This window comes from Gordionus sp. m RMFG-2023, chromosome 4 (assembly GCF_954871325.1).
Source record: "Gordionus sp. m RMFG-2023 chromosome 4, tfGorSpeb1-WG-v2, whole genome shotgun sequence".
Lineage (NCBI taxonomy): Eukaryota > Metazoa > Nematomorpha > Gordioida > Chordodea > Parachordodidae > Gordionus > Gordionus sp. m RMFG-2023.
Genome location: NC_088778.1, coordinates 4534513 through 4596250, shown reverse-complemented (window position 1 = coordinate 4596250; position 61738 = coordinate 4534513). Strand labels below are relative to the sequence as shown.

At 28.6% G+C, this 61738-nt stretch overlaps 3 protein-coding genes and 1 long non-coding RNA gene across 4 annotated transcripts; 1 reads left to right on the top strand and 3 right to left on the bottom strand.

Moving 5' to 3' along the window:
* Positions 1 to 7243: 7243 nt before the first annotated feature.
* LOC135928253 (uncharacterized) lies at positions 7244 to 8632 on the bottom strand. Its single transcript, XM_065464658.1, has 2 exons — positions 8124 to 8632; positions 7244 to 7589 (listed from the first exon to the last, which is right to left on the bottom strand). Exons 1-2 carry the CDS (start codon positions 8630 to 8632, stop codon positions 7244 to 7246), a joined length of 855 nt encoding a protein of 284 aa, XP_065320730.1.
* A 10946-nt stretch (positions 8633 to 19578) lies between these two features.
* On the top strand, positions 19579 to 45267 carry LOC135928467 (N-acetylated-alpha-linked acidic dipeptidase 2-like). Its single transcript, XM_065464932.1, has 12 exons — positions 19579 to 20008; positions 29922 to 30065; positions 32022 to 32166; positions 32380 to 32505; positions 34747 to 34927; positions 36068 to 36254; positions 37146 to 37351; positions 40072 to 40218; positions 40781 to 40848; positions 41268 to 41480; positions 43752 to 44007; positions 44165 to 45267. Exons 1-12 carry the CDS (start codon positions 19680 to 19682, stop codon positions 44887 to 44889), a joined length of 2727 nt encoding a protein of 908 aa, XP_065321004.1. The 5' UTR covers positions 19579 to 19679; the 3' UTR covers positions 44890 to 45267.
* Positions 21482 to 22524, bottom strand: LOC135928469 (uncharacterized). The gene is made up of 3 exons (XR_010572341.1): positions 22478 to 22524; positions 21696 to 21780; positions 21482 to 21603 (listed from the first exon to the last, which is right to left on the bottom strand). It is a non-coding gene; the product is annotated as an uncharacterized LOC135928469 (long non-coding RNA).
* Positions 45268 to 45283: 16 nt separating the features above from the next.
* Positions 45284 to 58946, bottom strand: LOC135928468 (N-acetylated-alpha-linked acidic dipeptidase 2-like). Its single transcript, XM_065464934.1, has 13 exons — positions 58930 to 58946; positions 58718 to 58878; positions 55994 to 56137; positions 53902 to 54046; positions 53612 to 53737; positions 53028 to 53217; positions 52593 to 52779; positions 51604 to 51809; positions 51270 to 51416; positions 50898 to 50965; positions 50404 to 50598; positions 47987 to 48242; positions 45284 to 46494 (listed from the first exon to the last, which is right to left on the bottom strand). Exons 2-13 carry the CDS (start codon positions 58876 to 58878, stop codon positions 45905 to 45907), a joined length of 2415 nt encoding a protein of 804 aa, XP_065321006.1. The 5' UTR covers positions 58930 to 58946; the 3' UTR covers positions 45284 to 45904.
* Between the last annotated feature and the right edge of the window lie 2792 nt (positions 58947 to 61738).

Genomic DNA, 61738 nt, shown 5'->3' with positions numbered 1-61738 from the left:
TTTATAGATCAATAATTACATCTAAACTTCCTTAAAGATATTCTCTAAAGACTATCATTTATATGTGTGAAGCGGTATTAATAATGTCTAAAAATTAGAAATGACTTATACTCTCATTTTTTATATTTAAATTAGACAGGTTTAAGGTTTTATTTCTTTAAACAAACAATCGTTGCCAAAAATACGTATTTCCTGATGACAACCCCCCATGTATAATATACCTATTAGAGATCTGCAAAGTTAGGCCCGGCCCGTACCGGGCTCGAGTCAGGCCCGAACGAGCTTCGGTCCGGGCTCGGGCCTAATTCTATTTAAAATAATCGGGTTCGGGCCGAGTCTAATATTTTAAAAAAATTTGGGCTAGGTCGGGTCGGACCTTGCAAATTTTATTAAATATATCTAAATTTATCAATTTTATATTGAAAATTTTTGATTTAATTTATTGAAACTAAAGGCTATATAACATATGTCTTTTATTTTAAGTAATTATAAAAATTAATTTCTATATTTGAATAAATTCGGGCCAGGTCGGTCCGGCTTTTTTTTAAAATAAAATTTTCAGGCCCGGCCAAGATTTTTTTAAAATAAATTATATTTATTTTTGATTTTTATAGCGAATAATAACGATTTCATATATAGGCTGTTCTAAAAAATACAGCCCGGCTTGGGTGTTTTTTTTTAAATTTTCGGGCCCTGGTCGGGTATATTTAAAAAAATCAGGTCTCCGAAAAACATACCAAGAAGTACAACATCTGAAAGTAGATTTAAAGGTTTGATCTTTTGAATATTCATAGGCATTTGACAACAAGCAAGAATGAGATAATTGAAAAATTAGCTCAATCACAACGAAGATTGGATTTTGCATTGTAAATATATAACATACAAAATGCAATTATTCCTAAGAAACTTTTTGTGTAAAGGCTCAAAAAATTCAAATTTCTATTTTGGGTCATTTAAGTGATTTTTTACATATAATTTTTTTATAATTCACATTAATTTAAAATTGTGTATTAGAAATAGTTATTAGTCCTGATAAATTTATGCTTGATATTTTTAAAAAACAATAATATTTCTTCAAAATTTATTACCCCCCCCCCTCCAGACCGAATTCCCGCGTACACGCCTGAGTCGATATATTTGGTATAATATGGGATTCAAATCATATTACTTATATTTAAAGAGCAATAACTATTGTTCTAGTAATCTTCAGTTTAAGATTCTAAAAATATTAGCTATAGGGTTGTTAAACGACTCGATTTGATCCGATTTTTATCACATCCAATATTTTAAGAAAAATATTGTCTAAACCTCTAGATTTTTCTGATAGATGTTTAAATTAAAGGTCAGCAACAGGCGAGTTATCTCATGCCAGCCTATGCCCGGCTATAAAAAATTATTTTAAATATTTTAACATCCTTACAATATATTTTTTTAACTATTTAATTTAAAAAAATTCGAAAAAATTTAAAGATGACGATTATGACAAATTTTAACGCAAGCCGACCCAGCAAGCCGACCCAACAAGTTGACCCAACAAGCCGACTCAGCAAGCCGACCCAGCAAGCCGACTCAGCAAGCCGACCCAGCAAGCCGACCCAACAAGCCGACCCATCAAGCCGACCCAACAAGCCGACCCAACAAGCCGACCCAGCAAGCCGACCCAACAAGCCGACCAAATGGGTCGGCTCAACAGGCCCATTGGGTCGGGTTGGGTCGTGGTCGATTTTTCAACCCTGGCTCAGGGTTGAGCAGATTTCTACGACTTCGGCTCGGGTTGTGGGTCGTAAAAAACCAACCATTTAACAACACTACCTGCTAGTCATGTAAGCCCTATTTATTAAAATTCATGTGAGATTTTTTATTTGTCTATATTTTAATTAAGAGAAAATATGCTTCACAAACAATAGCCAATGATCATATATATTAAGCCAATTTATCATTCTTATCAAGAAAGATCAAATATCAAGATAAATATATTTTAAAATTAAGAAAAAAAATGAGCGCCTCTTATAAGAGGGAAACTATAAGAAATAAGAAGATTATCGATTTAAAATCAATTATTAAACAATTGAAGAATAAAAATTTAATATGTGGTGAAGGGGAGGATCAATTGGAAAAATTTTTTACAGGCATCCCTTACGTATGCCACATGATTAAGTTGTTGAGAAATCTTCTCGGTGATAAAAAATTTTAATTTATAATAATGGATCAGTAATTAAATTACTATTAAAATATATATTTTTATAAATTAATAGATAATAAATTGGAAATATATAGCTAATCTTCACAATTTACAAGATAAAGAAGGACTTTGTGCTGCTAATAAAATTAATAAATCTCATATTGACTATCACAAACAAAAAATGAAAGTACAATTAAAAATACTACAATACTTATATTTTTTTTAAAGGTTAAACTTGCTGTACAAAATGTATTCTTTTGGCACAAGAGCTAAAGATTGATGGGTTTGAAAATTGTGAGAGCACAGTTGACTTTATTCAAATGATTGATCAGTATTAAAATATATTAATATTTTAAATAATATTTTTATAGAATGTATGACTTTTTAAATACACGGAACATAGTTGCTAAAGGGTTTAAAAAACCACTAACTACAAATTCACTTTCTTATTATGAAAATTTTTTTGAGATGTGCATTACAACTTTAAAATCCTTAAAGTTTGAAAGTGGAAAATACGTTTATAGATCAAAAAAAAAGTCTGCATTATAGGCTTAATCTTGTCAATGAAAAGCATTTTGGGAATTGGGAGGGAATTATTATTAAGACCTAACCCCAAACTCAAGTATTTTATTTAGCATTATATATATTTTGTATATTTATTGCTTTTCATATTTTAGATATCTTTTAACCTACAAAACATCTCAAGATCATCTAGAGCTCTTCTTTAGCTGTTTACGAAGCAGAGGAGGTTTTAATAATAACCCTTCTGCCTATCAATTACGATCAGCTATAAGAGGCGTTATGATAGCAAAGATGGGAGCCTTATGCACAGGTAATTGTATTCCACTCGATAATACAAATCTTTTTTGTGGAGATTATCAAGATAATGATAATGACAATATACAAGCTATAGATTTTTCTTTTATAGATGTTCCAGATATCCAAAAATTATTGCCATTCATTGATAACACGCAACTTATATATCAGGATATATAACACGTAAACTTATATTCGAAAATAAGGTAAAGTGTTATATATGTATTTCTGCAATGATTGTTAAAAATTGTAAAGATCAAGAGAGCTATAATTTAATTAAAATTAAAAACAATCAGGGATTAATAATTCCTTCCAGAGATGTATCTAGATTATGCCAATATGCTGAAAGTGGTTTCCGTACATTTGAACATAATAATCAAATTAAAAGGCCTTGTATATTTTAACAAATAGTATCTTTTGTGATTTCAAAAGTGATAGAAACAAATATTTTTGATAATCTGGTTGATCACATGCTAGATCAAGAAGAAACATCTAGCCATTATCAAAAATTAATTAGATTAATAGTTGAACGTTACATAAACATAAGATTTTATCATTTTGCAGATAAACAAAATAAAAATGAAAATACCAACATTCGTCAGAAGCTGACCAAAACCATTCTATTTAAAGGACAATAAATATATCTATATAATCTTTTTTAATTTAAATGATATTAGATATATATTGTAACTATATATATTTAAATATAAATAATATCTATAAATCCTTTTTGTAATTCATGAATATTATTTCTATTTATTAATTTATAATAAACAATTATTGATTTTCATCATAAGATTAATAATCTCATAATATTAAGTTATGAAATTCTTCAAAAAATAAAAAGGTAAGATTAAGCTAAATTTATCTGAAGTCTTTAGAAATGTTTTAATTTATTTAATCTATATTTTTTTTATTGATAAAATAAACTGGATAATATAATATAAGGAAAAATAATTTTTTATTTGCAATACATAATTTATCCTAAGATATATCTATTAAATCAATATGATCCAATTAGCACAACTGATTAAAATATTAAATTCATATTGTATTTCTTTAATAATATAACATATTTTTTATAATATATATATTATTGAGAATCTGAAGATTAAACATTTACTTTATATTTAAAAAAAAAGAAATACCTCTATTTTTAAGATTCAGGATCAACAACTTTAAAATTGAGAGAACTTTACATTTATTATTTAAGAAAAATATTGGAGAGGATGCCTAATATTCTGGATTTATAAGTTATATTTTATCTTTTTATTAATATCATAATGTAAATTTTTAGCTAGAATTCTTTAAAAATTAACTTATGTTTAGATGTTTAAGCCAAACAATATGAATATTTATAATAAAAATCCTGATGATTCAGTTTATCACCTTGTATGATCCGAAATATTAAAAGGGCAAGTAAAGTCTCATATTAAGATAAACATAAATTTAAGCAATGATTTAAATATATCTACCTTATTAGATATTTTAATAATAGAATAGAAACTAAAAACAATTATATTGTGTCTTAAGAAAAACAAATGATAAGTAAGGGAACTTTATTAGATACTTTATATTCTATGTATAAAAAAATGTTTAAAATATAAATTTTAATAATTTAGTCATATAATTTTAAATTATTTGAATTTGGTCTGCTAAATATATATCTTCTTGGAAGAATAGCCTTGGAATATTTGTGGGATAGGATCCTTGATGGTACATTAATGCAGATGGATGTGGATTTAAATTCTTTGTCAAGTATCATAGGAAAAATTTCAGATATAGTAATAAATTAAGCTCTCGTTTAAAATTTTAATAATGATTTCTGTTACCAAAATGGCGGGTCCAGCTGATTTGCTTTTAACGACGCTTAAAAATGCATTTTAATGAATGAATCGTCAGTCTAGGTATATTATATGTCATTGATATATGCATTCTAATTTTATCAATTCATTCATTCATTACCACGCCAGAACGTGCAATTTCATCACCACCAGGAGTTGAAGTGTGCATCATGTATCTTCACTAGTATATAGACCCCATACATGATGTTTACCCGTTTTATTATAGTGGACGGTACCACTATGTAGCCAGTTAGCAAAGTGAAGAAGGAAGAAGTAAATGGTGATGTATTAGTTCCGTTACCGGCAGAATAGTGTTAAGGAAAAAAATAAATAATGTCATATAATAATGTACCTGCATCCTTAAGTGGTATTTAGTGAGGCAACAAAAAATAATAACCCTTATATCTTGGTAAGTATTGAGAGTTTATGTTAAGTTTGCACGAAGAGTCTCTTCCTTGTTTGTTGTTCGGTGTGCCAAATATCGTATGTCCTGTAGATCTTGTATGTGTTGTGCCAATGATATTTGGGTTCGTCCGAGTTATTGCGTTATTATTATAACCAGTCAGTGGCGTAGCTACGGGGGTGGTTTTCGGGTTTGGACCCCTCCCAGAGCAAATTTTTTTTTGAGATTATACGTTCAAAAGACTTAAAAGTGATTTTATATGAATTATATTTTTCTGGTTTTGATGTTTGTGGAAGGATATTATATTACTATTGAAATTATTCTGGATAGTATTATTATAAAGTCATTGAGAATAATCTACTAAATTATAATAACTGCAGTAAAAAATATATTTATTATATATTCTCGAAGATATGGTTATGATTTGTAAGATAAACATGGCCGAAGGCCTGGCAAAAGGGCCGAAGGCCCGTTAAAGGGGGTCTGGAGGGCGAAGCCCCCCAGCTTTTATATGTATGGACCCCCTCTAAGGAAAATTCCTAGCTACGCCACTGTAACCAGTGTACCTTCTCATTGTCCATTATACAACTAATAGTCTCGTAATTGTTATCGTTATCGTCGCCGATATCATGTGTCCAGAAAAGAAAGGTCGTGGGTTAATAAAGGAAGTTAAGTTATGTTGTTGTTGTTCAGGTTATTATCATTATCAAACATACTTTATTCTATTTATTGCAAGAAAGTAAAGGAGAAGAACGGTTTCAATGTTAATTTAGGCCATATTTTAACATGTATTATAAATGTTCTTTTAGGTGTTTCTTTATTTTGCTGTGCCATGAAATCTGCAAACGAGAGGTTAATCAGGTCCATATCTTTCAAACATTTCGCCAATCAATAGTATTTAGGAGTTTTCTTCCTACCGTCAGGGCACTATTTCAAGAACGAGAATATCATATTTTCCTGCGAGTGTCTTAAGCTATGGCCTAGTATATCTAGTCTCCTCAAGGGTATGAGAGGATTGATTGGTAGGATGTCGCATCTATTCCAGATCGTTGTATTTGATGTGTTGTATGGGTAATACGTTTTGGTGATTCTTCTAAGGCATTTGTTTATAAATGTCTGAATTGTGTTTATGTTACTTTTTGAGGCCTGCCAAGTCTCCAGGCCGTAGTTAAAAATGGGTACAATTAGGGACTTGAAGAGTCTTATTTTTAAACTAGTTGATATTTGGTTGGATGACCATAATTTCGACAGTTGATGATAGCGGAGTCTAGCATTATTCGTTCTCGCTTTCGTATCTAAGTGAGGCCTAATGATGTTATCCTGGTTCCTAGGCATTCAAAATCTGACACTAATTCTATCGTATTCCCCCCAAAGTTAAAGGGGTTTAAGTTACTCGCATCGGTATTTGAGGTGATCAGCTTGGTTTTTGTGTAGTTAACTCTTAAACCATATCCATCACAGTTATTGACAAATAATAATAAAATATATCTTAATTTGTATTCTGAGTTGGCTAGAATACATACGTCGTCGGCATAACATAGAAAGTTTAGAGAGTTATGCATATCATTAAGGTGCTGTTGATCACTGTAATATGTGTTGAGTGCATATTCCTGTTTAAGGGATTTATTTAGGATATCATTGATTATTACATTAAAAATAATCGGTGAAAGGATGCATCCTTGTTTGAGGCCCCTATTTGCTTTAAAAGGTTGTGATTTCATATTTAGATGTTGAGGAACTACGCTATGATTGTCGTAAATTATCTTAATTAGCGCTATCAGATGCTTATCTATTCCAATGTTTTCCAGCAAGGGCCATATCTTATTCTGAATTATGGAGTCAAAGGCTTGACTTAAATCAATCATTAGGGCAAAGATGGGGGATTTATGCATTCTGGCCTTTTCCAGAATGACCTTAAGTGCCATAGTCAACTCCGTAGTATTTCTGCCCTTCCTGTATGATGTGATAGCGTTAGAAAGGAACCTGTTAATGATTGGTTTAATCCTGACCGATATAATGTATGTGAACATTTTTAGTGTGACTGAGTGCAATACCTCTGTAATCCTTAAGGCAGTTTGCGGACTTATTTTTAGGGAAGTTTAGTATAATTGATGTCATCCATTCGTCAGGAAACTTACCCGTATTCCAAATCTCCCTAAAGAAGGGAAGTAGTAAGCTGGCACTTAGGTCTACCTCTATCTCCCAGAGTTCTGCAAAGATCCCATCAGCTCCAGCAGCTTTATGCATTTTTAGACGTTTGATGGCACCGACTATATCGGACTTGTGTAGATTCTGACTGGGTGATTGGAAGGGGTAGTCACATCTAGGTCTAGGCCATCTCGTTCTGTAGAGGTTGATGTAATGGTCTATTCATAAGTCTAATTGTTCCTTAGGGTCAGTTATAATCTTGTTGTTATTTAATTGTAGTCTTGGTAATGGATTGGTTTTAAAAGTGGTGAGTAGTTTAAGAGATTTGAAGGCCTTATAAATATTATTATTATCAAAATTGAATTGGATAGAATTCGATAAGTTAGCAATAAACAGTCTTTTGTCAGCCCTTATGCGGTGAGTAATGTACCTACTATGATGTCTTGCGAATTGGTGGTGGGATATATTTGTTGTAATATTCTTAATTATTTGTATTGTTGAAGGGGTGAGCCACTCTCTGATGTTAATTTAGATACGAACTCTTCTTTCACCTCTAAGTCATAGTTGAGCCAAATCTTTTCTAGCTATGTATTATACAGTGGTGAGACTGTTCTGTCTAGTGTGGTTTGGGAAGATACTGTTGTTAATTTTGAGTTCACAACCCAGTGGATAATGGTCCGTAAAAAGTGTAAGGTTTAATTTACTGATTACTCTGATGTCTCTCACCCACTTGAAGATCTTAGTGGAAATTACAAAGAAATCTATCTGCGAGGTAGTTCCAAAGGAAGGACTCTTGTAAGTCATGATGTGATGAGTTGGATGATTGAAGAAAGTATTTCCAATTTTCATGTTGAAAAGCTCACAGATTTCTATTAACCTTTTACCGTTGGGGTTCGTATTTTGTATTAATGTGGCGTTTCCAAGGCAGGAAGAGTTCTTATATTTACATACCGAAGCATTGAAATCGCCTGCTAGAATGATGCCATCCTGATGCGGTAGTTCCTTTAAGACATTCTCCAATTCCATATAGAAAACACTATCATTGTGAGGCGCGTATATATTAAACAAATGAACTTTTTTGTATCCTAAGTTTAGGGTAAGGCAGCATATTTGGCTGGAGATTGGGTTGAAGCATACGAATCTTTTTAATTTATTATGTATCATAATCGCCACCCCAGCCCATACGTGTTCAGCATTTAAACTGCAATATAAGGTGTAATCTAAGAGGTTCCTTACCATAGTTACTTTAAGGTGGGTCTGCTGTAAAAAGAAGATATCTTAATGTTGGTCTTTCATGACTTGCCTAAGTATAGTTTGTTTATCATTCAGGGATCTTATATTTAAGAGATCATTTTAATATTGTGGTCCTTCATTGAAAAATTTTATTAAAATTTAATTATGATTACCGTGCCGATTCTGTAAGGGAGATAAGGGAAAAAAGGCAAAAAGTAATATATGTATATATATTCATTTTAATTATGTCATTCTGATGTAAATATCGTTTACAAAGTGCCATTACTTATTTGTGTGCTACCTACAAGATATATTTAGAGTAATTCCTTATTGGAGATAAAGAGACCTAACTATCTATCTATTTTCATTTTTTGTGCTACTCAAAAAATATATTTTGGATGATATCCTTGGTATCAAATATTATAAAAGGGGAGGGCAGGGCCAACTAATCAGGTTATTATCTTATATTATAAGGTATTTATAAAATATAAGCATTAGAGTGGAATATTGATTTATTCGTTATATGTTATATTTAAATAGTATGACGGGAAAAGGAAAAAATTCTTAACAGGACATATTTTGAATAAATATATTCATAAACTTAATTTTTATTAGAATACAAAATATATCAAAAGAACCATCTATCAACTAACAAGTGGTACGGGGTTGGGACTATGTTAGTTTTCAAGGTTAATGAAGCAAGATTAATTATTTTATTTCTATAATTTATTTCAATTATTTTATTTCTAAAAAAATTTTTTATTCCCTTTAAATTTAAAAAATGCCTATCTTAAAAACATAAATTCAAGAAAGGGTGAGAGACTATCTAATATATACAACTGGAAATTTAAAAGTTTTATCCCTATTAAGAAGTTTGGATGGAGTTATAGCCAAGATAGAAGTTTAGGCACCAAACCTGAAACCCCTCTTAATTAACAACAGTATCTTCCCAAACCACACTAGACAGAACAGTCTCACCACTGTAAAATACATAGCTAGAAAAGACTTGGCACAACTATGACTTAGAGGTGAAAGAAGAGTTCGTCTCTAAATTAACATCATGGAGAAATACAGTAAATGGCATGATAAACCCAAATCTGACCTGGAAGGACATTAAGCTGAATTTATTAGGTAGTATAACATCATGCTTAAGACCACGCATCAAGCGCAGAGAGTGGCTCACCCCTTCAACAATACAAATAATTAAGAATCTTACAACAAATATATCCCACCACCAATTCGCAAGACATCATAGGAGGTACATTACTCACCGCATAAGGGCTGACAAAAGACTGTTTATTGCTAAATTATTGAATTCTATCCAATTCAATTTTGTTAATAATAATATTTATAAGGCCTTCAAATGTCTTAAACTACTCACCACCTTTAAAACCAATCTTTTATCATGACTACAATTAAATAATAACAAGATTATAACTGACCCTAAGGAACAATTAGACTTATGGATAGACCACTATATGAACCTCTACAGAACGAGATGGCCTAGACCTAGATGTGACTATCCCTTCCAATCACCCAGTCAGAATCTACACAAGTCCGATATAGTCGGTGCCATCAAACGTCTAAAAATGCATAAAGCTGCTGGAGCTGATGGGATCTTTGCAGAACTCTAGGAGATAGAGGTAGACCTAAGTGCCAGCTTACTACTTCCCCTCTTTAGGGAGATTTGGAATACGGGTAAGTTTCCTGACAAATGGATGACATCAATTATACTAAACTTCCCTAAAAATAAGTCCCCAAACTGCCTTAAGGATTACAGAGGTATTGCACTGATTCCAGTCACACTAAAAATGTTCACATACATCATATCGGTCAGGATTAAACCAATCATTAACAGGTTCCTTTCTAACGCTATCACATCATACAGGAAGGGCAGAAATACTACGGAGTTGACTATAAGGCCAGAATGCATAAATCCCCCATCTTTGCCCTAATGATTGATTTAAGTCAAGCCTTTGACTCCATAATTCAGAATAAGATATGGCGCTTGCTGGAAAACATTGGAATAGATAAGCATCTGATAGCGCTAATTAAGATAATTTACGACAATCATAGCGTAGTTCCTCAACATCTAAATATGAAATCACAACCTTTTAAAGCAAATAGGGGCCTCAAACAAGGATGCATCCTTTCACCGATTATTTTTAATGTAATAATGAATGATATCCTAAATAAATCCCTTAAACAGGAATATGCACTCAACACATATTACAGTGATCAACAGCACCTTAATGATATGCATAACTCTCTAAACTTTTTATGTTATGCCGACGACGTATGTATTCTAGCCAACTCAGAATACAAATTAAGAAATATTTTATCATTATTTGTCAATAACTGTGATGGATATGGTTTAAGAGTTAACTACACAAAAACCAAGCTGATCACCTCAAATACCGATGTGAGTAACTTAAACCCCTTTAACTTTGAGGGTAATACCATAGAATTAGTGTCATATTTTAAATACCTAGGAACCAGGATAACATCATTAGGCCTCACTTTTTTAGATAATTAAATCACTAGTATTCGTCATTGATGTGATATTTAATGTTGTTTCTATGATTAATTAATAATAAAAAATATAAAATTTTATTTTACCTATAATTTGATTGATTTCTTTGAAACCTTGTTTAAATCCTGGCTGAATTTGGACAATTTGTGCATATATATAATAGTGATTCAATTTTTTAGACCATAAAATTTTATTTAAAAATAATATTTTGATGAATTTCTTTTAAACATTGTTTCCTGGCTGAATTTGGATAATTTGTGCATATATAATAATATTTCAATTTTTATAAAATTTTATTTAAAAATAATTATTTTACCTAAATATTTTGATTTTGTATAAGATTTTTATTGGCGGAGAAAAAAAAGGTTGCACGCATCCTTTGCGTATTTATTCCATGGCAGGAGGAAAAATTATATTATACAATAGATACTATGAGTGTCAGATAGTGTTAACTTTCACCCAATATTATATTAATCATAACTATATATAATCATTATAACCATATCTAATTGACGAATATAATAATTCATGATGTATAAATTTTTAAAAAAAATTTAACGGCCCGGCCCAGGTTTAATAATCTTAGGCCCGGCCCGGCCCGGCCCGGGTATTTAAAAAAAAATTTCAGGCCAGGCCCTACCCGGGTATATTTTAAAAATTTGAAATCCAGCCCGCCCAGGGTACCCGGTCAGGCCGGGCTTGCAGGTCTTTGATAAATAACAAATAATTATTTTAAACTTTTTAAAAAAAAATCAAATATTTTGTATTATAAAAATAATGGTTTATGATTGGTTAAATAAATACTCTATCTGTAATAAATTTAAACATTAGGTCAAAAGGAAATTTTAAAATTATTTTTAAGGCGGTTTCTTAAAGTAAAGGAGTGGAAGGAAATTCCTAAGTAACTCAATTTCTATTAAAAGTGGACTTAGGACCTGCTAAAGCTAATATCAAGAATTTATCAAGTAAAAATATTTTTCAACCCCTTAGCTTTAAAGGTTTTTTTTATGATAGATTTTCTATAAGTTTAAACCAACATAAATCAATATCAATATTTTTTTATAACGTATTAGTAAAAAAAAATATTTGATTTTAAAAATATAAAAATCGCTTTATTATTTTTATTTAAAAAAAACGGTAGTGCTACAGAGTTTTTTCAGCTAATGTGCTCTAAAACCTCATTCACAGCTGCCGCTAATTCGCGTCGAAGAATACAAAAATACAACCCGGATTCAAGCTAACAGTTAATGCAGAGTGAGAAATAATAAATTCTTACTAAGTAAAGTAGATTTTTAAAAAAAATCACCTACACCTACCTTTTTAATAAAACAAATTTATAAATTTTTTTAACAACGAAATTACTCATTATATAGACATAGGTGTTGCAGTTTTGCTTTACAAAAAGATGCATTATGCAAATCGTAAACAAAATAATGTTTTATTAAAATATCCCCGTCTATGTAAATGAGAAAAAAACGCGTGATATTTGTAGATTTTTTCATACTTTAACTACTTCGCTAGGAAGACTATGTAAATGTTGATTAAAGAAAAAGAATATATAATGGAGAAATTATGATGCGAAAAGGATATATTTTTTTAACTAAAATTTACTTTTTCTTTTCTTATATTAGTTTATTTTTCTTTTACTTTGATTATGTTTTTCACTTTGTATTTAATTATATTTATTATTATTTAATAAAAGATTCAACTCTAATTTTAGTATATATTTCTTTTTATATTTAGGTTTTGATTCCCAATGCCAAATTTTTCAATTGTGACAGTGTATAGTTTGAATTAGTGTTGTAATTAGCCAAAATAATATTACCTGAGCTTCTAGATTTCTTTGATAGATCTCCAAATCTTCCTGCCACCTATGAACAAAATCTTCATGCTGGAATGATATTTTCTTGGCCAAAATATTGAGTTATTTCGAAGCCCTGACTTAATCGACTTGCTTATCAATACTAGTTTGTACCCATGGCGATATTCGTGCTCAGAAAGGTTCAAATATCTTTTGCCGGAATTTTGTCAACAAATTTAATAATAACCGGTTTTACCACACGATTATCATGTAAAGAAAGACATTGTACCATATAAGCGTAATTATGGTAAAAATATTTGAAAGTTTTATTTTTCTTAAAATAAAATCCCATTCATAAAATATTGAAAAACAAAAAGTTTGAGAAAAATTGCCAGGAGGAACGTTTCTTAAATACGTTACCGATTATTTTGATTTTCTGGTTACCTCCAATTTTTAGCCACTTGAAGCTGATTTACTTGGACACCCGAATAACCGTATGCAGACATTATCTCCAACATTATATTCTAGTTGAAAAATTATGCACTAAAATATTTAAGCTGTTACGGAAGATAATTTCGGGATTAGTAAATTCACTTATCGGATTCTGAAATGATTATATTGCACCACGAATTTAACTGTCATCCTTGAGGAAAAAAATCGGCATAATTATATTTAGGTTGGGCCTTCATATGATTTACGTTCGCTCACTTTGGGCAGATCTGTGACAATCTTCTAGATAAGATAAGAAGAATATGCAAAATATGTACACAGCTGTTGATATGCACCGATTTCAGTTAACTGTAACAAGGCATGGTTAGACATATAAAATTAACATAGTTAAATACGACATATTTATGAAAATATCACCAAAAGTGTTTGCTATAAATAATAAATAATTTAAAATGTTAGCAATTTTATTAGGTAATTTTTTTTAGAGACGTTGCTAAACATTTGATTTTTATTTATGTAAATTTTATTTTTTCTGTTTTCTTAAATATAATTTAATAAAATGAGTATAATAATATGTAATATAATAAAAGGTATTATACCTTTTTTAGAATGAAAGTATATGTAATATTTTTTTAGATATCATTTTTAACTCTAACAGATAATTTTTGTTATGTAAAAAATACAAATTGCATTTTTAAAAATGCACCATCTTGCGGATATTTTCTTATTACTATACTCTTTATTTTATATTATATTTTTATAATAATTGCTCAATATATAAAATTAGCTATTAACTTCATTTAAAAAATTAAGGGTCTACTATTGTATAACAATGTATATGGTTAAAAGAAAATGTTGATGACATTACTATTCTTACTGAAATGAACATATTATTTAATAAGCAATTGTTATGATCAAATAAAAATTCCACACTATTAATATCTATCAAATTTAATATTCTTATAATATTCACCAACTGCCTAACTTAATTTTTATAAAATATATGCTAGTGCTTGCTACCTACCTTTATCATTATTTCCTTCAATTTCTATTTGTACATTTTTTTCATGCTCAGACCTATTTAAATTTTGTATATCTTCTGTTCTAAAGAAAAATGAAAAATATAAAATTAGATATATTAATTAAATTATATACCGTTTGTTTTCAATATCTTTGTCTTTGACTAAAAATTTGTCCATTTATTATATTTTTTTTTGAATAATGTTAATGTACTCACAAGGAAAGGAAATTTTAAAAAAATTTATTTATTAAAAAATAAGTTTTATGTTGGAAAATTGATATTCAAATATTTGTAAAATTTTGATTTATGGGGGGGGGCGGGGGGGGGGTGAGTAAAATTTTTATTAGCTTAAAATGATATTTATGAAAACAGTCAAATTTACAATGGGGGGGGGAAATTTCCCCCTTTCCCCCCCATTGGTTACGCGCCTGACATTACCAATATTGTATGTTTTGTAGATTATATTACTATTACTTGATATTTATTAATGAATAAAAACTAGATCAAGATACTAATGCTAACAAAGAAAATGATAGCCCTATATTTATTAATAATTTAGCTTCATTTATCTAAATTTTCCCAATTTTTATATTATATTATTTTCATCACGATTTTATTATATAACTCAAATATAATAATTTATATCATTTTTCCATATAAATTATCTTTCTAAATAAAAGTTATTATTGGTTTTCCAACAGTTTATTAAATGTTGGTGAAATTATTTACAACATATGTATTTATTATAAGTATATAAATAATATTTAAATATAACCAATATCAAATAATAGTGTCATACAGAGTTTAATAGCTGAAAGTTAATATAAAATAATAAATACAAACAATCAAACAGTTACATATCTTTTAATAAATAACTAATAATTGAATCATATCAAGCATTTTGAATATTTAACTTGTCTCCAAAATGTTTTGTTATTAATTTGCAAAAATTTTTTAAATTTTAAGTATTTTTTCAAAACATTTTGGACACACAGCCTAAAATAAAATACCATTTACAAAATATTGAATAAAAAAATTTATGAAAAATTTCGCTTTAGGCATTCCTTAAATAAGCTATTGATTATTGTGATTTTCTTATTACCTCCAATTTTTAACCATTTGAAGCTGATTTACTTGGACACCATCATACGCAGACTTTGTCTCCAAAATTATATTCTGGTTGAAAAAAAATGCACCATAATATTTAAGCTATAAGGGAAAATCATTCGGGATCGATAAATTAGCTCATCCGATTTCTGAAAATGATTGCATTGCACCACGATTTTAACGACATTATTGATATGCCAAAATATGAACACAGCTGTTGACTTTTCACATATTTCAGATAATACGTATAATAAGGCTGGTTTGGACATTTATAATTAACCTTAGTTAAATACAACATATTTATGAACACATCGCCAAAAAGTAAATTTATTAGGTTATTTTTTTTAGAGACGTTATTACATTTGATTTGTATTTACCTAAGTTTTACTCTAGTGTTGTTAAACGGCTCATTTTGAGCCGATTTTTTAAAACGGCTAACTCAATATTTTAGCCAAAGAAATATTTTCTAAGCCTTTAGATTTCGAATAATATATGTCTAGACCTTTGTTCTTTCTATGAGCAGAATCTTCAGACTTACGTAATATTTTTCGGGATAAAATTTTGAATTAGCTGTTTTTAAAAATCGACTCAAAGCGAGCCGTTTCACAAGACTATTTTACTCTTTTTCTTTTCTTAAATGAATATTATACTACCTTTAATTTATTGAAACTTTTATCAATCAAATCTCTAAGTATTTCAAAGAAGTTATCTATAGGAATTAACCTATTCTATGACAAAATAAATTAATAGTAAATTTATTAAAGTTGTAATATTAAAGTATCATTTTATATATATACTTGAAACATACTTATAAATATCACGCTATAATATAACTAAACACATTCAAAGGATATTAAGGGTTAAATCATTATAGCCCAATAATACTTTCTAGTAATATTAAATAATAGGAAAATATATTTAGGTTATTGAAAAATTATATTTTTTTAAATATCTAAGTATTTATTTCAAAGAAGTTCGCTGTAGGAATTAATCTCTTTTATGACAAAATAAATTTATAGTAAATTTATTAAAATTATTAAGTTTCCTATAGTAAATATTAAGTATTTTTTTATTTATATGTAAAACATAGGTAAAAACGCTTATTACCGCTAAATATAACTAAAAACAAGTGATATAAGGGTAAATCATAATAAGCTAATAAATAGCTTCTAGTAGTATTAAATAAATAGAATATATTTAGATTATGTTGAAATTATTTTTCTAAATATCTTGTTCTAATGAAGTACTTTATAGGAATTAACCTATTCTATGACAAAATAAATTAATAGTAAATTTATTAAAAATATAAGTTGATCCTATCATTTTAGTGTAAAATTATATTCTATATAATCTTTTAAATAAATTTATGATATTCAAGCCTAAGCTCGACTCCTTTTAAAAGAATTTTTTATACAAAAATTCTAAAAATTTCTACCTGGAAAAAGAAAGAAATAAAGTTGCAGGTATCAACTTTCAATTATTTGTCTTATAAAAGAGTGGCCAGATGGCGATTGGTAAAATTTTGTATCCATGTTATCAGACTGATTTTAATGAATATGGACCGTTTGAAAGCTTTGTTTTGGTTAGGGATGTTTTTGAGACTAACACCAAAGTATAATTATTGACAGAGCTGGGCAGGTCCTCCGGAAAAAGAATCTAGATACAGATAGAGATTCTTTATTAAAAAATGAATCTTAGATACAGATACTAGTATCTTTTTCAAAATATCAAAAAGATACAAGATAAAAGATACTTGTATCTATTACTAAATTAGAGTATCTTAAATACAAGATACTTTTAAATTAACATTACCAATTAAATTAGAATAGTTTATACAGTTTTATTATTTATTTGTGAAGAACAGAGCATACACATATAAGAATAAATATTTGCAATAATTAATAAATATTTATTGATGAATTAATTATAATAACCAGGGATTTTAATATTAGTTTTTGCCCAATCGCTTAAACGGGGAAGGGAGAGTAGTATATTTAATGGGAGTTTAAAATTTGCAAATAAGAAAAAAAAAATTAAATCAAATGATTTATTAGAATTTGCAGGTTTTTTTCTGTGTTGTTTTAAATATAGCTTATATTTGGAGTATGCTAAATGGCATCTTTAAAAAAATATACTAGTTTTATTCATTATCTTTTATAAGTATTTATCATTACTTGTTTGTGATATTTATGTATTTTTTAAATTAGTTTTATTTTCTAATATGACTTATTAATTCTTGCGTTTGTAATATCATATATATAAATATCATTTAAATCTCTTTTCAAATTTTTTCTATATATTTCTTGCATAATCATTAATATTTAATTAATAAATACGTAACAATTTACTTTAATGCATTTTAAATTGGTTAAATTTTGTAAATTACTGTAATGTAATTTTACTTATATCATCAATAAATAAAAGTAACTAATAAAGTTAAATTCTTCCTTATCATAATTATTTTATTAAGATCCTTTTAAAATTATCTAATGTTATATATCAATTGTAGCTTAAATATTTCCTCTAATAAGAACTTGCTAAAATAATTATATATAAAATATATTAGGGATGTGCCAATATTTTTTATCGGATCGGGCCGATATTTCATCCATTTTAAAATATCGGTTATCGGCCAATATTATAAAATTTGATTCGATTAACAATAAAAATATTTTATATACTTTGAAAATTGCAATTTATTTGAATATAAACTACAACTGATCATTATAATATATTTAAATGACATAAGTTATGGTATAGTTAAATTATAGATGTTATACTAATAAAAAGTATATTATTAAAATCATTGGTATTTTTACGGAATACAAAATTAGATATGATATCGGATCGGTAGTCGGCCGATATCAATTTAATATCGGGAATATCGGATCGGATTGGTCTCCAAAAAGTGGTATCGGTACACCTTTAAAAAATATATATCCAAAATGATTTTAATATGACAATCAACCATCATATAAAAAATTTTAATAACAATTATCTAAGAGGGACTTAAGTATAGGTATTATTATGTTAATAATTATAAAATAAAAATGTATAATATACTTTAATATGTTTAACAAAGTTTGTAGAGGAGTTTGTTGAACTTAATAAATTTTTTACCTGTGCAATTTTGACATTCAGATTTTGTCCTTTTTCACATAAATTACTTTATAAAATTTTCCATCTAGAATTTTAAGATTCTGATTTGATTCAGGAGAACCTATCTCCATAATTTCATCTTCACTACCATGAATGTTAAAAATTCTACCAATGAAAAAATATTACATATAAAATATATCCTTTACTTATTTAGTTTTGGTGTTGTTATTTTTAAACTATCTATCTTTATGACCTGTAAAATTTCCAAATAATTTTGGTTATCAATATATTTAAAATATAGCGGGAAAAAATAAAGAAAATAATACAAGATTTCACGATAAAGTTACATTGTATGATATGTAAATGTTTTAAATATGAATATTAAAAAGAATCTGTATCTGTATCTTTTTAAAGAAAATGAAAATGAAAAAGATACAAGATTCTTTTCAAAATAAAGAATCTTAGATACAGATACTAGTATCTTATTAAAAATGTCAATAAGATACTGAGTAAAAGGTAAAAAAGTATCTTGTATCTTGAATCTTAGATACAAGTATTCGCGGTACTGCCCAACTCTGATTATTGATGGGTGGATAATGTTTAATTTTCTGCATTTTCTAATAAATAATTCCTTCCAGAGGTTTATGAAACATTTTAGTGCTTAATTGTAAGGCAAATAATTTCAAAATATTTATTGATTATAAAATTTATTTGTTTTAAAAGCATACATTTTAAAACTAATCTTTATAATTTGTATTTTAATTTCTATAATATAATAATAAGAATAAATAAATAATATGAGATGTCTATTACAATATTTAAAATTTTGCTTTACCCTTCTGAATAATGAGCTACTTTTTTTTTATTAATATGTAAGTAAATTCGGTTGTTCTATAAGAATCTATTCTGCTTGTAATTTAGGATTTTTAAGCGTTTCATTCATTAATTTAAATTAGTTATTTTTTATTTTATTATTCATATGCAAATGTTAATTTACTTATATATCGTTCATAAATGATTAATTATTAATATATCATTATAAATGGCCGGATATAAGCAACACGAAAATGACCCAACTGCTGATACGGAATTAGAATCATGGCCAGAAGATATAAATGGAAGAGTTCGTGTGTATGGGCCGAGCTTTAAAAAAATGATTCCTCGTAGCAATGTCTTATCAGTTCTAGCTATGTCAATAGTATTGAGTTTATGCTTTGGAGTTCTAATTGGATATTTTGGACATGCTGTACATCATCCAGAAGATCATTGTTATAGTGATACACTTGTCAGATTAACATCCGAAGCTCATGATAAAATTACAGAAGATATACTCTCAAATGTCAAGGAAATTAATATCAAACACTATTTAGAGTAATAAACTTGAACATACATGTTTTTAAATGAATTAAATTTAGAAATTAATTTTTAAATATTTATGCATGGCTATCCTAAGACTTTTGGCAGCCCAGAACTAAATTGAAATTTGTTACTCTTTAACCTATCCCCCATTTACCTAAGATTTTAAAAATCACATAATAACAAACTAGTCTTGTCACATCAAAAATGTCATTTAAGGGTACTAAACAGCTTAGAATATTAAATTTGTTAATATTTATGCAGTATATTATAGTATAAAAAATATTTTAAACTTAATTTAAGATGATGGGCTTAATTTATATTGCACAGACCTATTTAATTGGATTTGGACAGACATTTCATCAAATTTAAACATTGATTCTAAATTTATGTTAGACTCTAACCCTAAAATAAATTAATAATATTATTTGCAACCAATAAAAAAAAATTGAATCAGATTGGATTTAGATTTATAAAATGAAATTTAGGATTATACTAAAATTTTCAATAAATGGGATTGGACCATTTTTTGATTGTGTTATACATAAAAAGAATAAATATTAGCAAGGGCTCTAATTTTTATAATTTATATAATATTATAACTTTTAAATTGAACTTTAAATGCAAAAAAAATAATTTGGTGACTTTTAAACTTAATTTAATTGAATTTTTGCTTCCCCTATTTATATAAGCCTGATTTTATAATTAAGTATTGATTGACCTTTTTATGCTGATTTATATAAAAAATTATGTTACAATTCAAAACTATTCATTATTAGTTATCTATCATTATTTATATATAAGAATATTTGCATTAATTAAAATCATATTACTAGTCTTTACAAAATAAAGGGGCTAATTTTTTTTTTGAAAAAACACATATAAATTGAATTCCAAAATTTTATATTGGCAAAAAATAACTAATCCAAATTCTAGTTTTTAATTGACCAAATAGTTGGATAGACAATCCATTTGTCTAATGTTTAAAATGATTTGATTGGTTGGTTTTTTTCTTTTTTATTAATTTTTTTTTGGTTTTGCTATTTTAATCTATAACTTTTATATATGTATATACTTAAACATATAGAATATGCAAAATTTTGAATTACAAAATATTTTTTAAATATAACCCCATTATGCTTATTTTGCTTATAAAATATTTTAAACTCAGTCTACCCTACATGTTCCTTTTTTAAAAAAATTCTGCATTGTATAAAAACACCTATTGCTGACATTTAACTTGAGCACACCTTATCCTTTATACCCTCAAATGCTACCATTGATTAAAATTTGTTTATTTAGGTTTTGCCTTTATTCTGAAGATTTATATTAATTTCATTTTAATAATACTATTTTTTTAAAAAAAAATTACATTATAATACTAATTTAATTTTTAGATTTATATTAAATTTTGTTCATTATATACTAGTATTTCATAAATAAACTATATCAAAATAAAAAAATATTTAAAAAAACGCGAAAGTGTAGCTCTTATGTAGCGTTACTTACATATTGCAATTCACATCCTCTGGAGATGGTAAAATTTTTCCCGAGAATCGCCTGAAATTACATTGTCATGATTGCCAAGGTATCTTGAAGATATTCTTTGGCTTTCAATTTTAATAATACATAATTGTATCGGAAACAATGGGAATTAATATAATAATTCTCACCATTAATAAATATATTTGATATTCATTACTTTTAGTTGGGATCAAAATTTTATGACCAAAATCCTGGTTAGAGGTCCGCTAAACCCGATCGGACTCATGGATAAAAGACGCGATCTATCGGGAATTTTTTTATACAAAAAAAAAATTGTTTAAAATATCCAAAAAGAACTATCTTTTATTGTTTCTTTAATAACAAAATAAATGAGCAATCAAAAAAATGAATTCATTATCATTTATTTTTAATTTTTTTTTTCACTTGCTCAATTTGAGCAGATTTTTAAAAACAGCTAAAAATCAATGTTTTAGCCCGAAAAATATTGCCCGAGCCTCGAGATTCTTTGATAGATGTCCAAACCTTTGTGCCACCCTATGAGCAAAATCTTCGGGTTTGCTTAATATTTTTATGGATAGAATACTGAGTTGGTCGTTTTTAAAAATCGGACGAGATTAAGGGGACAGAGCTAAAAGGATCGAGCCAGTGGAATGGTTAAAATAACAATTGACTTACCCGAAAATACCATTTTTTTTAAAATTAGTCAAATGTCGCGTTTTGGTTTAGTATATATAAATATTAATGTATCTCTTAATTTTGTAAATAAATTTCGTTTACATTTTTCCCTATTTTTTAATCAAAATTTGGAATCAATTTTCAAATATAACGCCAAATTATGTTGTCACGGACGACAAAAAAAAAGAGAAAAATTACATTTATATTTCATGTTAAAATTTTTATCAACATCGTAATATATATTTTTTAAAAACCAGTAGTTTTGTTAATGATTGTCATAATATAATATGTATATTTTTTTACCTGTTGTTATCATTGTCCCCCACGGCTTTTCTTGTCTTATATATTTTTTAAAACTTATTATTATTTTTTTTACAAATTGTTTCTATTCCTTATATTTTTAATAAATAAGTAATAAAAATATTATTAATATTGTTTAAAGGAGGGTTTTAAATGTTGTTAAAAATAATAATTTTAAAACACATTAATATTTTATTTATTTTTTCGACGTTAAAAATGACAAAAGCGAGAAAAAATTTTTTTTTGGTGGTTACGATATATTTTATCTTGCCAAAATAAAATTGATTTGAAAATGTCCTTTTTCACATTTTGTCTAAAAAATGGAAATCGCCAATTTTTAATTAAGTAATTGACGTCAAATGGTCTCCAAAGCCGTATTTTTTATTTTTTTTAAATATATATTGATTTTAGGCATAACCTTTACTACCTGGCAGGACTTGAGACGGGTTAATGCTCTTAGTATGATGTAGGGGGAGTTTAGCCTGAAAACTTTAATTTCAGTTGGGAGTTTTTTTTTTGAAAATAAAATAACTGACGTCTTAAATCTTGGTAGATTTTCTACGGAACCCTTCCTCCCCATCTTGAGCCGAATTAGTCACGTTTTAGGCAACAATTACCTAACTAATCGTTCCATCACGTGGTTCATTCAAATAAATAAAAAATTTTTGAATAATAATTTAAAATCAAAAAAAAAATATACTATTTGTATAAAGAACTTCGTTTCAATGCATTACTCCCAGAACGTGACTAAATTGTGATAATAAATAACTAGTTTATAAGTTTAAAAAAAAGGAAAATAAAAAATTTAAATATCTTAAAATTAGAAAGTTCCATCTCCTGATAAATAATTATTTTCTGGTAGCCATTTCTTCTTAAATTCTTTGTTTAATCTAAATGTCATTTTTCAAAAGAAAAATTTTTGAGACAAAACATCCAAAATATATAATACATAATAATAAGATCGATAACCAAAAATTTATGAACGAATAATAATATTAATAAAATTATCTCTACAATTAAAAAAAATGTTTTATTTTGTTACCATCTCTTTTTACTACCAATATAATAACCTTTAATAAAAAGTATGGGATGTCCTAATTGCTTTTCTGAAATAGATTTAAGACATTTACAGTACAGAACCTAGCCATCATAATCTTTTTCCCTTTTCTTCCTTTGTTTTAGCCTTATAAATATCATATCTCAAAAAAATATTGTTAAACTACCTAATTTTAGTCAACTCTATAACAGTCATGTTTTTAACCAAAAAATATTCCAATCTTTCTTTCTTCCTTTCTTTCTTTCTTTCTTTCTTTCTTTCTTTCTTTCTTTCTTTCTTTCTTTCTTTCTTTCTTTCTTTCTTTCTTTCTTTCTTTCTTTCTTTCTTTCTTTCTTTCTTTCTTTCTTTCTTTCTTTCTTTCTTTCTTTCTTTCTTTCTTTCTTTCTTTCTTTCTTTCTTTCTTTCTTTCTTTCTTTCTTTCTTTCTTTCTTTCTTTCTTTCTTTCTTTCTTTCTTTCTTTCTTTCTTTCTTTCTTTCTTTCTTTCTTTCTTTCTTTCTTTCTTTCTTTCTTTCTTTCTTTCTTTCTTTCTTTCTTTCTTTTCTTTCTTTCTTTCTTTCTTAGTTGAGTGTCAGCTTAGAGGCTCAATTCAATTTTTTTAGGCTAAAAGCTTGACACAAATGAGAATGTAAAAGTTAGGCAATTTAATAACACGATAAAAATGGATCATAACTGCCCCAACCTCGGGAAAAATTTTCCCCCCTTTTTTTTACACTTTAAATCAAATTTTTTTTTTTTGTTTTTACCCTAATTTAAACAAAAATTATCTAATTAATATTATGATCTCACATTACAATAATAATTATACCCTCTTTCAAAAAAAAACTTTTTTATTTTTTGTAAATATGGATCATAACTGCCCCAACCTCAAGAAAAATTCCTCGCCTTTTGTTTTACACTTTTTAAAAATCTAATTTCTTATTTTATCAATCTTTTATATTTTTTTTCTCCTCTAATTTAGAAATAAATATCTAATTAAAATTATATTATATATCATATCATATTAAAATGTATTATATAATAGGGAGGGGGATAGATGGGATTATTAGTGCAACGTACTGTTTAATATTATTTGTAAGTTAAATATAAAAGATAAAACCCTATATTGAGTCGAGAGTCGCTTCTTTTTTTTTCATGAAAAATAACCAATTTTTTAAATAAAATAAAAAATTTTTATCATAATAAAAATATCGATCGGGCTCTCTCCTTATTTTTATTTTTGGTAATTAAAAAACATATTGTTTGTGGTTATTGCGTGTTTATAAACATGTGATTATTGATCGTTCAACCAATCAGGTTCTCTCAAGACTTTAGTTCGTCTGCTTCCAGGGTTCTAAGCTCCGCGTAAAGCAATCGAAGATTTTCTAAAAATAAATTTGAAATGAATTACATTGCATTTCAAATCTAGACAATATTATATTATTACATTATTTGCACTTTTTTTGAAACCGGTTCCTGAATATTTTTTTAAAATTGGATTGTAGTCTTTGATTAGTTTATATAAAATATAAGAAGATTTCCGCTTTATAACTTTGCCGATAACTCCTCACTTTAAAAGGTTTCTTATGAGGGATTCGAAATTTAATAACGACCTAAGCGGGAGTTATAACTAGACCTGTGCGTCGCCGGAAATTTGCCAGGATCACTGGCGGTGACGCGGCGTGTAAAATTTTTTAAAATGCTATTCAATTACACATATTGTGTAATATATTATTATTTTTTTAAATTTGAGTATTAAAATGAAGAAATTATAACTAAAATATCAATTGTATTGGTATATAATAGATACGTATCATTAACGAGCATTCATACATTATATCATCTTTTTTTAATACCACCCTACACGTTTTAGACCATCCTATTCTATAATATAATTATGAAATTTATTTCTTATAATAAATGGTTTAAAAACTATATTAACTGGTTACAATTGTATTTTAAAAGTAACTAATTACATTGCAAGTTACTTTATAAAATACATTTATATATAATGTTGAGTTCAAATATCTTTTAAAGAAAAGAAATAATTTAAACCAAAAATAAAAAATAACATAATATCATTTATTTTCACTGGAAAAAAAAATCACATTATAAAATATAACCGAAAAAAATATGCAAATGGATTTACGTTTTTTATATAATATGGTTCCGCTTTTAATTCTTAAAATTTGGAAAAAGTAGGTCTGCTTCCGGTAGAGTTGGCAAAATTTTTTTTTTTAAAAAAAAGCCAAAAAAATCCATTTTTTAAAATTACAATCACGATTTAAACCAAATACTAATATTTCTATTAGGGAAATTACAGATTTAGATTGAAAAATATCATTATTCATAAATTTTTTTTTAACCTTAGTATAATATTTCTTTGTAAGTAAAAAGTAAATGCATCAGGAGATACGGTCAGAGAATTATTAAAAATATGTTGATAAGTCATGAGTTAATTTGATATTTTGTCAAATGAAAAATCCGACTTTCAATTAAAAATTTGATGACACGTGAAAACTGGTCTTTTTAAAAAAAATTTGACTAGTCGATATCAATGAATCAAAAAGAAAATTATTCATTTTCTAAAATGAATACTATTATGAATGCTCTCAATAAAACTCTTAAACCAGATTTAAAATGTCATTTTTTTTCTCGCATAATTAAATAATGGTGGTTTTTTTAAATATTATTTTAAATTTTAAATACTGTTATTTTCCTAATTGGATATCCTGATGATGCATTGGTAAAATTTAAGATATTCTTTGATCCCCTTAATTTATAGATAATCTTGATGATTAATTTTGTGGTATTTAAATTCTTCTAGTAATAAATGTGATTCATTCACTATGACACAAAATCGTTCTCAGGGGTTTTCCGATGATATGACGTCTCCCACCATTCTACCTGGTACCAATGCCAGTTTACCCCGTTCTGTTACCCCGCAACATAAAATTGATATCTCATAATTTGCGTAACTCTTTAAGTTAGTTGAATAGCCAGGATTTAATGAACCATATATTGAAATACAATTGGATGGGAAAATTTCGATAGATATATTTTGAACAAGCTTCGGATCCGCGGGGGGCAAATAATTTTTATTTCGGGTCGGGCTTTTCTGAAATGTTGTAAAAAAGCTTTCCGGCCCGGGCCGGGCTTGAAAAATTAGACACGATGAGGATCACTAGGAATGAATGCTCTTATTTTGATGGCTATATTAGTTTTTAAGTTTTCCGCTCTCATGATGGAGTTGGTGGAAAGAGGATCTGGCAAAAAAGATTTAATGTTACCAACAATTGCCGGTGTATTTATTTAGGCGATTTAGATAAATGGGATATCAAAGGGAGCATATAAGATTATTTTATTTATAAGTTTCACGCGTAAGGTATATCTATATATTAAAACCGCGCAAACCGATTCACATCCGGGAATCGGGTCGGTTGGACTCGGATAGACATTTTTCGGGCCGGTCGGATGCGCACCTTAATTTTGTGATTACACCTCAGATTCGGATTTCGGAAAAATTATATAAATTATTTATTTTTTTTTATTAATTAATTCCTTTATTTAAAATCAATTTTCATAGAATAAACCGCTTAATTTATAAAATATTGTTCCTTTTCATTAATTCGATAAAAAAAATATTCGTCAGAAAGGATTTATTAATTTTTTTATAAATTATTATTCCTCTGATGGAGGATCTGCGATACATAAACCGAATAAATGGATAATAAAATAATTCTTTTACATTAAACACCATCTAGCGGATTTATTAATCAATTTTTTTATAAAAGAATTGTAAAATTAACTTTTGAGGATATAAAGTTAATGAAATATAGTTGATATGCCCCATTTTGGCGTGAAAAATTAAATAAATGAAATTAGATTTACCTAATATTTAGAAATATGTTTCAACAGTTTATGACAGTGATTATATAAATATTGTAAATATTATACTATATTGGAAACCATAAATATATTGGTTATTTTTTCCAGCTCATTTATTATAAATTTTATTCGATGTATGTAGTAATATTATAACTTCATATAATTTTTTCATATTTCTGTATAAACATTTTTTCGACAAAATTCGAAAAGTTTTAAAATTCGAAATGTTGAATTTTTTTTTAAGAATTGTATATTTTTTTTAAAATGGTTGGTTGTTTCTTTATTTAAATGATAAAAAATTGTCAAATTTACCCTCCCGCCCATTGGTTTAAAAAGACGCGCCGAGCTATAAAACACCCGCCCCTCCCCCTTTACGTACATCTCATATAAAGTGCGTCACAAATTGGAAATGGAAAACTCTCTATAATTAAAAAGGTGAGTTACCATTTCTTAGAATAAACCATCATTTTTTTGTTAACATGTTGTTCCTAACTCAGATTTCTTATGAAGAGTTTTTGGATTCCCCCAAAAAAATATTGGTCCCACCAGAGATCGAAACAAGATAAAAAAAAATAATATATTAAAATATAGATGGCTTCAATAGTTTACCCACTTACCGACTAAATTATTTTAAAACGAAAATAATTTAATTTTTTTTAAACTATTTTAAAAGAATTCCTCCTCTCCTTTCTGCTTCAATTCAAATTTTTTTAAAACAACTCATTCATTCATTTAGCACGATGCCTATCTTTGTATTTTCCCCTAACTAGCGAGCTTGTCATTTTTAAAGCCAGGAAAGATAATAACCAGGAATTTTTTACTTGGATGAATAAAATACTTACGCGTTAAAAAAAATATTATTCATTATTCTCCTGGAAAAATAAATGCCAGATTTTAAGATTGACAGTGACAGCAATTACTTGAAAAAATATCACGGGATTTATAATCTAAATTTTCTAAGTTCCCTTTATAATCTTTATTTATATATTTTTTTTTACTTCGTTGAATTTTATCACTAGATTTATATCTCTCAAAAAACCTACTTTATTACATTTTGATATTTGTAATTTTTTTTTTTAAAAAAAATATTGATTTAATTTTATTTTGCCCAGTATAAAATTCTTCGCAATTAATTGCACCATAAATTATATGAAAAAATTCAAATTCCTTAGATTTTTTTTAAAGCGTTTTTCCCCCCTTCTTTAAAAACTTTTATGAAAACAACTCTCAATTGCTAAACAGGAAATTTGAAAATTAATATATATTAAAACTATTTAAATTTATGGAAATTTGATACATAAATTTATTGTATTCGTAAACTTTATTTGAATATTAGAAAGAAAAAAAATAAAAATATAAAATAGTTATCGATTTGAAAAAAAAAATGAAATAAGAAAAATTTTTATGAAAGTTTGTGAACTCGCCACCTACTTAGAGGTTGACGCGGCCCGCGGACCGGACCAAATGCAGTCCGGGCCAGAACCGACCGGGCAAAAATATTAGGTTTAGACCGAAAAAAACTTTTTCAAGGAATTTAAGGCCTTTTCTCCAGCCGATCCATGCCCATACACATCTCGCAGCGAATAATTTTTTTTATAGTTGCGTAAAAGTTAATTATTGACGAACTAGTAGATTTGTAACGGCTCGATATAATATTGCTAGTTTTTTGGATTTACTGCGGTTTTGTGCCTTTTTAACACTTTAGAACTGGAACCAAATTAAGTTATCGACCAATCGAATACGTTCAAAATCATGGTATAATTACAAACAGAAAATGGCTACCTTGCGCGCTAATTAGACGTTTAATTAAAATTTAAATATAATTTACTTTAAATTAAAACTTAATGGTAAAAAAAAAGAACAAATATTTGTGACAAAACAAAATGTTAAATGTAACAGAGTCACTTCCAAAATATAATTAATTACTCAAATTAACAATGCAACCACTTTAGTTATTCGTTTTACTGAAAAACCTCACCAATTTGAAATTATTTTAGGACAAGAAAAAATAGAAAACTCAGACAAAAGAGTGCGCACAAATTGAGCGTTTACATTTTGCCGTAATTTTTAAATAAAAAAAACGTAACGCGTCCCTTGTTTAAATTGAGGTTGTCTTTTTATTAATATCCGTCGATTCAAAATTTTGAATAAGTTCTAAAAAAAAAGAAGGATTTATCTTTGAAAATTGTATTTTCGTCTGCGTTCTTTATTTCTTTAATTTCTAAATATTCCTTTTTAGGATTATAAGTAAATATTACATTTTTATATAATATTACAAAGCGAAGAATAAAAAAAAAGTATTGGAAAAGCAAATCTTGCGTTTTTTTAAAATGGTTTCTAACGCCAAACGGTAATTTTACCAATTTGTACGAGGCCATTTAAAAGGTATTATTGGCGCTTGCAACGCAGCTTTTGAAACGCTCAATTTGTTCGCACTATTAGTATTTAAATAAAATATATATCTTTTGAAAAATGTCTTAATCCAAATAATTTTATACCATATGTTTATTTTTTATTTTCGATAGCCACTTGACTAAAAAAGTTCATCTAGCCGGCACCGAAAGGCAACGTCAGTTAGCGAATGACATATCGAGCGAATGGACAAAAAACAAGCTGGATAACGTTCAAACGATCACCTACGATGTCATGTTATCCTACCCTGATTCAGAGTTTTTTCATTATATATATTTTTTTGGGGGAAGGGGGGCGAATAGTTAAATTGATAAGCGTGAATTAAAACGTCTATCAATTTCAACGACATTCGAATCGTTTATTCGGGCACGGCTGTTTATTTGTCTCTTTAATCGGTGAATTTTTCTATCTCTGTTTCAGTTTTGGAAATTTATCATCTAAGCTTATTATATTTTTTTTTATAAACTTATTAGTTATCAATTTTCCATCTTGAAAATCGATAAATGTAGAAGGCATTAGATTTGCCCTAATTAGTGATTAAAAATGGACAAAATGGAGTCTCAATTTGTTTCGATATTTTTCTCGTTAATTCTTTTGGTTGTTATGACCTTTTTTCCCCTGATATATTTCGTTGGTTTATGTTTATTCCAAATGTCTTTTGCGTAAAATATTATTTATTTAAGTACAACGCCTTTTTTTTTACCACAGGGCTTCGAACCCCGCGAAATATTTTGACTTGATTCGGTTCGAGTTTAAAACGAGATCGAAATCGTGAACTAGGTTCGGGTTCAAAATGGGTTTGGCAAAAATAGAGTTTTATTTGAATTCAGAAAAGTCAAATCTAATTTTTTAAAAACAAGTCAATCAAAATTTAGAAAATGCCCCCCCCCCCCCAAAAAAAAAACTATTTTTTTAGGATATTAGTCAAATTCTAATTTCGGCTAATTAATTTTTTGTTATCTCGGATGGTAAATTAATAATATCTAATGTATAAAGCTAATAAATTCCTAAATCCAGATAAATTATACAATAGATCATTTTGCGGTATCTTTTATACGTTATCCACTAGAAGTTTATTAATGTATAAAATAAATTAAATTTCGTTAGGAAATTTACAATTTACGCAAATAACATCATTGGACTTGGCCATCTTGTATATTGTTCAAAATTCAATGTCTTTCCACCAAGTAACTTATAAGAGAAGGAGGGAGCTCTGCATATACAATATATTTTTTTTAAAAACCTGTTTCATATTGCTCCTTTTGGAATTAAATTTAAAAACATTTGGTTGAGTTATAACAAAAATAACGTTCCGATAGTTGCATACCCTAATAAATCTTATGCAACATGAAACACTTCCATTTTTATGGGCCTTTAAAAAATCATAATAAATATTGCCCTGTTACTGTATCTTTCGCATAAATCGTTACGATTTAAATTAATTATTTCCCTCTGACGTTGTTACTAGCACTGCTTATCTCTTAACACATTATTGGGAAAAATATGTATTTTATCAATAATCCTTTACGTATTTCGCTGTTTTTATACAAAATTCACTGTCTAAATAATCGAGGGAAAGGGGTAGGTATATATCGTTTGCCTGCATATTTTTTTTTCAAGGAACATGCGGTGGACTCCTAGAAAATAAGGATTAAAAAATATCCCTGGGTCGGAGTGGGAGAAGATGGATAAATCTGGGCGTGTTGCCTCTATTTTTTTTGAATGACAGATTCTAATAATGGAGTTAATAGTCTATGTTGTTCGAATTATGAATCGTTATCCTAAAAAATAATCAGGGAAAGTGGATAGGGAGTAGTAAGCAAATTTGTATTCTAAAAAGGGGAGGGGGTGGTCCTAATATTTACATTACCAGACTTTCACCCAGCCTGTTTCTGGGTTTTCTTAGGATCTTGATCCTATTGCTCCAACACTGCATCTCCATTTACAATTAATATATTATTATAAAGTGCTCTTAAGAGGAAATGATAGAGCTCGATTAATCCTATTAAATTATCTATCTCATTTATTACCTAAGAGATTGCAACATTCTAATTTACTTGTTAGAAAAAAGTGGCAAAAATAGAGTATATCATGATATTATTAGTTTATTAGATATCGATTTTTTATAATAGAAAAGGAATCTATGAGTCTGTTGACTGTTGACTGTTGTGCCTGAGTTTCATAGGATTAAAAAAGATTTTTTTTTTACAAAGCAAACCTAATAGAGTAAGCCTACTAGACCAATATGGGAACGTTCAGTGGGTCTCGTCCAAGATGGAAAAACCTTTACGCGCCGATGAAGAAGATCCCAATATCGTCGCGCCATTTAACGCCTATTCCGCTAGCGGCTCTGTCACGGTAGCCTCATTTCTTTTACTATTTAACTCTCTGGGCCCCCGGTATGAGAAATAACGAGTGTAGTAGAATTCAGAAAGAACTGAATTGGATTGGAAGATAGATGGATAGATAGATAGATAGATAGATAGATAAAGAATAAAAGAAAGAAAAAGTTTAATGATAACCTATTTATAAATGTTTTTAAACTCTTCTTATATTAATTTCTTATATCAGAGTGACCTGGTGTACGTTAATTATGGAAGGTTCGAGGATTTTCAGCTGCTGCAAACCGAATTTAATGTATCCTTACAAGGTAAGATCGCTATAGCCAGGTACGGAATGAACTTCAGGGGAAGCAAAGTAATTAAATATTATTTTGATATATCTATAATAAAATAAAACACATTTTAAGCTTGATACAGTTCGCAAAATTCTTGTATATAATTGCTCATGAACATTATATTCTATTTTAAAATTTAATGGATATGTTTAAATATGTAATTTAGAAGTTAAATTCACAAAAACAAAATAGCAATTATAAAATATACGGAACAATTGACATGAATATTCAAATCAATATCAGATAATTTTATATTATATAATATTAACATATAATCTAGTATAGTTGTTTAAATTCCCTGGAGATCTAATAACAACCTAATTTTGTTAAAATGATTATATTTCATATTTAATGTTCCATTTTCCAAATTAATATATTTTTTTATTGTTTTCCAATTCATACATTATAATAATTATAAAAAAAATTTTTCAATCAATCAGAGATGATTGTAACAAAGTCCATATTAATAGATCTAAGAAGGATCACGTGATGAATGAAGTCACGTTGATGAATGATGACCGCTCCTCTTCAGGGTAAGATGAAAGAAATCAGGTTAGATTAGATTGGTCATGTGAAGGAGAGAGAGAATATATTGGAAAGGAAATAGTGAGATTAAAAGCTGGCGGGTAAACGTAAAAAATGGCGTTTAATTAAAAAATTTAGGGACGTGATTTATCTATAATGGAGGACTTGGGGTGATTAACAAAAAAAGTTTTGAAGGTGTGTCCTGGATCGATTTATTTTTTGATACTTAATGCACTTTAACTGAGACTAAACTGCTGACTCCTTATTTTGGCTTGTTTTAAGTATTTGGGCGGTATTGTTATTTTCCATATTTATTTTCTCGTTTTTTTTTGTTTTTGTTATAATTTTGTTTTAATTTTCACTTTTTTGGCTGTTTTGTGGGAGCTAAATATAAGGTTGTTTAGTAAAAGTAAAATCAGCACACACCCTGAGCGCTGGAAGGACTGGTGACGCAAGAAATCTAATAAATATGAATTTAGATAGGATTATTAACATTATATTGAATATATAGTAGTCTCTAGTCTTAGACGTATTGTTTATGGCTTGCTTCTCTTCTCAGTTGTAACAAAAATTTAGATGTTAGGAAATTAATTACCAAAGGTAGGTAAAATAAAATAGAGTCTTAAAATAAATAGATGAAATCGATAATCAAGATTTCCCCCCCCCCTTACCATCTGTTGAATCGCCAATTTGATTTGAGGAGATGGTGAATGTTGACGCGTCGGGAGAAACACAGGTGTGGCGTGTGGAAGCTAGAAAGAAAGGCTGCTACGTTGTTCAGAGAGCATGAGGTGATCAGTACACAATAAATTCTTAGAATTTCGCCAACGAGACGAGACCTATCTGAACAGCCTACAGAGGAGACGATTGGATGATCGCCGTAGAGCATCAACTTGAACACGCTATGCCGGAAAGACCAGTTAGGTAAGAAATCTAGATGGGGCCTAGACGCATACTTTGTTTCGAAATGGGAATACCACATCTCAGACACCTGTGTAGAAGATTATTCAAGAACGTTTGTATGCTCACACTATGGTCAGAGAACGCATGCAAATGGTAGGGGGCATGCCAGAAAAGGCGCAGGAAGAAGGAAAACTTCTGAAAGAGTTTATGAAGGAGGAGGATTGATGTCTTATTCGATCACGACAAGTAGAAAAAATCAAAGCAGAATCAAAAGACATTTAACTATCTTCCCCCTCACGACATTTCCTTATCCGAATAAATGAGTATTTAATTAAAATAAAACTGTCTTTTTTACCTCTAAGACTATGATTAAAATTTAAAATTATGAATTGTACTTTGAAACAATTTTTAAACATCTGTAAATTCATCAAGTTTACGATGTGTCCTTAATAATTCATTTATATCTTTTAAGTCACATGATGCTCTTTTTGGAAAACAATGGTGTCTTTTATCTTGCTTATTTAAAAAGTGGCACCACGATTTTTGAAAAAATAGGACACGTGACTAATAATTCTATATATGCTCTATAACTTTGAGATATGAAAATGGCCTGTCAAATTTGTCAACGGCCAGCACATATATCATACCTCCCTCTTTGAAGGCAAAACTCTCCTACCCCTCTTCACTCATGTACACGGTGGGGAAGCCGATAAAACGACCTATCATTATGTCAAACAGATTTATACAAGTCTTAAGGCAGTCATTGATCATCCTAAATTTCTCAATGTTTTTGTGCCATATAATAGTCGCACTTTTTTTTTGAAAACATTTAGGTCAAGCACGCCGAAACTTTCAACCTTTCGGGCATCATACTATATTCGGATCCCAGGGACTCTGCCCCCCATTCCGGCAACGTATTTCCCAACTCTTGGTGGATGCCCGACTCCGGTGTGCAAAGGGGCACGGTATACGATATGAATGGCGACCCTTTGACTATCGGCTATCCGGCCAATAGTAAAATTTCATTCGTTTTCGATTATACTTCCAAAACCCTATTATCGACCATATCAAATTTTTCTCCCAACGAAACCTTTTATATAGAGTGAATCTATCACTCCCCTCGAAAAATTTAACTCTGAATATTTAAAATACAGTTATTTATTTATTTATTTTTTGGATAGTAATGTTATTGCAAGCCCCTTATTGGTTAATTTTTTTTTAAAAAAAAATATAGGCACAGTGGGTTGGAAAACAAATAAATTTCTATACGCCAAGATTAATATATTTATAATTATAAATCCCCTTCCCATATTGGCTCCTATCTACTGGAGTCACGTGGTCCTTGATTTGGACAAATGTTATTTCATTTTCTTGATTGTCAATAATTATTTTAACAAAATCAAAGCATTTTTTCTGAATACTTTTTTTAAAAAAATAATAAAAAGTATTAATATCTTACTTACACTTAATTACCCTCCTCTAGGAAAAATTTATTTTTGTAAAACACACTTTAAAAAAATATATATAGGTGGTAATTAATATAATTATTTAAATTACAAGTTTTAAATTGGTTATTTTTTGTTTCAAATCGGCCATGTACGAATTACAATTAACGGTCGTTGATATTACCTTGATAATATATCCTGGCTCTTATTGAAATATTAAAATCAATAATTTATTTTAATAATTTTTAGTAACCCGCATTTATTTTAAGTTTTATTCATTTATCCAAGGTTTAAAAAAAAATGACTTGATTCATGTTTATTTTTTTTCAAAAAAAAATCGAGTTTATTAAACTTAAAGAGCGAGAAAGTTTTTTTGTTTTGTTTTAAGGACGAACAGGTGATGGACGATCAGGTGATGTCAACCGATATAAAATTTTATTGGAAAAAAAATGTATATAGAAGAATAGAATAAGAATAAATATCATTAAAGATGGCAAGAAAGAAATATAGAAATAAATAAATAATCATCATATTAAAAAAAATTCTGTAATTTTGATATCTTATCCGATAATTTTGGCATATCAGCTGATCCAACATTAAAAAAATAATAGATTTGCATCTAAATTTTAATATAGTTAGATTATACTTTATGCATCTAAGTTTTGTTCTATATTATATATACAATATATATATATATATTTAAAAAAAGCTTATATGTATAGAGAACTGCCTCGGAAAGGTCTCCTTCCGGCCATTCCGGTCTACCCTATCTCCTACTCCGACGCTTACCATTTGCTAAACGGTATGGGCGGTGCTCCGGTTCCGGTTTCTTGGAAAGGAGCGCTCAATTTGACTTACAGGACGGGACCCGGATTTTTGGACGATAAGAAATATTGGTATAATATGAATATAAAACTAACTTTTAAAACCGCTTCGAGTTTTGGAAATCTAATCCCACCTTTATCTATATCTCTTTTTAGCGTAGGCTAAACCGATTTTGAACTAGAACACCATATCTTGGTTTTTTTCAAGTGTTTGGTATATTTTTGTTCGTTTTTTTCAATGGTTTTTTTAAAATATTCTTTCATTGTTTTTTTAAATATTTTTTTAGTTGGAACTTTGTTTTTTTGGTTTTTTCTATCCCTAAAATTATATACTTCACTTACTACATTGATGAGTGCAATCTTTATTTAGAAAATTAAATGAGTGGCTTGTTTAAAGACAAAATTTCCTCATACTTTTTTTAGGCTGTATAGCCGTAGAAGCTATATATAAGTGGAATCTAACATGGCCTGAAGAATTTTTTTTTAGGATTTTAATCGTGAAAGATTTTTTATGCATAAAAATCGCAAAATTTGAAATTTTAAGGTAAATTTTGATCAAAAATTTTTTGACCTTTTATAAAAAAATATTTGAGGATTTTTTTATTCTGAAGTTTTTTTAAAAAAAACATTATAATTGTTTTTTAATGGTGATGTTAGTTTTTTTCGAATATTTTTATCACGTGTTTTATAAACAGGTGGTAATTTTAGGTTAGCTACTTTAAAAAAAAAATTCATAATATATCTTTTATCTGGGAAATATAATTAAGGAAACCTTGAAATCAATCATAGTTTACTACTTAGAAAATGTTTGATAAATATAAATACCGAAAATAAACGACTTTGGTTTGGCATCTATCCACCTTTTTTTCTCTCTCTCTCTCTCTTGCTTCCCCATTTTCACATTATTACACATTTTTTGACGATAAATGAAATTTCCGGGAAAAAATTTTTAAAAAAATGTAGGAAAGTCAAGTTCGAAGTGAACCTTAAAAGCCAAAGAAAACCGATTTACAATGTCCTAGCTCGCATCAACGGCACCATAGAACCAGATCGTTACGTTATACTGGGAAACCATAGAGATGCCTGGACTTTTGGAGCAACCGATCCTTCTAGCGGCACGGCTTGTTTACTGGAAATCAGCCGGGTGTTGGCTAAATTACATGAACAAGGTTTTTTTTTTGATAAAGAATATGTTTCTACTCTCTTAATATATTATAGAAGAGATCTGACATCCGTAGCGGGTAAAATCAAGATCGAAGGTCACGGTTAATGGTTCTTAAGAGGCTCGATCTAGTCGTAATTTTTTTTTCTGGATAAAATACTGAGTATGCGCTGTTTTTTAAAAATCGGCTTCAAATGGAGCGATTTTGCAACACTAATGACAACATCCAAATCGAACAAAGAAAATTTAAACACACGGAAATGTTGTTTTAACAATTTATTTATTGTATAACTAACTGTATCAATCATTTATATATTACTACGCCACAAAAAAGTTCCCGAAAAATATATAAGAATAATAGAGGATATGTATATGGGTCATACAAAAATGGTCCGTAGCACAACAGGTACTTCAGCCGGCTTCACAATAGCCGAAGGAGTTCATCAAGGGTCGGCTCTCAGCCCACTTCTCTTCATTACAGTAATAGATGTATTAGCACAGTCTATACCTCAAACAGTCCCGTGGAATATGATATTTGCAGATGATATTGTGATACTTGCCGAATCCAAGGATGAAATGAAAGAAAGGTTAGTGAATTGGATAAATATCCTAGAAACGCACGGATTAAAAGTAAATAGAGAAAAGACGGAGTATATAGTGATAGGAGGAGATGAAACGGAGAGTATTGATATAAATGATTGGCAGATATCCGCAATTGAAAGCTGCAAATATTTGGGCTCCACTATACAAACAAACGGCACAATAGAAAAAGAGATAAAGAATAAGATTAATCAAGGGTGGTTAAAGTGGAGATCTTTATCTGGAGTGCTATTTGACAAAAGAATCCCACACAAATTAAAGGGAAAAATTTACAGTTCCATAGTACAACTAGTTCGGAAACATGGCCAACCAAAGAATCAGACGAGAGAAGTCTACAAACTATGGAGATGAGAATGCTGAGGATGATTGCTGAGGTAACAAGAAAAGATAAGGTGCGCAGTACAAGAATACTAAATAGTTTAAAGGTAGGGCCCATTAAGACTAAGTTAATGGTAAACAGACTTAGGTGGTATGGGCACACAATGAGAAGGCCTATGAACTACATAGGAAATAAAGTTGAAAGTTTGGAAGTGATGGGCAAACGTAAAAGAGGAAGGCCAAAACTTCAATGGGGCCATAAAGTTAGAGCCAATATAAAGAAGTATAAAATAGATAAAAGAGATTGTATGAATAACATAAAGTGGAGAGAGATGTTGAAGGAGCTTACCACCAGAAAAGGTGAAAGCTAAAAGAGATAAAAAAAATATATATATATTAGGGCTGTGCCGATCCACATATTTTTCACCGATCCGATCCGATATTTTTCGATATTGCTTCAAAACCGATCCGATATTTTTACTGATTTTTAATCACCCCCGTTTGAACCAAATGTAATTAAGAAATCAATATTTTTTATGCAAAAAATCGAATTATGAATTTAATTTTTTTATTTTTACAATTAAGACTACAATAAAAAGATATATGTATAATAATATATCCATTTTATGTTGGAATTATAAAATTTGTTATATAAAATTATAATATATTAGATTTTTTTAATAAATATCAGAGCCTCTTGAAGGTAGACTCAGATGATTCTGCAAATAAATTTTGCAAAATTATCTTTGTCTTTCCATAATTTAGATACCATATTTAAAAAAATTCTTTTATTTAAAGTATAAATAAAAAAATTGGCGTTATTTAAAAAGATTTAAAATAAATAAAACTTTGGGTGTTCCTTTCTATTTTTATAAAAAAAACTTTTAAAATACTATAAATCTATTTTAAAAAAGAAATAAAATTTAAAAAAATTATTTAGAAAATATTATAATAATGTAAAATAAATATACATAACATAAAATAACAAAAAAAAGAAAAGTAAAAAGATCGATCGGTTTTTTATAGGTATCGGCCCGATCCGATATTTTCGGAAAACGCTAAATATCGGTACCGATTCGATCCGATATTTAATATCGGCAGATTTTTTAAAAGTATCTTTAAATAGAATAATATAGAAATTATTATCTTTTTTTTTTAGTTTGTACAATTAATTATAATCTTGGATTATGATGTTTCTTTATTCCTTGAGGAAGAACACGTTTCTTCTTCTATTTTTTGCACAGTAGCGCATTTACTTTTTTTATTTAAAGTAACCCCCTAATATTTAATCCAACAAGCTATAAAAAAAGAGTAATAGTATTTTATCTCTTAAATCATTGATTATTAAAGTTAAATATTATTATATGGAACAACCAAAAATAAATTCTGCTAATTGCCCTACAGGCACTTACCGAAGATCCGCTAGGTAGCGAGCACGAATTAAATCGTTTTCGCTTTCTCCAAAGTTTATTTTTTTTTAAAGAAACCCCGATGCTAACTAAAGTGATAGTTTTGCATCGAAAATAGGTTTAGCCGATTTTTTATTCGGATTAAATAGAAGCATCTAGAAAAGGGATTAATATTTAGATTTCTCTCTACTCAGCGATCCGACTTCAGGAAATTGCTTAACCGATTTTTCAGACAAAAAAAACGATGGCTCAAGCCTCAAACAGCTAAGGTTTTTTTTGGCCAAAATTTCAACGCCAGCTGTCTGTACGATGGAGATTACTATAATAAAAATTTTCTCCGCTTATTAATTCACTCAATAAGTTGTTTAATCTTTATACACCATTTTTGATTACCGCGAAGGCTGGAAACCGAGAAGGACCATAATATTTGCGAGTTGGGACGCTGAAGAATATTCTATAATCGGCTCGACAGAATACGTGGAAGATCGGGTCAAGATTCTCAGGGAACGGGCCGTGGCTTACTTGAACGTCGACATTTCGGTTCTAGGTAATTTGGTTTATAATATTTTTGAGAAACTAACCAACTATTAGGCTAATTTAGCGTGCTTCTTCAACCTAGATATACTCTTTCATTCCAGTAGCTTATAATCGGATGTGAGGTGGGGTGAGTATGGCTTAAGATCGTCATATAAATTAGAGTGGGGTATTCTAGATATAAATAAATTTGGATGGGGGGGGGTGTAGTGGGTAAATTTTTTTAGGGTAAAAATCGTCACTGTGACAATAAGGCCACGCAAACGCTAATCTTTGTCTTTTTTTATCCTTCATTCTCCTATTTTAAAACGATACCATACATATATAAATATTTTGATTAAATATACTATGGAAATTATTATATATAGTTGATTCGTATGTGAATCAAAATTTATGCACTAATGTGGAATAGGGAAACTTTTATATGAGTGACAAAGATTCAGCTTAGTGGCATAGTTAACTAATAGAATTTATGTAGGGTGGTAAGGGTGTAGAAGTCCTTGCGTTAGTTATGTTTTTTTTATAAATAATTTATATATATATGATATTTTTTTTCTTCTGTATTTAATTGATAGGTAATTATTCACTTAGAATTGACGCGTCGCCGCTACTAACCCAGGTGGCCTATGATGTTGCGAAAATGGTAATAATGTCAATATTCGATTTATACTTTTTCAATTCAACAAATAAACATGACGTTAAACATAATTTTATACGGTACATGTCTTTGGACCATCTTTATTGAACCGAATAGTTAACTCGCGTCTAACTGTGAATTTCCTGAACCGTAACCACGAGTTTTTTATACCGAATTCGTATCTAACCGTTATATCGATTTACTTTTTTATCGAATTTTTCTTTTATATAAAAAAAATAAAGGTACTTCATTATTATTATTTTTTAATTAAAGAAGGATAAGTGAACCGAACCATTGTATTTATCACCTTCTTTCTTTCTTTTCTTTCTTTCTTTCTTTCTTTCTTTCTTTCTTTCAACATTTATACATACCGGTTCAAAGCGCTGCTTTCAACTAACGTTTTATTTTTTTGCTTATGAATATAGATTCCTAATCCCAACCCTTTAGAAGTAAAATTAGGGAGGAAAACGGTTTACGACACGTGGTTATACACAGCAACTACCTCCGACACCGCCAATTCTCATTATTCCACGGATAATCAACCTAGGATAGGGGTTTTGGGTTCAGGGAGTGACTTTGTAGCGTTTGTTAACATTGCCGGAGTACCTTCCATCGATATGAGATACATGTTCGATCGGGTAAAAAGAAATACATGTTTCTTTCAATCTAAGCAAAAAAATTTTTAATACAATACGTAAAACTACGTCTTACCTTTTACGTCAGAATGAGCAATAAAATTGAGATTTTCTGGCCGACAATTTCCATAAAAAAATTGTAAGGCCCGTAAAAACGAAATTTTAAATTAGTTAAGCAATTATCTTATTTGAGATAATGGCGATTTAAAGTACAAATCGACCTTTTATGATCATTTTGTCGCTGTTAAATTAGTTATTAATTTAAAAAAGCTAAAATCAATTTGAACATTAAATTTTTATATTTATAACTAAATCAATAATTGGTAGTGCTGTAAACATTATCTAAAAAAATCGAACACGTTCACCTTCGTTCAAATATTTATGAATAGATTTTTTTTTAAAAATTTCATTTAATATTTAATTTAGTATAAATAAATATCATATATCTTTTAACACAATATATTAGCCATCTTTATAATTAATAGTTTTGTGTGAACACAAAAATAATCCTACATACTTTAAAATAAAACTTATTTAATTATAATTATATATAAACTTTTATGTATCATTAAAATTTAATTATTTATTTAAATTGTGTTTAACTAATATAATATAAAACCCTTGGTAAAAACTTAAAAAATAATAGCGAAATTTATAATAATCACATTAAAGATAAATTAATTTTAAAAGATATTAACTATTTCTTCTATTACAACAATCTAAAATAAATTATCAACAGGGATACCTATAGTTATATTTAGTGTTGTAAGGTGATGAACGGCGTTCCTTTTTTTTGACGAACTTTGAACGTGAACGCGTTCCTTTTCTTTGATGAACGCGTTCAATTTTACGTTCGTTCAATTTTAAAAACACTTTTTATTTTTATTTATTTGAAAAATTAATATTAATCTGCATTTTTTAACAAAAAAGTCTTATATTTTTATTTATTTGAAAAATTAATATTTAATCCAATTTTTTAACAAAAAAGTCTTATATTTTTTAATCAGCTGTTTTTCCTTTTTCATATTGCAATTAACGTACCATAGTGATACTGCTAGAGAAGATAAGATTAAAGTTTATTAATTTGAATTTTATATTTTAATTTAATAGATTAGCATTTGCATGGATATAAATATTTCATCATCAGATTCTGAAAATCAAAATTCAATATTAGATGAATTAGAATTACCATAGCCCAAATATCAAAAATATTTCACTGTTTTAAAATCAATTCCGAGATATCCTTTTTATTTGACGAGGAAGAAGAGGGCAGATTGGAGGATGATAACATAGCTCAATTTTTGAAACAATGGATAAAACATTAAATGTTTTTAATAAATTCCCCCTTTTAAAAGAATTGTTTATCAAGTATAACACCGCAATCCCTTCATCCGCCCCTGTTGAGCGAATTTTTAGTATAGCTAACGCTGTATTAACTGACAAGCGTTCATGCCTATCAGATGAAAATTTTGAAAAGCAATTATTATTAAAAATTAATAAGAAAATTTTTTTATAAATTTATTTTTTTATCGCTCTATTATATTGTATTTATAATTATATTATCAAAATAAAACCATTATTTTTTATCATGGCTAATATATTGTGTTGAAAAATATAAGGCATTTATTTATATTAAATTAAATTTAAAAAAAAATTTATCATAAAATTTTGAACGTATGAACATGTTCATGAACTTGAACGCGTTCCTTTTTTTGAATTTGAACGTGAACGCGTTCGATTTTTTTAAAAATGTTTACAGCACTAGTTATATTATATAAAAGAATAAAAATTACAATCAAGTATCTCTTCTCTTTAAATTAGAACTTGAAGATTTTGTAACTGATATTATACTTTTTGGACACATTTTACATTTTTGTAAGGATAGAATTAGTTTATTGAATATATGTGGCCATGGTAATGTTTTAATTCATCTAATTATGAAAATGACATCATCCATGCTTACGCTATTCTATAAAGTATAAATAATAATATTTTAAATTAATAAACTAAGGACAGAAATAGTAGCTGGTTAAAAAAAAAATTCAAATTGTGATAAAGGAAACAAAACAGCTGATTAAAAAATAACCCTTTTTTTCTTAAAAAATTTCATATTAATATTCAATTAAATATTTTTTAAAAATTTGGGGGCCTGACGAAAATTCTTTTTTTTTGCTCATTTGACATTGAATCACCCTTTTACAATATCCACGCATCAAAGTACCCCTCCCTTCCCAATCTACCCCAATCCCCTAAATGTATCTTGTTTTCTGGCAGAAAAGGATGGATATAAGCACGTACCCTTTGTACCACACAAGGCATGATACGTTCTTCGATGCTATCAACTACATTGACCCCGATTTCGTTTATCACAAAGCTGTTTCCCAATACTGGGGCGAATTGGCTCGGGTTCTGGCCGATTCCTACGTCTTGCCCTTCACGCCTTTTCATTACGGGAAAGCTTTGAAACGGTTTTTGCACGGTATAGTACAAGCCTACGATACCACTATAATCAGGAACGATATTAATCTGAGTTAGTGCTTCTTATCTGCATTGCTTGATATAATATTATGATCTATAGACTCAATTTATTATATTATTTTTATATAAAAAATATATAATTTAAATCCAAGTCTTAATATGCTTCCTTCCTACCATAAATGTTATTATAAATAATAAAATATTGACAGATCCTCTTACAGAAGCAGTCAAAGATTTTCAAGATGGTTGTTTAGCTTTCGCCACTCGTTACCCTAATTTTTCCTTTCACCCTGACGACGATAATCAAATCAACGATATTAACTATTCACCTTCGCATTCCTCGCACGGTGATACCCACAACGCTAACAAGAACCCTTCCGAAAATCCCCGCGCCGATCCTGTCCAAGTCAGGGCCTTCAACGACAAGCTCATGCAAATAGAGCGAGCCTTTTTGGACCCAGGGGGTTCTCCACTCCAACCCTGGTACAAGCATCTAATATTTGCTCCCTCTTCCCTAAATTTCTACAACGGTTCTGGATTCCCGGCCCTGTCTGATTTGCTTTATCTGCTGACAAATTTACCCTTTGACAAGGATAGAAATGAACGCAATTTCGACCCAAGCCGCGATTCGATATTTCGCCGAATTCACGAGCTTCTAATATCAACAGCCAATCACTATTCCTCGCTCAACGAATTATCGTTAACCGCACCTTCTTATTACAACTCAGATCACGCTAAAGCTCTGATAATGGGGACTTTCGGACTTGAAAAGCTTGCCATGGACTTCGAAAACCCGGCACCTTTTCACGTCAATATGGTTGACGGGGGCAACAGCAGGAAAATAACTAAACATCTGTTGCTCAAAGTTATCCACAAACATATAGCCGTGCTCGCTTTTACGATAAGATCGGCAACTTCCGTTTTGGAAGATTAAAATGACTTGTTTCGATTATAAGATTATTCTTATAATACATATTTGTAAAAAAAAATTATTATATTTTACTATTTAAAAAAAAGAAGAAAATTAGAAAAGTTGTGCCATTGAGTTTATTCCTTCCTATCCTATATGTAATATATTGTTAATAATTAAATATATTTTTATATCAGATTTATATATATATATATACCTATTGGTAAATATTTGTAGAATTATTTTAGAAACTTTTGGTCCATTTTACACATTTTTTTACTCTAAAAAAAATATATTGGTGATAAATAATATATATGATCCTCATAATTCAATACTGTGTAATTATTATAAACTTTTCGTTTTAATTATAAATAATAAGGCACATTTATTACAACACGTATTTAAAAAGCATAATATCAAATTATCATTTTTTTTTAAATAAAAATTAAATGTTTATAATAATCTTGTATATTGTTTAAATCACATTTTCACCTATATACATATCCAGAATATTTTTAGTAACACTGGTTTATTTTTGTTATATTTAAATATAATATAGATTTATTCTCTATTATGAAAATACTTAGATTGATAGAAATCTATTTATATTTTTTTTTGTATAGAATCTTTATAATCGTAATCTTTTAGTCTTTGAAGAGATTGGTTGATTTTTTATTGGTAAAAACGGTATTATTTAAAATTTAATTTTTCAAGCATAATATATTGTGTGGAAGGAAAAAAAAATTATATACATTGGGCTTAAAACATAGACCTTATAATTGTATAATAATACATGATAAATGAATACTTTTATGTTATATCGAATTTAAAGTGCTGAATACTAGCATTGAATGATTATGCCATTTTTTTTTTGCGATAAATGATTTATAAATATAAACAGAACAACCATAATAAATTTACTTGTGACTAGAAATTGTCATTATCTTACCATCGAGAATTTTTTATTTATTTTATATTAATAATTGCTTTAGTTTACATTCATTCATTAAAATTTGTAATTATATAAAAAAAATATTGCTTAATCATCTAACATGTCAGCGGAAGATCTTAGTGTAAATGCTAAAATAGCTATATGCTTTTTGATGGCCTCGACTATGAAACTCGATAATTTACAATCACTCGTGCTCTTAGATGTGCTCGAATATTCGCAAGCTTCTGAACTTGATGACTTTGGATCTCCGGATGAATTGACGATAAAGTTGTACGAGTCATCAGAGGATGTATAGCTCAGTAAATCATTTTGATGATCACTCCCGTTGTTGCACTCTTTCGGGTCCATTTTAGAAATCGCATCGCCAACCCAAAACCTTAAAATTTCCGGCTCGACTTTCGAATTAATAGATTGATTGAGGGCGTAAAGTAAGTCGTTTAAAGCCGGAAACCCGGATCCGCTATATTGATCCGTTTTAGATGGCGCTAATATCAAGTGTTTATAAATAGGTTTGTTAGGCAACCCATTGGTATCTAGGAGACTTCGTTCGATTAGCATTAATTTATCGTTCAGCGAACGAGTTTGTATGGCGGAATAGTTTTGATTGTTTGATAACGATCTCTTTTGGAAAACGGTCATTTTGTCGTGGAAATAACTTATGGCTGCCCTAAAATTGTCTAAAATATAAAATACTTTTATTTTTCTTTAATATTAACAAGTCATACGTTCAACAAAAAAAAAACTCAAAATTACAATTAAAGGTTTATTACATTTTAACATTATCCCTCCACTGACTGGACTACCTTGTCGGTAGCTGAAAATCTGCTGTAAGTCTTTAGCTACTCCTATAGGTTCTAAATCACTGGAGAAATGTTGTTAAAAAGCCCGATATGGGTTGATTTTTAAAAACGGCCCGATCCAGATTTTAGCCAAAATAATATTATATAGGTCTCGAGATTTGGCAAATAGACGTCCTAACCTTTCTGCCGCCTGTGAGCAAAATCTCTAGACTCGCATAATATTATCTTAATCGGGGTCGATTTAATCGAACTAAATCCGGCTTTTTAACAAGACTATACTAGAAAACTAGGGGTAAAATTTGTAAACCTTTTATTATTATTATCATTTGAGTGTGGAACGTAGGATAAATTATTTTGTAATGTTACCTGAATTAAACATAAAAATCTGGGAGTTTATACAATAATTTTTATCCTTCATCTGCAATTTTAAAAGATAGGCCCTTAGAGAGGGGAAAAAAAATACAAGATTTTAAAATTGACATTATTTTTTATTTTTAAAAATGGATTCCTCCATTTATTAATTTATTACAAAAAAAAAAATTAGTTTTTTAACTTGGTATATCAGGCACCATTTGCCCTGCCCAGATTTTTTTTCGGCCCGGACCGGCCGAGGTTTTATTTTTTCAGACCCAATCCGCGAAAGATTAATATACGGCCCAGGCCATGTACCCGGGTTTCGGGCTACAGGTTTCTGATGTATATAAACAAATAAAATTAAAATTCTGCAAACGAAATTATTCTTTGGGAGAGATGAAATTTGAAAGGCAGATTTACAGCATAAAAATCTAAATTATGAATGCTTGCTACAATATTAAAAGCCCTGTCTTGAAATCGCGAGCGAATATTTAAATAAACGAGGGGTGGAGGTTATGGTAAATAGCTTTTCAAAGACAACATTTTAGAAATCGTCGGCTGGGATAGTGTTGTTAAACGGCTCGTTTTGAGTCGATTTTTAAAAAACGGCTAACTCAATACCTCATCCAGAAAAATATTACCCAAGCTCGAAGATTTTGCTCATAGAAGGAACAAAGGTCGAAACATATATTATCAAAATCTTGATTAGGCAATATTTTTCTGGCTAAAATATTAAGCTAGCCGTTTTTAAAAATCGGCTCAAAACGAGCCGTTTAACAACACGCTGTATAATAGTTCAATATTTTAAAAATTTATCAGGAGAACCCTTTGTTAAAACAAAATTTAAATTTCTTGCATTTTAAATCGCAGATAACTATAATAATGCAAAATTAAAGGATTATTCTAAATTATATTGTTGATATGGCACTGAGGAATTGATTTCTCGCAAAAATATGATAGAACATTATAATTCTCAGGTTAATTTTATAAATAAACGTAGATTATTGAAATTTACCCGTACATATCCTGTTCGACTTTAGGGTTGGCTCGTAGTTTTTTATTACATCTTCATAAAATCTTTTTAGCGATTTTCCGTAAAAAGTTGGCGATAGTGGTAAGATGAGAGAATCGGATAGGTAGCGGATCAATATAGCCAAATATTGACTCATCGCTTTGTGATACGTGAACCCCGGATCTATGTACCTTTGAACATTGTAAAAGGTGTCATACCTAGTGTGGTATAAAGGGTAATTCGAAATATTCATCTCTTCCTAATATTTTACAAAACAAAATATTATATTGGCACCTTTTTTTAAATATATATATATCTACTGTTATAAAGTTAATCGTTTAAAAATTTAGACGGGGTATCATTCTGTCAACCGGATCGGTTGACAAACCACTTTGTCTACCGGATCGGTTGACTAACCACTTTGTCTACCGGATCGGTTGACAGACCACTTTGTCTACCGGATCGATTGACTAACCACTTTGTATACCGGATCTGTTGACAGACCACTTTCTCTACACATTTCAAATCGGATTTGAATATATTTTTAAAAAAAGACAAAAAATACGGGGGAATATATAAAACGAAAAAAAAAAATCAAGCTCAAATATATAACGATACATTTACAAAATGATTAGTGCGGGATATTAAGTAAATATTGGTAGATTATATTTTCCATGAGGATTTTAGTGGTTGCAGGGACATGAAACAGATCGTTTTGGAGATGTTCCGAAGAACAGAACCTGGAAAAAATTATGGAACGAGAACAGTGATTCCAGAAAGTCCCGATTTTATATGTAGTATTGGGCTCGATTTTGGTTTTAACCAGAAAAATAGTGCCCTAAGTTACGAGATTTCTTGGAAAAATGTTCAAACCTTTGTGCCATCTATGAGCAAAATCTTAAGGCTTTGCGTAATATTTTTCTGGGATAAAATATTGAGTTAGCTGTTTTTTAAATAAATTTGGCTCAAAACGAGCCGTTTAACAACACTAGCAAAATGAAAATTTAATTTATTTGGATATTTATAAGCATAATATTTATAATGGGTCTTCAAAAATATCCGTTTTTTTTTAAATTCCCTTTCCCAGTTCGCTTCATATAAAAATTTTACTTCTTATTTTAAAGTGTTTGAAAATTGAAATTTAGTATATTAATATCACACTGATGATATAAATGATTATCTTTGAGAGAATATCAGAAAGAAAGAAAGTCTCTCCTCTCTTTTAATGCTTAGATAGATGTAATAAACTGATTTATATTATAAAGGATTAATGAACATAAATAATTGTTTTTTTTCCTTATGAAATGTGTCCAAACTCGGGAATGGAACATCTTATTTGGGTCTGAATGAAACAGGAATATAAAAATTCTAGCGTTCCGGGTCTCTAGTAGCGTATTCTTAATTTTTGGAAGGTAATTAATGATTCCTCTATCTGCTGAAACTTATCAGCAATATAAGATTAGTAATAAAAAATCCTGGAATTTTATCGGATTAGAAAAACTAGAATTCAATGTAATTTTTTTAAAAAAAACTTTGCACCATATTTTAAATACATTTGAAATGAGACCTTAGGAGATAAAAGGATACAATATTATATAATGAGCGATAAAATAGGAAAGAAATTTTACTATTTTAGTGATATTATGGAGACCAGGGGAACCAGGATTTAAAATTTGCAGAAAGTAGCGAGTAGAATCCATTTTGAAATTCTTAGGCTCCGGTTCCGGAAATAGAATTTAAAACCGAAACCCGCGGAACCGCGCCAAATTTTAAAATCCGAATTTAGAGTTTACTTAAAAAATTTTTTTTTTAAACCGGAAACAAAGCTAATTTTTGAAAGATAAAAATTTTTCAGGACAAGTACCCTTTTTTTGTTCAAAATTTAAAGAAAAATCTAATTGAGTTTGGAAAATTCACATTCTTTTTAAAAGGATCGATGCGGATTTATTAATAAAATGTTAAAAATTTAATTGGTTTTGAGAAATAATTTAATTAAGAGGCATTCAGTGTACGTGATTCGGCAGGGAAGGAGGTGGGGTGGGTAACTATCAGCTGTTATATATATCTCAGGTGCTCATCCACGCCAAATTAGGGAGATAAAGGAAGTACTCACAAAACAACAACCGCAACATTAGATGTTCATAATGTTCCATTTGTCATTTCATGTTTATTTTATTTTTTTTTATAATTTGTAAATATTTATTTTTAGTTTTATTGTTTGTAAAAAGAAAGTATTTATTTAAATAATAATTCGTGGAAAATATTATTTAATAATCAATCATTTAGGACGTATCATTTCGAATTTCTAAAATTATATATTTTTTTGGGATAATGATGTCTGAAGTTCCTTATTTAAGTTTTTTTTCTTCTTAATATTAGCATATAATAATTCATTTTTTATCAAACAATAATAATTATACCTTATTAAATATATAACGCACGTCGATACAAGGAACACCGGCGTAATACATGAATGGCACAAAATCACTTCCAGCACCTAGCTCACCTATATAAGGGTTTTCCTTCCGAGATTTCGGTATAGAACTTGCCCTAAGCCAAGTGTCGTAAATCATTTTTCGGCCTAGATCAATTTCCGTCTTATTTGGGTTTGGTATCTGTGATAATTCGATTATAATATTTATTTTTACTTTCCTTCCTTCCTTCCTTCCTTCCTTCCTTCCTTCCTTCCTTCCTTCCTTCCTTCCTTCCTTCCTTCCTTCCTTCCTTCCTTCCTTCCTTCCTTCCTTCCTTCTATCCTTTCCTTCTTTCTTTCTTTCTTTCCTTCTTTCCTACTTTCCTCCTTTCCTTCTTTCGTTCTTTCCTTCTTTCCTTCTTCTTTACTTTCTTTTCAATAAATAAATTATTTAGTAATTATTCACACATAAAATTAAATAATCGAATTAAAAATTTATACCATTTTCGCAACTTCGTACGCAATTTTAGATAATAATGGGGACGAGTTTATTTTTAGGGAGTAGTTACCTATAAAAAAAAGGTATTTTTTATTTAATTTTTTTTAATATTATTACTTCTCCAATCTAAACATGAAATTTCTGACTTTAACCTAAATCGAATACTGAGCTACCGCTGGTGTAAACTTATACGCAGAGCCCTATAAAAATTTTCCCGACCCGAACCCGACCAAAGCCGGGCTTAAAAAAAATTTGCTATCCGATTTCGACTCCAACCCCTAGCACAGTAAAAGACTAAGGAAGTATATAATTCAAACTCGCTCCTGAATGAGAGCTTACGAAGCTTTGAATAAATGAATTTTTTTCGTTAGAACCTGTAACACATATATCGACATTTAAATAAGCTACCGCTCTTTGTTTTAAAACTTTCAGATTCTCCTCTACGTATTCCGTGGAGCCTATCAATCCATACTCCTCCGCATCCCAACTAGCGAATATTATGGTTCTTCTAGGCTTCCAACCTTATGTTATTTTTCAATGTTATATATCATAATCTATTACATGAAATAATCTATATACTCTTTTAAAGAAAAAAAATCAAATATAAAGAATATAATGTAGATTCTCCAGATCTATGCTAACCCTCTATTCCCCCCCCCCCTTCCCTCCCCTCATAATCCTAATCTTAATGGTGATAAATTTAAATACCGCCTTGACGTAACAGGGCAAAAACCCTCGTAACTTCTAACAAGCACGCCGTGCCGCTTATAGGATCGCTGCCTCCATATGTCCACGCGTCCCTGTGATTACCTAAAATTATGTATCTATCCGGTTCTATATCTCCATTTAGGCGCCCTATCACGTTGTAGATTGGTCTTTTCTCCCTTTTGAAATTGACCTCGAGCTTAACTTTCCTAATTTTTTTAAATTTTTTTTAGTAATTCTCATATCGTTTTTATTTTAAAAGGTTCCATCTACCGAATCTATTTCTTTTATTTTATATTGAATCGGGGATGTATAATTCCAAAATATGTTGTAGGGGGTTTAAAACTCAGAATTCTCTTTAGATTCCTTTAGATTTATATATTTACTTAAGGTATATTGGAATGTAAGGTATATTAGAGAACAGAAATTTTGTTAAAAATTAAATTATTTATATCTTCCATTTTTTTCAATTCAAGTATCCGCCCTTATAAATTAGGAAATGTTGCCCTCAATTCAGTCTTAGTGATGTTGATTAATTATTAGAATAAAAATACTTAAAATATTAAAAAAAAAAAATTTTAATTTAGCGCCGAAAATCGGCAAAACCCCGGCGTTTATAATTTTTGACCCTTTTTGGGAACACATTTATCTGTGCCTTTAAATGTTACTTTAATTATAGTTTTTTAATTTATATTATGTTATTGAATAAATAAGTATTAATTTTTTTAAGAGAAATCCATGAATTTTTAGTACAATTATATAACAAATTAGGCGACAATAATACAATTATAATTTTTTTTTAATAATGATGAGGTGTGGTGCTTCATTTAATTATATTTCCCTTCCAATAGTTATGTTATCAATGTTCCCCTATCTTATTCTCCAATTTCAATATATCCCACCACAACGATGTATTATAACACTATGTGTCATTTAAACCCAATTTTTTATATGATTTAAAAATATAAAAATAATCAATCTTTTTTTTTTACCAATCAGATTTGTAATCAATAAATCCAGGTCCAGTTCTGTATGTAGTGTTTATGCTGCCCTGCCATGCTTTAGGAACGGTTGAACCACCCATGCTGCTCAATAGGTGCCAAGCATCAGAGTACGAGATGGGGTAAACTGGTATGGACGGCAGATCGCCCTTTGAAGGCATTTCTCTATACATGGATGCTTTATGATAAATTGTAAAATAAACTTATTCAAAATTTCTTTTATTTCCAAGCTTTTCTTTATTATTAATTATATTAACCCATTAAATGAAATCTGAATTAATATTTCTCCATTTATCACTAATAACTTTTTTAAGTGAGTGACAAGGTCAATATTTAGGAATAATGTCACTCATTTATAATATACTTAAAAAGTGACAAAAAAATATAGTAGCAAGAAAACTGAAAGACGACAAATCATATAATTACGAATTGAAGGGTATCCCATTGTCATAGGGTCACCATTTATAAGTGATAAGGATCCCCTCTGAACACCCGATTCAGGCATCCACCAGCTGTTAGGGTATACTTCCTTAGTATCTGTACCTTCGGCAGCGCAATTGGTGGGATCGGAATATAGGATCAGACCGGCAAGTTTAAATATTTCCGAATTTTTGACCTTTAAAGGAAAATTTGTTTTTTAAATATGAACTTAGAAGAAAAAAAAGAAAAAATAAAGAGGAAGAGAAAATTTTATATTTGAAGGTTATCTTTTTAAAAAAATATATAATACCAAAGCTGATCACAATTAAATTTATCATTCGATTGTGTAAATTTGAAGGTTATTCTTAACAAGAAAATTAATGTCACCAATACTGACTTTATTATACTCATTTAAATTTATGGTTCGATTGTGTAAATTATTATGACAATGTCCCTTCAGAGAAAGAGAAAGAAAGAGAAAGAAAGAAAGAAAGAAAGAAAGAAAGAAAGAAAGAAAGAAAGAAAGAAAGAAAGAAAGAATTTATAAAATTTTTTATTATTTTTTATTTGATAAGAATTTATTGATATACCTTAGTACCCCTAAAGATAGAGCCGTATCTTGCTATGCCTATTTTACCGGACAACGAAAGGTTCAGTCCATTTTTTAGACTCAAAAAATCATCGTAACGACCATAATTGACGTAAACTAAATCGCTCTAAATAAAGCAAAAATAAAGCTGTGCATTTAAGATTGATATACGTTTTTATATAAAAAAGGTTATAAATTTTGGATAATTATTAACGAAATTCTGTAATTATAATAATAATATTTCTTGTCTAAACTAATAGTATAAAATTCCGCCATTTTGTCGGATATTACCGTGATATTTCCATCAGCCGAATACGCGTTGAAAGGTGACACAAGTTTTGTATCATTATTGTCCGGTGACAAGTAATCTTCCATCCCCGAAGATTCCCATTTAACATTTCCCATGGTGTCAATCAACGAAACCTTGTTGTATTTTCTAATGAATATAATAGTATATATATATATATACAATAAAACTTAAAATAATATAAATTAGGAATAGGGTCTTGTTCCAATTCATTCATTTAGAGATATACCTAAGGGCCCGCCTCAACCCAAGCTAATTGAACCTGGTTACGTCATGACAGCTCAAAATATACAACATATGGTGAGTCTAAAAATTACGTGAAATTTACATCTATCGTGAAATCCTATTTGACAAAATGGTGGCTATTTTGCTTAGCTTTTAATCCTAATAATGAAATTTATTCATTTAATATACATCTTTTTATTGTAGATTCCAATCTGCAATATATTTATACTAAAACTAAGCCGATAATTTAGTGTTTATAACTGACTCAAGTTTGAGGGATAGTATGATGATTAAGAGATGTCATATTATTTTTTTTTGAGAATATTTAATTAAAATTTTTTATTTTGCTATTTTATTTCTAACTTCTAAAATTTCCATTAAACAAAAAATATTGTAAATGATCAAAAAAAACCCTATAATAGTTTTATCGGCGAGATCCAAGTAAGGCTAATAATAAATAATAAATCATAATGAATGTTTAATGTATATGTAATCATAAAAATTCGTTTTTTAAAAGTTTGCACATATAATACTCTCTATAATAACTCTTGGCTCCTATTTTGATAGCTGAAAATTAAAACTGATCTTCTCAGAACAAAAAAAATCCTTAAAAGGGTCTCAGAAATTAATATACTTTAAAGCTTAGAAAAAAAATAATACAGAATGCTCAGATTTATTTCTTACTGTTCAGATAAAAATTTTAATTGCATAGAAAAATTGGCTCAGGTATCGTAGGCCTAAAAATTGGAGTGCTCCACTTGCGCAAATGTTTAAAATGAGAAAATCAACATTAAAGTGTAAAATAAAATATAGCAAAAAGTTATTGATCAATTTTGACAATAACTTTGGCAAAAATTAAACTTTTTTAAATCTAGTTTTTATTTTTATAATATATATATTGGGAATAAATAAGTTATTATCCACTTCTAACTCTAAAATTTTATAAAATGTCGAGCTGAGTACTCCAATTCTAGACCGACGGTATAAAACCGAAAAGCTCAGTGAATCTTAGATTTCGAGAAGAAAATAATCTGTGAAATTCATAAAATATTCTGAGCTAAACTATATTTTTTTTTTGATTCTGAAGCAATTAATGGGGAAAAAAATATTCCCAAAAGCGCGAAATAAAAATCGATCATGGAAGATAAAAATAAAAATGGTATCTATTATCGTTTAATTTTTATTTAAAAAAAAAAAAATGTGAATAACATATTTTAAATTTTAAAAATTAAATAAGTTTGAGGTAGTAATTCGCTAAACGGTTCGATTTGAGTGATTTTTTTTTTTTTAAAAAAACGGCTAACTTAAAATCTTACCCAGAAAAGTGTTACGTAAAGTTTAAAGATTTTGCTCTTAGATTGCTCAAAGGTTTGGACATCTATTAGCGAAATTTCGAGGCTTAGGAGCAATTTTTTGGTTAAAATATTAAGTTAGTTGTTGTTTTTTTTTAAAAAAATCGGTTTAAGGGGGCAAAAAATCATTTTTTTTTGATATGGGTATCATAGACTCCTCCCTCTCTGATTATACTTTAAGAGCTGTGATTAATTATGGTGAAATATATCATTTTGGCCATTCCATTTAACAACACTACATTCGATAGGAACTTTCTGGAATCACTGTTCTCGCTTAATATCTTTTCCGGAAAAATGTCACGCAAAGCTTAAAGATTTTGCTGATTTGGACATCTATGAAATCTCTAAGCTTAGAGGCAATATTTTTCTGATTAAAATATTAAAATTAGTCGTTTTTTTTTAAACCGGTCAAACCGAGTTCATTTAACAACACTAGTTATGAAGGTACCCTTTTTTTTTTTTACTAATAAATTTAATAATATATTTTCAATTTAAATACTTCTCATCGGGATAGGTTAACATGACATGGTACGTTTGAGTTTTGACGCTATCGAGCTTGAGTTTAAGCCATTCGTCGTGAATAGCGTAGGCGGAATCTTTCTGTCTCTCAGTTCCAGCCACGTGAACTTTTTTACTGAATTCTCTTGAGATTAAATTTGAAAAAAAAAATATTTATTTAAATCATTACCATGAAATGGAGAGCATTAATTTTTTCCGGCAAAAAAAATCGGTTCACTTCCGGTCCGGTTTTGCGCTACCGAACAGTTAAAAGTGAGTAACTATTGAGCTACTATTAGTATATGTTCGAGAACCCGCATGAGACCAATATTTTTCTGAAGCCAATCTCTGCATATGGTTAGAGTCAAGGTTAAAAGGCCATAGAGATGTGAGTTGGGGGGGGGGGGTAGTGAATATATATTGACTCAATAGATGCCCACCCTCTTATCATAAGTTACAAGATAAGGCAAGGGGAGGGGGTACTAGTTAAAATTGGGTTGTACAAACCTGACGGTAGCAGCTTAAAAAATTTTCTGAGAGGCTGTATAATTTTTTTAAAGAAAATTTGCTGTTTATATTATTTATTTCGTAGAATATTTGGATAGGGGCTAGAGCCACTCTGCCCCCGTGAAGTCTGCCCCTATGGGTGATTATTCTTGTTTTTATTAAGAATATTCCTTTTATTAGCTTTTAAATCAAAACTATCATTAGGAAGGAGAATGGGTTATTATGTATAATTAATGAAATTATTATGATTCATAAATAACTCTTTAATATTTTTTTTATGTCAAAATAAATATTTTATTTTTATTATTTTTTATCTTTTGACACAAATCTATATCATTTTTGTAATTAAAAAATTAATAAATTTTTTTTATTAATAATTATCATCATATCGTCACATGGTGATACATTATATCTTGATATTCATTTTCAACAATTCTTTCGAATGTATGTTTTTAGGCTAGTGGGATTAAAGATCATATAAATGATCAAAGACTTAAAATATTGCTTATTTTTCGTTATTTTAAAAATAATTTTAGATGAAATTGATAAATTTTATACGAGGGTTTATTCTTTCGAAATAATCTTTATTTTAAAATTAGGCGAATTCTATTTTCCCTCTAAATTAATAATTTTAAAATTCCCAAGAAAGTGAACTTTTGTCCCTTTTTACGTTTTGGTTTTTTATAGTTTAAAAGTTTAATTTAAAAAAAAGCGTCTTATTTACACAGGTCACGGGTAACTGTATGTCAAATGCAAGAATATATTTCCGCTGGTAAAATGAAAATTGCCCTTTCGTAGTAAATGATTCAAAAATGGACCCATATGTGTAGTTTCTCTATCGTTTTTATAAAACTAAATACCTTAAATAAGACGTTAGTTAATCTTGTGTTTTGTATATAAAGCCCATTTAATCCATTTACATTTTTCGATAAACCTTAAAATGGAAGGAGCGGATTGTATTAAAATTAAAATGATTTTATAATATTCCAATTAAAATTTATATTTATTGTTTCCTGCCGAATGTTAACTAAAAAAAAACATTTATTTTTTGGTCTGATAATGTTATTTTATCAACCAATAAATATTATTGTTAAAAGACTTAAATATTATGCAAGCCTTAGAGATTTTGCTCATAAGTGGCACAAAGGTTTGAAGAATTGATGAAATCCCGAGGCTTAAACAATATTTATGGCTAAAATATTGAGTTAGTCCGTTTTAAAAAAATGGGCTTAAACCAAGCCTTTTAAAACTACCAATAAGTTCTTATTTAAGGACATGGCAACCGATTTTGAAGGAAGATTTTTTTTTGCATGAAAATTACAAATGTGGCTATTTGAATTTGAGGAGGATTTAATGTGGTATATAGACGATTTTGACATCTTTATAAGCGCGAACAAATTGACTGTTTCAAAACGCTGCATTGCAAGCGCCAATGCCTTTAAACTAGTAAAATTACCGTTTGGCGTTAGCAATCATTTTTAAAAAAAGGCAAATAGGTTAGCTCTTTCATTACTTTTTTTATTCTTCGCTTTGTAAATATTATATAAAAATTTAATATAAATAAATAACTTACTTATAATCCTAAAAAGGAATATTTAAAAAATTAAAGAAATTAAAGAAATAAAGAACGCAGACGATAATATAATTTTCAAAGACTACTCCTCTTTTTTTTTAGAACATCCAAAATTTTGAATCGACGGATGTTAATAAAAAACACAACCTTAAATTAAACAAGGGACGTGTTACGTTTTTTTTATTTAAAAATAACGGCAAAACGTAAACGCTCAATTTGTGCGCACTATTAGGTAATATTTGATCAAAAGTCTCTTCAATTTGAAAATTCTAGAAAGTTCTTTGAAATTTATTTTGAAAACTCTATTAGGGCCATGTCCAAACTTATCGATTTAATATGTAGGTTAATTTTTAAAAAAAATAAGAGCAAAAGAAAATATTTCTTATTTTTGTATCTAATTCTCATATTTTTTATATCTAATTACTTTATATTTATATCTAAAAAAAATTTGTAAAACGTAATCAAATTCCTGCAGTTTTATCTTTAAGGCATTAGGAGTATAAAATAACAACAAAAAAATTTTTAAGGCGGACATAGACATAAATTATAGAAAGAAAGAAAGAAGAGAAAGAAAGAAAGAAAGAAAGAAAGAAAGAAAGAAAGAAAGAAAGAAAGAAAAAAAAATTTTCTTTTTGTTCTATTTACCGTAGATATGATTCGATGCGAGATTCGTTGACGTTTTCCAGAATATTTTTATCGATATCATCACGATCATTAGATTTTAAATCGATTAGATTTGGGCTGGTAACGAAGTTATGTAGGATGAAAAGGTTGAAAGTTGCACTGAATAAAATATGAAAAATCATCTGAAAATTTTTTAAAAATAAAAATTTTGAAAACTGAAAATCATTTATTACTCCTCGAATTATATAGGAATTATTTTTCTTCCGGCATTAAAATTTATATTTTTTTAAAAAAAAGTTTTCTTTTTGTCTCTTTTTTGACAGAATTATGAAAATAATAACAAGATAATATATTTTTATTGAGTAATAAATAATAATTTGTTTTAAAAATAAAATTTATGGAATATCATAATAAATATTTTTTAAAATATCGAGCGAAAAAGATAATAAAAATAAGTAACTCTAAACGCTACTTTTCTGCCGATACATGTCATTACTTTATAGGATTAGTTAAAAAAATTTAAAAAATAGTATTTGTGTCAAATTTTAAAAATCTAATCTAAGCCTCATCCTTCTTCCGTTTGCTAAGTGGATTAGGATACGCCTCTTGTTATATAATCTCAGTTGATAACCTTATCGAGCCTTAAGAAGTTGAGTATATTCTTCATTTAAACAGCGGAAAATTTTTCGCCAAAAAATTACCTTCCAGATTTAAACCTTCTTTTATTTAATGAAAATTTAATGAATTAGCTATAACTGCCACACATCACTTATGCATACAATACCGAATGCACACAAGGCAAACATAGTTTTCATTCCCTATCCTGAAGAAGCCGTTTCCCTAAGGATTCTCAAACAATTGAAACTATAAAACGGGCTTAGACTTCTACAATAATTTTTTTTAAGCTAAAGCTTAATGGGCTCCTCAGAACCGATGTTCCCCCCACACACACCATATATCCTTAATCCCACAGGAAGTTAATTATTAGTTTGAAGCAATTCGTTTTTTATCGACCTTACTTTCCCTTCTCTCCTAAACTGAGATCTTGAAAAACAATAAATACATTAATTGATATAGTTCATATCTTTTCCTCTCTTTCATCGGGTGAAGTTTGATAAGGAAGCTTTTAAACTTATCATTGAGATTGGTCAGCGCATCACCGATACCCGAAGGTTACTGCCTTTAACAAAGGCTTGCCATAAACATTATTCTTAAGCTTCATCTCTTCCCTGGACATAAACACCCACAAATAAATCCTTTAAAAAAAATTCTAAAATTTGAATCTTTTAAAAAATATGTACATGTTTAGAGCCAATGTGTTTTTTTTCTACCGGGAATGAGTCATAATTTCATATTTTAAACTCGTATTTTTAAATTATTCAAATTTTACCGGGAGTATATTCCAACAAAATGTTTAGAATATTAACCTTATGAATTGAGGACAATTATTCCGTTAACCTTTTGAAACCATTTTAAATTTATAAAAAGTGAATTTACAGAGATTTTCAATGACTAAAATGATGAATGATCGGAATTAAGCGGGACACACGCAAACACTTTAGTATCATCGAATTCTTTCGTCAAATTACGAATAATATCAATCTTTATTCAAAATATAAAATAAACTAAATAAAACCTCTTTATACACTTATCAGAAGAATCTTTTACTTTAAAGTTTCCGAATAAATTTTCGCCAAATTTTCATAATTCAACGTCAAAAGTTTGCTTTACCATAAATTCGGCTTCTAATAATCGAATGAGAGCGAAAAGCGTTTTTTTCGCCAAAACTTATTCATTAAACTAAAAAATTCTCTCTGAGGCCGTAATTGAATGGGGGAATTAAAAATACATAGATTTTAAATTTTTACTAAGTTTGTTGCTTGATTAGGTTTAAAAAGTTCACCCATTTTTTTTGATAAGATATGCCTGATAAAATATCCGTTTTTACTAATTTGAAATGCGTAACAAATTCCAATTATATCATCAATATTTATTATGATTAGAATAATATCTTAAATACATAAATTATAATGTATAATTGTTTTTAATAATTCTGAGCTATTTCCTTAAATGCTTCGACTTTGTCTATGTCAGAACACATGCTTAATGAACATTTTACAATTGAACTCAGAATTCCATGCTGATATTGAACCTTAATTATTCCAATTGCATTGGATTCAAGCATTTTGTTATTTTATCTAAATGGCTGTATACATTTAAGATCGAGCAAAGATAGGCTTCTGCTAATTCTTCTTTGACAGATTTCATGAAAAAAAATTTTTTTTAATGTTTAAAATTTTTATACAGATTTTTTTGTAATTTTTGTAAAATTTGATCAAAATTTCTGTCTGATTAAATAGGCATTCTCAAATTAATCAAAAATCTTTAAAGTATTTTGAAGAAAAGTTTCAAACTCTTAAATCTTAATATTTAGTATGTTGATGATGTTATTTCCGCCCACTTTTTCAGGATTCTAACACGTATATAGCTTAGACGCTATGTTAGGATGAATATTCTGCACTTAATGATGTAATATATTTCCGATAAAATCAGATTTTTAAAATTCTTTTAAAAATGAGTAAAAAATAAAATAATTTAAAAGTTGGAAAGAGTATCACAATTTATTGAGCGCTTTGTTTAACTTTGAAAGTTCTAATTTTTGCCCGAAAACGTATTACAATAATATATGTGTGATAATAATCATATTAATATTAGACAATTTGACGCCGTCAACTCAGTCATTTTTAATTTACGATTATTGACTACTGCAATTGGTGTTGCTAAAAACCTCGATTTTATCGATTTTTAAGAAAAACTTCTTAGTTTCGAAATTTCGTCAAAAGAAGTGCTAAATATTTTTATCATTTGACTAAATATCAAGACTCAGTATTTGTATAGCTAAAAATGTGATACAACCATAGTCGGTTACACATAGTTTACAACATCGATATATCATAAAAAACCATTATTTTTAATCAATAGTTTTGTTTTTTTTAAAAAAAAATAAATAAACATTAACGCCATCTAACGGAATTTATTTTA

What these genes read in the sequence shown, in the direction of transcription:
- LOC135928253 (XM_065464658.1), bottom strand. Translation starts at nt 8,632, where the DNA reads ATGGTAAGGAACCTCTTAGATTACACCTTATATTGCAGTTTAAATGCT. An exon ending in ATTTCCACTAAGATCTTCAA is followed by an intron (nt 7,590 to 8,123) that starts GTGGGTGAGAGA and finishes CAACCTCTACAG; the next exon opens with AACGAGATGGCCTAGACCTA.
- LOC135928467 (XM_065464932.1), top strand. Translation starts at nt 19,680, where the DNA reads ATGGCCGGATATAAGCAACACGAAAATGACCCAACTGCTGATACGGAA. An exon ending in AATATCAAACACTATTTAGA is followed by an intron (nt 20,009 to 29,921) that starts GTAATAAACTTG and finishes TATTTTCGATAG; the next exon opens with CCACTTGACTAAAAAAGTTC. An exon ending in CGTCGACATTTCGGTTCTAG is followed by an intron (nt 40,219 to 40,780) that starts GTAATTTGGTTT and finishes TTTAATTGATAG; the next exon opens with GTAATTATTCACTTAGAATT.
- LOC135928468 (XM_065464934.1), bottom strand. Translation starts at nt 58,878, where the DNA reads ATGATTTTTCATATTTTATTCAGTGCAACTTTCAACCTTTTCATCCTA. An exon ending in CGGCTGATGGAAATATCACG is followed by an intron (nt 53,738 to 53,901) that starts GTAATATCCGAC and finishes TGCTTTATTTAG; the next exon opens with AGCGATTTAGTTTACGTCAA. An exon ending in CGTACGAAGTTGCGAAAATG is followed by an intron (nt 50,599 to 50,897) that starts GTATAAATTTTT and finishes GAATTATCACAG; the next exon opens with ATACCAAACCCAAATAAGAC.